Source organism: Anomaloglossus baeobatrachus, chromosome 4 (assembly GCF_048569485.1).
Source record: "Anomaloglossus baeobatrachus isolate aAnoBae1 chromosome 4, aAnoBae1.hap1, whole genome shotgun sequence".
In the NCBI taxonomy this organism is placed as follows: Eukaryota; Metazoa; Chordata; class Amphibia; order Anura; family Aromobatidae; genus Anomaloglossus; species Anomaloglossus baeobatrachus.
Genome location: NC_134356.1, coordinates 295,439,904 through 295,511,992, shown reverse-complemented (window position 1 = coordinate 295,511,992; position 72,089 = coordinate 295,439,904). Strand labels below are relative to the sequence as shown.

Here is a 72,089-nt window from a genome sequence, read left to right as displayed (position 1 = left end):
GGAACTGATGGAAAAAACTGATGCAACTGATCCGTTTTTTCGCCGGATCATGCCTGATGCCAAAAAACTGATGTGTGAAAGCAGCCTCAAGCTTGACAAAGAACGCAGGTAGCGTTCAAAATGCGTTGCCGCACATAAGCTCCCTATTTTGTCCTTGTAATGATAAGTACTTTTAACGTCCTTTAAAATAAAACTTGCACAAGATTTTATATTATTCCGGAAGCTGGATTATCTTTTTTCTTCTATTATATCCCTGCACTACCAGAGTGTTATCCCTGCATGCCGGACCTTGCCACAGCTGAGCTGGATCACCTTTTTCCCTATGTAGCTCATACATAATTTGGAGGTGTGCTTCAAGTCATTGTCCTGTTGTAGGATGAAATTGGCTCCAATCAAACACTGTCCACAGGGTATGGCATGGCATTGCAAAATGGAGTGATAGCCTTCCTTATTCAAAATCCCTTTTACCTTGTATAAATCTCCCACTTTACCAGCACCAAATCAACCCCAGACCATCACATTACCTCCACCATGCTTGACAGTTGGCGTGAGGCACTCTTCCAACATCTTTTTAGTTATTCTGCGTCTCACAAATGTTCTTGTTTGATCCAAACACCACAAACTTCAATTTATCTGTCCATAACACTTTTTTCCCAATCTTCCTTTGTCCAATGTGTTTGTTCTTTTGCCCATATTAATCTTTCTCTTTTATTAGCCAGTCTCAGATATGGCTTTTTCTTTGCCACTCCCGGAGTCGCCTCCTCACTGTAGACGTTGACACTGGCGTTTTGCGGGTACTATTTAATGAAGCTGTCAGTGAGGACCCGTGAGGAGTCAATTTCTCAAACGAGAGGCTCTAATGTACTTGTCTTGTTGCTCAGTTGTGCAGAGGGGCCTCCCTCTTTTCTTTCTACTCTGGTTAGAGCCTGTTTGTGCTCTGCTCTGAAGGGAGTACAAATAGTTTTAGGAAATCTTCAGTTTCTTGGCAAATTCTCGCATGGAATATCCCTAATTTCTAAGAACAAGAATAGATTATCGAGTTTCAGATGAAAGTTCTCTTTTTTTGGCCATTTTGAAAGTTTAATGGAACCAACAAATGTATGCTCCAGATTCTCAACAAGCTCAAAGGAAGGTCAGTTTTAGCTTCTCTAATCAACAAAACTGTTTTCAGCTGTGCCAACTTTTTTGCACAAGGGTTTTCAAGGGATTTGTAAACATCCATTAGCCTTCTAACACAGTTAGCAAACACAATATACCATTAGAACACTGGAGTGGTGGTTGTTGGAAATGGGCCTCTATACACCTATGTAGATATTGCATTAAAAAACAGACGTTTGCAGCTTGAATAGTCATTTACCACATTAACAATGTATAGAGTATATTTCTGTTTTATTTCATTTTAGCTTCATTGAAAAAAAATGTGCTTTTCTTTCAAAAATAAGGAAATATCTAAGTGACCCCAAACTTTTGAACAATAGTGTATATCAGTATGGGGCTATGATGGGAACATATATATCAGGAAGGGGCCATGATGGGAACATAAAGACCAGGATGAGGCCATGATGGGGAATATATACCAGGATGGGGCCAAGATAGGGACATATATACCAGGATGGGGCCATATATACCAGGATGGGGCCATGAAGGGGCCATATATAACAGGATGGGAATATGATGGGGTCATATATACCATGATGGGGCCATATATACCAGGATGGGTTATAATGGGGACATATATACCAGGATGGGGCCATATATTCCAGGATATAGGCATGATGGGGGTCATGCAATGGATGGGGCCATGATGGAGACATATACCATCAGGGGGTCATGATGGGGATATATATACCAGGATAGGGTCATGATGTGGACATATACCTGGATGGGGCCATGATGTGGACATATACCAGTATGGGGGACATATTTACCAGAAAGTGGCACAGGATGGGGGACATTAGTACAGGATGAGGAACATTAGTACACAATGAAGGGGAGGGGTGGCAACTTGTATGTCTTTTTAGGATAGAATGCTAAAAATGGACCATATATCTGACGAACATATGGGGGGCTCATCAGACTCTAGTTATTCCACTGTTTTTGTGAAGGAATCCGATAAGATACTTATTTAATCAGCATTAGAGATAAGAGGACCCAAGCTTTAAAGGTCGTTGTTCATACTGAACACAGACTTTACAAAAAATCAGTGTTCGAGTTTGGAGTTCAGGTGCTTCACGTATTCAAACCACTCGAGCGAGCATTGCTGTTCTCAGGTACTCTCGGAACTCAGCCCAGTGTGAGCAGCTTGTAGTGTTTGAATGGCTCACACTGGGGATAACAACTGCATTATCGAATTTAGTGTGTACAAAAAAAACAAACCCTCTCTCCCCCGGAAGTGGCTTCCAATGAGGTTTAAAGATTGTGTCAAGTTCGGGAACAGAGCTTTATCTAAAGTCCGCCCAGGAGAACCCAAAATTTCACAGGTCTGCTCATCTCTAATCAGCATCTGATGTTTTATTCTAAATAAATTTCTGTGCATCAGGATGGGACTGGGGGTAGGATCGTCTTTTGCTCCTCCACTTGCGTCCTGTGTTTCTCTGACAGGTCACTGATTATTCAGTGACCTGCCTCATTTTTGAAAATTTGTGACACTGCTGTCATTGGCATGTGTGGTACCTGCGCAATTTGATTCCACAACCGTTCTTTTGGTTTTCAATTAATGGCACCAATGACAGCAGTGTAAAATTTCAAAAAGAAGACACATCACTAAATAATCAGTGACCTGTCATAGAAACACAGGAGGCAAGCGGTGAGGTGGAAGAGCAGAAGACAACCCTATCCCCAGTCCTGTCCCGATGCACAGAAATATCATTAGAAGAAAACTTAAGATGCTGATTAAACAAGAACCACAGATTGGTTTCCTTCATCAAATATTAATTTAATCAGTACCAGAATGGCCATACTTTTCCTTTTTATTACAACTTTAGTTGATAGGTTCTCTTTAACCCGGAAGAAATAAAGTTTATTTTCTCTTTGTAGCCATGCTTTCAGTAATGCAAATTAATACGGGGGGCTGCAGATTAGTTTTTGGCTTTGTGATCTTTTTTTGCTTCTATGGTAATGGATGTTACATCACATGAAAGCCTTATGCGTTTAATATATGTTTTCAAAATTTTGTGTTTGTTGCTTTTGGCAACAGTGTTCTACTCACACGGGAAAACAAAATGGGTCTAATGTGATATTCACAGCAATTGAGAGCAGAAGAGTGATAAAATTCTTGTTTCTGCAAGGAAAGTCCGCAAAAGATATTCATGGTGCTATGTCACAGACATGAAGGGATGAATGTCCTTCATATTCCATAGGTAAGAACTGGGTTGCCAAATTTAAAACAGCACCAATGATGAGTAACATCTTGGACGACATAGAGTGTTTGTTTTTCCGGAGATCGTCGATGCTGTGCACAACCTCATACTGGAGAATCAACAAATTTTAGCTAAAGGAATAGCAGACATCATGGGGATTTCCCGTGAACGTGTTTGTGTCATTATCCATGAAAATTTGGACATGAGGAAGCTATCTGCAAAGTGGGTCCCCAAATGTTTGACAACAGATCAGAGAAGCAGCCCAGTGAAAACTTCCCAGTCCATTTGTCAGCGTTTCTGGACCCATAAGAACTTTGTGGATCTACTGGACCTGGATTTATTTGTATGACCCTGAAAATAAGGAGCAGTCAAAACAGTGGAGGCACAGGGGTTCTCCTTGTCCAAAGAAGTTCAGGGTGCAAAAATCAACCACTAAGGTAATGGCGTGTGTTCTGGGATAAGGAGGGCATGCTGCTAGTGGACAACCTTAAAAAGGGTTCCACCATCAATGCAAAGTATTACTTTGAACTTTTCGACCAATTGAAGGCAGCTCTGAAAGCCAGAAGGTGCAGCAAGCTGTCCAAAGGAATCTTGTTCCTGCAAGACAATGCCACCGCTCACATAAGACAAGCAAACACAGCAAAACTGGCAGAGCTGGGCTTCCAGCTGATTCACCACCCACCTTATTCACCAGATCTAGCTGCCTCTAACTATCATATGTTTCCAAAACTGAAGAAACACCTCAAGGGTACCAAATTTCACACCATTTCTGATGGCATGGCTGCTATGGAAGCCTGGTTTGAGAAACAAGCGAAATCCTTTTATTTGCTAGACTTACAGAACTTGGAATACTGGTGTAAGAAGTGTGTTGACATCAGTGAAGAGTATGTGGAATAAATGTAAAGTTGTATCATCCTATCTCATTTCCTTCTGGGTAAAGCCAAAGACTTATCAGCAGCCCCTTGTAGTATTTGGGCACATGACAGATTCCTTTAAGATCATTCATTTTAGTTAATCCTAAATATTTGAAAGTAAAACTACTTCTGCATTATTGTGTTAGCATTGTACATAGTGGTCTTTTACTAATACAGTGTACACTATGGAGTGCCATGCGCTTGTCTATTAGATTAATGTATTGTCAAAAGTATTGGATGCCTAAGGCCAGTTACCAGCCAAAGCTTTGGTAGTAAAAATATCATGCGTAACTTACACCTTTTTTGTTGTGTTTTTGATGAGTTTTTAGTGGGGTTTTTTTTCCATTTGATTGGGTCCAAAATACTGAAAGAAGTTAACATTCAGCAGCATGTGCAATGATTTTAAAATTGATTTTTTTGCAGTAGTAACGTGGAAAAGATTCAAGGTGTGAACAAGCCCTTACAAAGCCATTAATCAATCACAATTTCTCATACAAATGATTAATAACTAATCATAATGTACGAAAGTGTAGGGAAGCATTTATTCAAATAAAATATGTTTGTGTGTGTTTATTTCTTTTTACTTACTGGGTTAGTAATGGAGGTGTCTGACAGAAATCTTTCCATTACTAACCTCTGGGCTTGAATCCAGCTGACTGCACAGCTGACATTAACCCCATAAACCATTACCCCAATTGCTACAGCACAATGGCATAGGGAAGAGCAGAGGCAAAGCACCAGAATTGGTACATCTAATGTGATGCACCATTTCTGGGGCTGCTGTGAGCTGCAATAACCATGGCCCTTCCCAGCCTGATAATATCAGCCAGCAGCTATCTGCTTTACCTTGGTACAAAATAGAGGACACCTCACACCATTTTTTAAATTAACTATTAGGCTACCCTTTGATGTCACATGAAAGGCACTGAAGTGTGCAAGTGTATAATATGTAGTGGGATGGAAAATTAGGTATCTGTTTACACTTCAAGATATTCAGGCGTAGCACAGTGGCTCAAAGGTTAGCACTGCAGTCTTGCTGCGCTGTGGTCCTGGGTTAAAATCCCAACAAGGACAACATCTGCAAAGAGCTTGTATGTTCTCCCTGTGTTGCGTGGGTTTTCTCCGGTTTCCTCCCACACTTCAAAGACATACTGATAGGCAATTTAGATTGTGAGCCCCAATGGGGACAGTGTTGCTGATGTATGTAAAGTGCTGCAGATTATGTTGGAGCTACATACAAATAAAGAATATTATTATTCGTGCAATGAGCAGTTTTAAAAATGTAAACGCTTGTTCACAATTACCTTTCAACGTAAATGCAATTTATTCTACTACCTCTATTAGTGATCCAAGAACCAACTTATTAAGAAATTCAAGCTTAAAAGTCCATTATGGCTGACAGCTACTCACATGGACACCATCATAAACATTCTTATTTGGATAGACTGAGCATGTATGTTACTTGTACGAATGAGACAGGATATATGACTACTAAAGGCAAATGGCATAGTTAATTTCTTAAAAGATTGAGAATACTGACCCATTCATACTAGAGGGGATTCATGCAGGATTTTATGTGATTGCTGTGCTTATTTTGTCTAATAGGTTGAGTATTTTGCTATTTTTACAATTGTGTCTTTGATCTATTTAACATGTAGTCAAGAGGCTGCACAGTATGTATAAAGCTCTAAAGCATTTTTTTTCCAGCAGCAAAATCCATTCATAAACCACTACAAAAGAGACAACATATTGGCGCTTTAAATTTGAGTGAAGCCAAAAGCAGATTGCAAGGTGGTTTAGGATAATAGAGGGTTAGTGAACAGAACATAATGCCCAGAGGGTTTGCGTTTGAAATGTCCGTTAGTCAAACTGTTCACGGAAACCAACAGAGGAATAGATTTCAGACGTACCTGCAGCTCCATTCAGCTTACAATCTCACATCATGGCGCATATACTAGACTTACTTTTCAGTTTAACTAATGCATATACAGAGCTTCATGGAAGAATGTCTTTAAAGAGATATAAACTGTATTTAAGAATATTTATTATCAGCCATTGAAACAATAACAGAAATAAATATTTTTTTGGGGGGGCGGGAATGTGATTTGGTTTCCACTTGCCTTTCACAAAGAATTTAAGAACGGAGGTTGAGCGTGTGCACTGCTGCTCCATTCACTCTCTATGGGACTGAAGAAAGGCAAGCATTTTTATAACACTCGAATATCTCTACTTAGCCCCATAGCAAATGAATGGAGAGAAGTGTACATGCCCCACCACCGCCCAATTTAAAGGGGTTTTCACAAGAACAAAGTTAATTTTAAAATTAATTTTAATCAATAGATCGCAGAATAAGAATTAGTTTCACAATTGGATGTATTTAGAAAAAATAAAAAAAAAATATGCAGGCGCACATTTATAAGATTATGTAAAACATTTTCCTGACTGTTTTTTAAAAAATATTTTACATCAAAGAGAATTATTTGTGCTGTAAAGTCTTTATACTCTCTTACTTCCCACCCAGTCCAGGAGATGTGGTATGATCAGACCATGTCCCTGTACGGTCAGACACGGCCATTACACAGTACATAGCAGGGACATATATGTAACATTATCTCAGCAAAAAACTTTTTTTTTATTGCATCTAATTGTGGAACTTATTATTATGCCAAGATCTGTTAATTAAAATGAAATATTTGGTAAAATCCCTTCAATTAAGAAATAGAAGTCCATCATACTGGAATTCAATGGAAATTTGTGGCAAAATTTCTGCCGACCAAATCATTATCACCTGTCATTTGGTTATCTGATAACATCTTACCAGAATACCATGAATAGGTCATATTTTTTAAGAGCTTCCTGGTTGTCCCCAACTGCCGATATCAAGGAAACCGAGATCGGCATGTTTCTATTTAAAATCACTGATCATTTTATCTGCAAGGAGATCAGCCAATACTATTGGGGTCTAGCAGTGTCTCAATTTTGACAAAAAAAGCATAAAAAACTACATGAGGCTATGTGCGCACACTGCGGACTTACCACGGATTTTACCGCAGAGACTGTGTCTAACATTTCTGCAGTCATTTCTCAGCAAAACCTATGGGTATAAAAAAAATGCTGTGCACACTACGTTTTTTTATACCTGCGGATTTACATGTGGATTTTCCGCTGCGGAATTAATGTGCATGTCCCTTCTTTTCTGCAGGTACCTGCGGTTTTTGCCATAGATGATGGTAAAAATCCGCAGTGACCAACTTGCGTAAAAAACACGGCAAATCCGCGGCAAATCCGCACCAAAACGCGACAAAACTGCATGCGGATTTCGTTGTGGTTTTGGTGCGGTTTTTTACCGCAGGTGCGGGATTATTTCAGAGGGTCCATATTTTCCTTGAGAAAAAGTCACTTTCTAGTGTGCACATGGCCTTAAACTGACCTGTAGATAAATTCAGTCTTATACCAGTCTATTTAGGTACACAAATCTAACTATAGTGGGATTTCTATAGGAACTAAGGTGCCCAAGTGCAGTATTCCATGCAGAGTCTGCTGTGCTTGTCAAAAGCACCCATTAGCTTATGGCGTAACGGAAGTAACTGGGCCTCCAAATACCCGAAACACATAACAGTAAATGAAATACTTTAAAATTAGAGTCAATTCATGTTGCATTTGGAGCCACAGTTAAGATTCACTTACTAAGTATTGTATCTGGAGCAGTCCAGTCAAGTGCCACTCTTCTAGGAATAATGACATCTTGGAAAGTAGCCTCTTCATTTCATTAAATAGCCACTTAAGCAAAAAAGCATTTAACCCATATGGGGAACTGAAAAATGGGAGTGCAGGAAAAAATACAGGGCAACCTAATTTTGTATATATTATAACGATGGGTTTTCCTTTTCACATCTTAAATGTAAAAGGTTTTTTGTTTGTTTTTTTTAAATAAAGAAAAAAAAAATTGGGTAACACAAAAAATCAAAATTAAATAACTAAAGCATTACATTGATAAATGCTGTGAATAAGCTTGCATTCACATGTAGCAGCCATGCTTTGGCATTTAAATACAGCAGCCCTCTGAAGCTGCAATGTTTCAACCGTTTCCCTACACAATCACTTAACCCTTTCGTGACGGAGCCAATTTTGACATTAATGACAAGGACAAATACTAGAACTCTGACCAGTGTCCCTTCATATTATAACTTTGGAACACTTGAAATGCTTCCCAATGATTCTGAGACTGTTATTTCATGACATATTGTACTTTATGTTAGTGGTAAATTTAGGTCGATATATATTTTCACAAATCAACAAAACGGAATGTTGGCAAAAAATGTCAAAAATGTCACAATTTTAAATTTTTTATAGTTAGTAATGCTGTACAAAATAATTAATAAATAACATTTCCCACATGTCTACTTTACATCTGCATCATTTTTGAAACATCATTTTATTTTGTAAGGATGTTAGAAGGGTTAGAAGTTTAAGAGCAGTTTGTCATTTTTTCAACAAATTTACAAAACTTGTTTGTTTAGGGATCTATTTAGATCTAAGTGGACTCAGAGGGCCTATATAGTGAAAATTTCTCAAAAGTGATACCATTTTAAAAACTGCACCCCTCAAATACTTCAGTACTGCTGTCAGGAAATTTTTAAACCCTTTAAGTGTTAACACAGGAATTAATGCAAAATGGAATGAAGAAAAACAAAAGTTAATGTCTCCTCTAAAATGTTTCTTTAGCCCCAATGTTTTCACTTTTACAAGGGATAGAACTAAAAAATACCCCACAATTTGTTACCCAGTTTCTTCTAAGCTCTCTGATACCCCACATGTTTGGGCGCACAGCCAGGCTTGGAAGGGAAGGCGCGACATTTGGCTTATGGCGTGTAAAATTGTCTAATTGACCGCAATCGTTAGCATTAACAGTGGAAACCTTCTACAAGTGACCCCATTTTGGAAACTAGACCCATCAAGGAATTCATCCAGGAGTGTGTTGAGCATTTTCAACTTATTGGTGCTTCACAGAACGTTTTAAAATGTGAAAACGAAAATTACTGTATTTTTCGGACTATAAGACGCAAAATTTTGGGATAAAGTGGGGGGTGTGTCTTATAGTCCCATGGCTGCGGGGAAGGGGGGTGCGGTGGTGGTGGAGCAGGCCATCAGAGGCAGGAGCAGGCTGTAGCAGCGCCTACCGTGACCACGTGAAGCCGCTCATTAGCCTCATTTCATATGCACTGCATCCTGACACCCATCATCTCTCAGCCCTGAAGCTGGCGCTGAGAAGAGGGCGGGATGATGGGCGGAGGATACGCGCATACTAAACAGCCGGCCCACGTGATCATCCCTGGCAACTACAGCCTGGAGTGATCATGTGCGGCTATATTCACTGCCCCCCGCGTATCATCATCAGCGCGGGGAGCAGTGAATAAGTATACTCACTGGCCATCGATCCATGCAGCATTGCGATGACCTCCTGTCTGCCTGCCCGGTGATGTGTGTGGAGAGTGGTGCGCTCAGCGATGACATCATCGATGTGCGCACGGCTCCATATAGGTCAGCGGCGCTGCTGCTGGCACAGACAGGAAGACGAGTGATGATGAGTGGAGGGAGGAAAGGTGAGTATACAGCGGGAGTCCTGCACTTGTTACTGTATATCAGGCTGCAGTTGAAGTGAGCGTGAGATCAGCGGTGCCTTCACTCAGGTGATGTGCGGTGACAGCTGAAGTCATCGCTGATCCCATGTGGCTCACTTCACTTGCAGCCTGACCCTCACTTCAGCGGTCGTGCTCTATAGCAACTCTCTGTGATTATCAGATGTAGCAGAGCTGGATGCATCGTGGGACCTCGTGTGGATTACACGGACCTGGAGGGGTGTTTTAGGGGTTAATAAAGTGGTGAAAGAGAGGGCTTGTTTGTGTTTTATTTCAAATAAAGGATTTTTTGGGTGATTGTGTTCATTTACTTTCACTTACAGCTTAGTGATGAGGGGGTGTCTCATAGACGCCTGCCATCACTAAGCTAGGACATAGTGGCAGCAATGGGCTGCTGCCTTTAACTCCTTATTACCCCGATTGCCACCGCATCAGGGCAATTGGGATGAGCCGGGAAAATTCCCGGGAATGTCGTATCTAATGGATGCAGCAATTCTGGACGGCTGCTGGCTGATTTTTTTAGGCTTGTGGGTCTCCCCGGCATGAGAATACCAGCCCCCAGCTGTGAGACTTTATCTTGGCTGGTATCAAAATTGGGGGGGACCGCACATCGTTTTTCTTTATTTATTTATTTAATTTACTGTACGATATAGACCCGGCCATGGCTATTTGTAATTGGCTGTAGTCAGACAGCTATCCTTCAGCATGGGGGCGGGTCTGCCTGCAACAAATCACAGCCACTGGTGAGCAGGGAAGAAGTGAATATGTTATGAGCCTAATGAGCGTCTGGCTCCGGAAGATGAAAGAGCTGCCGCGGCAGCAGTGTGGCTCCCGACTGGTGATCGGTGAGTATGAAGCGCTTGCTCCTACCCCTTTGCGCCCGATTCTGGTCCCCATAGACTTTATAAGGGGAGCAGTATCTGGCCAAATACCAGCCCTCCAAAAACGCGGGGACAAAACGCAAAAAGAACTGACATGCTGCAGTGGTAACCACAAAAATGCAGCTAAAAAAACTGTACTGTGCGGACAGCAAAAATGAAATCTTATAGACTTTGCTGGTGAAGGAAATTCATGCAGTTTTGAGACCAAAACTGTACCCAAAAAAATGCGCAAAAACACGGCAAAAAATGCAGCGTGCGCACATAGCCTAAATGTTTATGTTTTTATGTGATGGGGGACGTATATACAAGGATGGGGATAATATACAAGGCAGGAGGATTATTACCAGGATGGGGTACCTTAGTAGAGAATTTGGGGACATTATCCCTATAACAGTGTTAGCAGCAAATCCTTGCCCCCAGTGTGTTGTTACATTTTTTGCTTAAAATTTTATTTCCCTATTTTCCTCCTCTAAAACCAGGGTGCGTCTTATGGTCCGGTGCGTCTTATAGTCCAAAAAATACGGTACATTTTTTTCCGCTAAAATGTTGGTTTAGACACAAATTTGTAAGTTTCCCAATAGATAATAGGACAAACGGACCTCATAATTTGTAAAGCAATTTCTCTTAAACGTGATGATATGTGGTCAAAAATTGCCATTGGGGTACATAGCAGGCACAGAAGGGAAGGAGTGTTAGTTGATTTTTGGAGCATAACTTTGTCTTGAATAGATTATGGACGCCATGTCACATTTGCAGAGCCCCTAACATGCCAGAACAGCAGAAACCCCCCAGAAGTGACCCCAATTTGGAAACTAGACCACTTAAGAAATTCATCTTGTGTTGTACTGAGCATTTTTAACCTACAGGTAATTCACAAAACTTTAATACATTTAGATGTGAAAGCAAACAATTATCGTATTTTTTCGGATTATAAGACGCACCTTTCCTCCCAAACGTTTAAGAGGAAAATAAGGGGTGAGTCTTATAATGCGACTGTAGCTTACCTGGAGGTGGAGAATGGGCGCTGTGCTGGCTGCGGTGGGAGCTCTGCTGGCTGCAGTGGGGGCTGTACTGGCTGTGGTGTGGGCTCTGCTAGCTGCGGTGGGAGCTCTGCTGGCTGTGGTGGGGGCTGTGCGGAGCAGGGCGGTGCAGCGGGTGAGATGCTCTGTTGGCGGTGCAGGCTTCAAATAATGGTGCCCAGAGTCGGCGTGTGCGCAGATGGAGCTCTCGGCTCAAGATCTCATCTGCGCACGCACAGCCTCCGGGCCTCTGATCTTCCAACAGCGGACTTAAAGGGAACCTGTCAGCAGAAATTTCCCCTAAAACCTAAAAGATTCCCCCTCTGCAGCTCCTGGGCTGCATTCTAGAAAGGTCCCTGTTATTATTGTGCCCCCTTTCTGACCAAAAAAAAAGAGTTTATAAAGTGGTACCTTTTTGGCTTTGGATTCTGTAAATGTGACACGGGGGCGGGCTGCCTGATGGCCGTTATTCTGCCCCCTGGTCCTGTATGCCGCCCCCATCGCTGATTTCCATACTTGTGGACGCCGCCCACTGCTCGAGTCATCCCCGCGCATGCCCAGTGCCCATCTCTCGTGGATGAGCACTGTGCCCAGTGTCACCGCTGGTGACGTGCGCGCAGGCTTTAGATTATGGGCGGTGCTGTGATGTTTATTACCAAGCAACCGCCCATAATCGCGGGACCGCGCATTCCCCCTCGGCCTGCTTCGTTCTGCGCAAGCGCGCTGCTGCTGAACTCACGTCACCTCCTTCCCATCTTGCCCTGAGGCAGGAAATAGATGGGATGAGCGCGGAAGCAGGAAGCACGAAGCAGGCCGAGGGGGAATGCGCGGTCCCGCGATTATGGGCGGTTGCTTGGTAATAAACATCACAGCACCGCCCATAATCTAAAGCCTGCGCGCACGTCACCAGCGGTGACACTGGGCACAGTGCTCATCCACGAGAGATGGGCACTGGGCATGCGCGGGGATGGCTGGAGCAGTGGGCGGCGTCCACAAGTATGGAAATCAGCGATGGGGGCGGCATACAGGACCAGGGGGCAGAATAACGGCCATCAGGCAGCCCGCCCCCGTGTCACATATACAGAATCCGAAGCCAAAAAGGTACCACTTTATAAACTCTTTTTTTTGGTCAGAAAGGGGGCACAATAATAACAGGGACCTTTCTAGAATGCAGCCCAGGAGCTGCAGAGGGGGAATCTTTTAGGTTTTAGGGGAAATTTCTGCTGACAGGTTCCCTTTAAGGAAAATAGCACCCGAAGGTGGCGCGTGCGCAGAGGAGATATCGGCTTGTCATTGAGCCGAGAGCTCAATCTGTGCACGTGCCAACTCTGGGCACCATTTCTTTGAAGCCCGCACCGCCGACAGAGCATGTGTGACACCTACCGCATTGCCCTGCTCCACACGGCCAGCATGGTGCCTGCAGCCAGCACAGCCCCCACCGCAGCCAGCACAGCCCCCACCACAGCGCCTGCAGCATAGCCCAACTCCAGCATCGCCCCTGTTTCCTGTGATCTCGCTCCACCACCGATGCCGCCCCCCTCCGATAAGACACCAATGGAGTATAAGACGGATTCCTTTTTTTTACCTTTTTTATCTCTAAATTTGGGGTGCCACTGAGGTAATAAAAAAGCAGAAAAACCCCAAATTATAAATATGCCAGTTTAGTGCCCACACATTGTAGCGCCCCTGTACAGTGTGCCCAGCTAGTTCTTCTGGAGACAAGTACACCATAAATTGTTAAGTTCATTCTCTCCCCACTACAATAATGTCACACACATAGTGGCTTATGGCAGTTTAGGAACAGGGGGGCTCAGAAGGAGGGTTTTTTTGGGAACGTAGACTTCAATGGATTTTATTTGGGGGGTGGGAGCATATCACTTTTCCAGAGTTTTTCTTCTTCTACCAGTAACATGGGAGGCCACCTATAATTTCAGAGACAGATGACGGACCTGTAGTAGGAGCTGGCTTTCTGCGGGATCAGTTAGATGTTTTATTGGCAACATTTTGGGGTACACAGCATTTTCTGATCGCAGTCAGTATAAAGCTGGGATCACTATCTTGTGTTCTGCACTGAGCACTTACATCGGTTTCCATGGAAATTCTCAAAAAATGTGATTCAGGTGAAAGCCTGGACAGAACCACTCACTCTGAATCACACGGAGACACTTTGGACTCCGTTTGGCATCTGCTTTGGTGGCATCTAATTTTTTTAGACATGCACAGAGCTGTGGTCAACTATAATTTTACACTAAAGAGATGCCTAAAATGATGGGACAGAGACCAGACTGAGTCCAAAGTGTCTGCATCTGCCTCATCAAATGCCAGCCGGGCCTTATTCCGATTTTTGGGAGGTAGAAGCAGTTACAAGAATAGTTTTTATCTTGATTTGTGTGCAGTTCACTGTACAGTATAATTAATAAGACGGTTTATTTTTCGGTTTGGTGAGATTACCGTGATATCAGATTTATATGTTTTTTTATGTTTTGCTTCTTATCACACAGTAAAAATGCTTTTTTTTTAATAATAATAAATTGTTTTTTTGCTGCCATGTTCTGAGAGCTGTAACTTTTATGGCATACACTGCTGTATGGGGGCTTATTTTTTCATTTGATGAGTTTGAAATTTCGGGGCCACCATTTTGAGATATACAACATTTTTTTGATTACTTTTTCTTCAGATTTTTCAGAAGCAGATTAAATAAAAAACAGGAATTCAGTTATTGTTTTTATTTTTCGCGCAGCTTACCGTGCGGTAAAAGTGATAAGACTGATTTATTCTTCGGGTCAGTACGGTTACAGGGATACCACATATATTGCTTTTTAGACTTTGCTACTTTTGCACATTAAAAACAGTATTTAAAAAAAATCTGACTTGTTTTTGTATTGCCATATTCTGAGAGCTTTTTTACTTTTTTGCCGAATGAGCCATATTAGGCTTGTTTTTTGAGACGTTTTGTCGTTTTCATTTAAGGCATTTTTTTTTACATATGGATTCTTTGATTGCTTTTTATTCACTTTTGTGTGTATCAGTATGATGAAAAAGTGTCATTTTTGCTGTTTTTTGTTATTGGCCATATATAACTCGACAATACCAATTGTGTACTTTTTTTGTTCATTTGTGTGTTAACCCAAATGCTGCATCTTTAGTGGCAAAACGGGTTTTTGTGACTTGTGTGTGCTTAATTTTTTTTCTATATATGTTATTTCATTTTTTTTACTTTTTCACTTACTTTCATTGTGGGATATGAATATTTTTCACTTTGAATGCTCAGTGGTTAGCACTGCAGTCTTGCAACGCTGGGATCCTGGGTTCAAATCCCACCAAGGACACCATCTGCAAGGAGTTTGTATATTCCCTCCGTGTTTCTGTAGGTTTCCTCCGGGTACTCCGGTTTTCTACCACACTACTGATAGGGACTTTAAATTGTGAGCCCCAATGGGGACAGTATTGCCAATGTATGTAAAGCGCTATGGAATTAATAGTGCTATATAAATTAATAATTATTATTAATTTCATGTATTGCAGTGCTATTGTACTCTTCTTACTCTGCTGGATGAAAATTGGTCAGATGTTTTATACACTCTTGTTATGCCGACCTAATGCAGAATTTGACGACAGGGGGGGGGGTATGTCACATAATGATAGGTACGCTTTTGGAGCATTATTTGTCCGCTATGTAACTTTGTAATTTAACGTGTAATTTAGGCACTATATGACAGCACTGAGGGACACCGCAGAGACAATGAGCCTCCAAGCACTTGGCTCTACAGTGCACAAAGCATCTGTAATATATGGCATCTGTTTTACAGGAGCAATTTAAAGCACCACTCAAGAGGTTTTTTTTCTTTCCCCACTGGAGTGGCGCTTTAATGTAAGCCCCCTGTCTTAGGCTGCTTTCACACATCCGGTTTTTGCTGTGCGGCACAATCCGGCTCTTTGCAGAAAAAATGCAACCGGTTTTTTTTGCCGCCGGTAGCGTTTTTTCCGCATAGACTTTAATTAGTGCCGGATTGTGCCGCATGGCCTTGCGTTCGGTCCGGTTTTTGCCGGATGCGGCATATTTAGACCATGCGGCAGCCGGATGGTACATTGCCTGGCACGTTTTTTTGTCCGGCAAAAAAAACGGCATTGCGCCGCATCCGCCCGATGCGGCGCTTTTTCCAATGCATGCTTATGGATGCCGGATGCGGCAAAAACCGCATCCGGCCGCCGCATGCGGTTTTTTTGCACTGCGCATTCTCAGTAGCGTGCCGCAACCGGCAAAAACCGGACGGGCCGCATGTAAAAACTTATGCAAAGGATGCGGTTTTTTCACCGCATCCGTTGCATAGGTTTTAGAGCCGGATTTAGCTGCACTGCAAAAAACGGATGTGTGAAAGCAGCCTTATACTAACCTTCTATTGCTGTTGCTCTGGTCAGTCTCCAGATTGTGACCTTCAGTGGTTCATGGAGGTCATAACTTGGGCATGATGAGGATGGGTCAGCAGACTGGGGGCACGTCTGCAGATGGGGGCCACACTCAGACATCGGAAGGGGACCAAATTGTGGTTTTCCCATTACTATGGAGGTATGATCACACACGGTTTCTTTTTTTTTGCAACGTTTTTGTCTGCATGATAAACAGTGTTGGCAAGAAAAAAAGTTGAGAACATTACATATGTATTATGCATTGAATTGAGGGGCAAAAGGCTTAAAGACTAGTGTTGAGCGAGCATGCTTGTCACTACTCGGTACTCGCACGAGTATCACTGTACTCGGGCTACTCGGCGGGGACCGAGTAATTTCGTGATACTCGTGCTGTACTCGTGGTCTTCATGTTGGCGCTCTTTTTAGAGCCAGCCCTTATGCAGGGATTGGCTGGCAGACCGCAATGCCACAGCCCTGTTGTGGAATTGCAGTGATTGGCCGGCCCTCACAGCATGACCGTGCCTTTAGCCCGACACTTCCCCGCTCGGCTACGGCCCCTCCCGCACTCCACTCCGCGTGTATATATATATATGCACGCTTACACACACACGCACGTTTTTTTTGTTTAATTTACAGTTTTATGGTTTCTACATGCTGCCGGGGTCATTTCAGAATAATACTCGGGTCTCCCATAGGATAACATTGGGCTCGGTGCTCGGGCCGAGTACACGAGTATTTTAATATGCTCGGCCCGAGCCTCGAGCTCACGAGCATTTTAGTACTCGCTCATCACTATTAAAGACCTGATATGCTATGTCTAAGGGGGGAAAGCTCATATTTTGCTGGCAAAAAAGCACATTGTGTGAACAGGCACTGATAGCAGGACAGGAGCCAGCCTTACTAGTGGCGCTTATCTCCTATTTTGGCAATGTCTCGCTTCCTTCATAGTAGCCCTGGAGGAATTCCCACCATAGTATAGCAGTTTCTGAGCCTCGCTCCTCATACACATGAAGCCCACAGCAGACACCAGCCATTACCTGGCCTGCAGGACTAGCCAGGCAGATAATTAGGTAGCCCACTTTGGCGGGGTCTCAGTAACATCCCCCTCCAGGAAGGAATCACAAAGCGCGTCCCGCCGTGCGCCCGGTGCAGGTGAAGGCGGGAGTGGGACAGCGCAGCGCACTAACTGTACCTTGCAGGGCGCCGGGGGAGGGGCTGTGGGCGGGGCCACAGCTGGGCGCTAGTGCGGCACACAGGACTAAGGGCGCCGCTGATTGGCTGCCTGGAGATGTCACGTCTCGGGGCGCCAGAATAGAAGTTGCAGCGGGATGTTGTAGAGAAGTGAGAACGTTCCATTACAGCCGGTCCGAGCAGTGCTGGTGCGGGCAGTGGCGGGTGATGTGCCGGTAGACGAGCCACACGGGGCTGGATTCTAGCAGATCGCTGACCCCAGCGCCTCCGTGCCTTATCCCGGGACAGTGCAGGAGGTAAGTCACCCATCAGCCATCCGTGTAACCATGCAGCGGTGTATGTGCCAAGTGGGCGCCCTTTTAGCCTCCACATAGGCGCCCGGGTCGGGATTACCCAGCACTTGTTGCTGTGTGCTGTTAACCGCTTACCTGCTGGTTTCGATTTTCCCTCCATTCGCTGGGCAGCAGGCGCCTCCCTGTGCGCGGCACGGAAGGGGTTAACTCTCCTTGCACGATGTGCGACTCCCCAGGGTTTCAAGTTACACTCACTTCACCAGTCTTCCCGGGATTTGGCCATTTCCTTTGCGCCAAAATAAGCAGCCCCAAAGTTCTGGAGATCAGGCGCCCAATCTGCCGCGGCCACAGCCCGGTCACATCTGGTGGCCCCTGTGCTCCATTCCTCCATGATCTGATGACAGGGCTCACTGTGCCACATCTGCTTCATTCCTAGACATGGAGGCAACAGGCTGCCTGTCACTGAAAGACCTGAGCACCAAGAAGGGCAAGAACGAGCAAGACAAGGATGCCAGGAGCGCCCAGAAGGTAAGGGCATGTGCCACCTACCACTCCGGGGAGGCCTCAGTGCCAAGCATGGGTGATAGAGTCCGGGGTGAAGGTAGCACTCATAGTGGGGGTGGGGCACACTCACCTTGTGTGGCTGTAGTGTCAATATTTACTATTAATGCTACATACATGACCGCACTAAGGCTGGGAACACTCACCATCTCCGGCAGAGTGTACACTCACCTTGTGTGGCTATATTGTCAATATTTACTATTAATGCTACATACATGACCGTACTAAGGCTGGGAACACTCACCATCTCCGGCAGAGTGTACACTCACCTTGTGTGGCTATATTGTCAATATTTACTATTAATGCTACATACATGACCGTACTAAGGCTGGGAACACTCACCATCTCCGGCAGAGTGTACACTCACCTTGTGTGGCTGTATTGTCATTATTTACTATTAATGCTACATACATGACCGTACTAAGGCTGGGAATACTCACCATCTCCGGCAGAGTCTCCACTCACCTTGTGTGGCTGTATTGTCATTATTTACTATTAATGCTACATACATTACCGCACTAACGCTGGGAACACTCACCATCTCCAGCAGAGTGTACACTCACCTTGTGTGGCTGTATTGTCATTATTTACTATTAATGCTACATACATGACCGCACTAAGGCTGGGAACACTCACCATCTCCGGCAGAGTCTACACTCACCTTGTGTGGCTATATTGTCAATATTTACTATTAATGCTACATACATGACCGCACTAACGCTGGGAACACTCACCATCTCCAGCAGAGTGTACACTCACCTTGTGTGGCTATATTGTCATTATTTACTATTAATGCTACATACATGACCGCACTAAGGCTGGGAACACTCACCATCTCCGGCAGAGTCTACACTCACCTTGTGTGGCTATATTGTCATTATTTACTATTAATGCTATATACATGACCGCACTAAGGCTGGGAACACTCACCATCTCCGGCAGAGTGTACACTCACCTTGTGTGGCTATATTGTCAATATTTACTATTAATGCTACATACATGACCGCACTAAGGCTGGGAACACTGACCATCTCTGGCAGAGTGTACACTCACCTTGTGTGGCTATATTGTCAATATTTACTATTAATGCTACGTACATGACCGCACTAACGCTGGGAACACTCACCATCTCCGGCAGAGTCTACACTCACTATGTGTGGCTATATTGTCAATATTTACTATTAATGCTACATACATGACCGCACTAAGGCTGGGAACACTCCCAAATCTCCGGCAGAGTGTACACTCACCTTGTGTGGCTGTATTGTCAATATTTACTATTAATGCTACATACATGACTGCACAAAGGCTAGGAACACTCCCAAATCTCCAGCAGAGTGTACACTCACCTTGTGTGGCTATATTGTCAATATTTACTATTAATGCTACATACATACATGACCGCACAAAGGCTAGGAACACTCACCATCTCTGGCAGAGTGTACACTCACCTTGTGTGGCTATATTGTCAATATTTACTATTAATGCTATATACATGACCGCACTAAGGCTGGGAACACTCACCATCTCCGGCAGAGTGTACACTCACCTTGTGTGGCTATATTGTCAATATTTACTATTAATGCTACATACATGACCGCACTAAGGCTGGGAACACTGACCATCTCTGGCAGAGTGTACACTCACCTTGTGTGGCTATATTGTCAATATTTACTATTAATGCTATATACATGACCGCACTAAGGCTGGGAACACTGACCATCTCCAGTAGAGTCTACACTGTCTTATCAAAAATATTTAGTAAACAACTATATATAATATAAGTTTAAGAGGAGAGAGATCATTAGTGATGAGCAAGCACTGCAGTACTCAGGACGAGCCGTTGGTGCTTAGATGGGCACGACTCATGTACAGAGTGTAATGGATGTCAATGGGGGCTCAACGTTTTTCTGGGAAATCTTCCAGAAAGATGTTCAGGTCCCCGTGGAGTTCCATTACACTCGGGTACTCGAGCATGGTAGTGCTCACTCATCACTAATTATGGATAACCTTTTGCTTTATAGCGCTGGGGTCCTAGGTTTAAATTCTACAAATGACGACAACATCTGCAAGAAGTTTGTATGTTCTCCCTGTGCTTGTGACGCTTTCCTCCAGGTTCTCTTGTGTCTTCCCACACTCTAAAAACTGATAGGGAATCTAGCTTATGAGCCCCAATGGGGACAGTGATGGTGTCTGTCTATTTATTTTACTCATTTATATAGCACTGTTAATTCTAGTGCTTTACAGATGCTATCATCACTGTTCCCATTGGGCTCACAATCTAAATTCCCTATCAGTATCTCTTTGGAGTGTGGGAGGAAACCGGAGTACCCGGAGGAAACCAACGCAAACACGGGGAGAACATACAAACTCCTTGCAGATGGTGTCCTTGGTGGGATTTGAACCCAGCCCTAGAAAGCCACAGTGCTAATCACTGAGCCACTGTGTTGCCTGTTTAATTACTGACACTATATAAATGAGTAATATAAATATATGGCTCTCACAAAGTGATAATGACATGCCCACCAGGGCCGTGGGACACTCGGGACTGGGCCGATCCTGTTTGGGAGGTCACGGCGGCAGGGCCTGACTCCGTGACCCTGGCGGGGCCATTTTAAATGGGGGGTAGGGGGAGATATTTACAGGGGCATGAGTCGTGACGCCACCTGTTCTATTCGGCAATGTATGGCTGATGCTGCTGGATGGGACTGCTGGGGCAGATGGTGATGCAGCAATGATCGTACAGCTCCCCACAGGTGGAGCAGGGCCCCAGAGCAGAATGCTTAGTCCTCAGCAGGTGAAGTGTTTGTGTGACGCCCTGGCAAAACCAGGTAGTCACAAAAGTGTCCATCCTCCTTGTCACCACCAAAAACCCACACCCAGGCACAACACACAGCCATTAAAGCCTAGCCATGCCCTCGTGATAATAAGGACACACCAGTGGGCGGGATCAGGCGGATGAGAACGCCCACCTAGGGGTCCTGAGCTGTCAGAGGTGAGAACACAACAGATCAAGTTCAGGTTTTGAAGTGTAGACAGTCAAGTGCGGACTGAGCAGTGTAGTCAGGGATAGGGGCTCTTGGACTACCCGGCTAGGTGGCAGACAGTGAACAGGGCCACAGGCGACGGAGATCCGGTCGCGGGAGACCTAAAATGGACCGGGCAGGGTTGTAGCCCGCCGGTGCCGACAGCGGGAATCCGGTCCGGAGGCCATGCACAGTCGGGGTACCTGGACCCTAGGGCGAGGAAGGTTGCAAGCCCCCTTGTCAATTGAGCAGCCGGGGACAAGGTTTCAGGCCTTGTTCTATAGAAGCCCAGAGAGTGAAACGGAAGCTCAATGCGGGGGATAGGGTGTCCGTCAGAACCCACAGAGATCCCAAGGGCAGTACACGGAGCAGAGCACCACAGCTTCGTACATTGTTTAATGGGAACTTGTCGGATAACTCAAGCTGCTCAAACAATGAGCACCTTGAATCAGAGCCTCACTCCAATATTGCAGATGTAAAGGTATCACTCTGGGAAAACCTACTTTAAAACAGCAGCCAGAGATAAGGTGACTAGGATGACTAGTCCAGGAGGCCAGTCCCTGGTTTCTTCTCCCTGCCCCTCCTGCAATGTGTATGTGAGGGTGGGCAGGAATTGGTGGAGACCTGTCTCTGTGACTAGTCATCCTTGGCTGGGGTTTCCATGTATGTCACAGCATTTCAGAGTAAATTATATTTGTCTGCAATAACTGAGCCAATCACTGATTTACGCTGCTCGTGATTCTGGCAGCAAGAATCAGCTGACAAGTTCACTTTACTGATCACTGATTTACTGATTCTAGTAATCACCGGCAGCCATAAATAGAGCTCAGCAAAGGGCTTCACAGACCGCTGATCCAGCAGCTATGTTTGTAGTCCATGGTCATCATAGCACGCCTACTACCTGCAGCATCCCTGGTACTTCTGATTAGTAGGCATTGCAATGACAAGCGGGACTAAAAGACGCACAAGGGATGCTGTGGGCATTGGAGGGTTCAGTGGCCACAGACTACCGACATAAATTTTGTAAATGTTTTTCCTCTGCTCTTATTTGTGGCCACTGCCGAGAACTGAAATACTACAGTGAGCTACCGATGTGGCTACTGAACCAGGCTCCTGTGAATCTCTTTGTTGACATCTAGCCACTAAATGTATAGAGCTGTGTTATATTGCTCGTACAATGCTTAGAGCCGGTTGCTGCCGCGGCAGACATTAACTGTTCAGTGGGGATACTGGGTATGGGACACAAACCAACCCCATATTGATGACCTAATCCGCGGAAAGGCCACCAGTATGGCATCAATGCCTTTCCAGTGACGTCTTTCATTGTCTCCTGGATATCTCTGACCTTTGTTAGCACAAGCTATATGTGAGTCATCATTGCTAAATACATGTCTCACATGTGATTCACCAAACTACTAAACAGGACTGATATTCATACGTAGTAAATCTTCAACAATTATTTTCTTTTTTTATTTTCTAAGGAGAATATGTGTGAACGATTCAGGATAAGCCCAAAGGTGCCGTTGAAATGGGAACCTATTGATTTATCAAAACACAAAGGCCTGACGCCTGAAAGAAATCCAATCACCCCGGTAAAAGTGGTTGGTAGGCCTCCTGCTGATCCATGGACCCCCACTGCCAATCTGAAGATGCTTAGTAGCGTTGCTAGCCCAGAAATCCGGGACAGAGAGAAGAAGAAAGAGCTATTCCGGCCTATTGAAAACAATGAGCAAGATGATCCCGGACTTGATGCTCAACAGGTATGATGGAGAAGTCGTCTGCATGATTTCTGGTCGACGATTACATTGAATCTACATGTGCATTTCCCAACGTTATACTCCTATCTATGTAGTTCTTCAAGTTCACATATAGTTTAGGAGCCAGGGAGAAAAGCTGAAATGTGTTCTTTTACCAGAGCGTGTCCCATACAGGAGGGAAGGCACATATGATATTTAAAGAGGTTGTTCACTACTTTACCATTATAGCCTTAGCCCCCTGATGAAGCCCCAGACATGGTGAAACATGTTGAGTAGGCTATTAGTTAGCTTTTATTAGGCAGGGTAGGGCAATATCACTCTGACAATTATTGTAGGACAGTTGTTCACTTACTCATAGTGTCCGGTCCGCGGCCGGATACATGTTTTAGTATATGTTTAATTGCTCTACCTGCTACTGATTTTAGATTGATCTGCGTTAATTTGTTAGGATTAAAAGTTAAGTTTCATTAATCTTTAGTTTAGGGTACCTCTAGTTGCCCTTTGGGCAAATTGTGTTTCCATACAGGAGGGAAGGCACATATGATATTTAAACAGGTTGTCCACTACTTTAACATCAAAGGCTTATCCTTGGAATAGGTCATCAATGTCTGATTGGTCAGGGCCCCTACCAATCAGATGTTTTCTATGTCGGTGGCAGGAAATGCTCAGTTCTGGAGCTGCTCCGTCAACGGATAGCAGCCGGGCACTGCACATCTGTATCCTATTGATTTGAAAGAGAGGCGGATGCTCAGTACCCCACTGTAGTCAAAATCAGAAGACTGGGCAGCTTCACACTGAGAAATGCCTGCTGGCACCGAGAACAGCTATTAGGTGGGGGGCCAGGTATAGGACCACGTCCGATCATGCATTGATGACCTATCCTAAGGATAAGCATATTAAAGTAGTGGCAAACTCTTTAACTATAGGTGCCAATACTAGTAGAGACAGTTGATCAATGACTGTTTCTCTTCTTGGTCACCACAGCACTGGGATGATGGCAGGTGGGTGTATCTGTTGTCTGTCTATAGCACTTGCTAACATAATGCACCTTTATGTTCAGATGCATGTGTCTATGGTAATACTCGCTTATATGCAAACTGACCTCTTGTCTGGCACCCTTGGTGACGGCAAAGTTTGCCTTGTCTTATTTACCATGGCCAGATCTGCCAACTTTAAACTTTTTACATTTGACTCTGATTATATAAGTCTGTCTTCACCACAATGCAATATAAGTGCTTGGTCACATTTCTAATACCGAAAATAAATGATATTATATTAATTATTTTCTTCTTACTTCCCAGTTTGAAAATGTTGATGATATGGATGACTTGGAAAAGAGACCAAGCAGAAAGCAAAAGAGTTTGGGTCTGCTATGTCAAAAGTTTTTAGCTCGATATCCTAGCTATCCTTTATCTGCTGAAAAAACAACCATTTCCTTGGATGAAGCTGCTTCAAGCCTTGGTAAGTTTAGAGCCCACCATATACATCGGCTTTCAGCTGATCAATGGTTCAACCAGTCATTTGGCTGGCAGCCATCTTTTCTGGCTTTCCCGTGGTTGAGCACCCCTGTGTCCTCTACGAGATCTGTCACCAAACATATCAGCTTACCTTTTGGAGAACAATGTGATCAAGGGTTAGAAATCGGACATGCCTCATTGACATCTCCCCCGACATTAGGGTGGTTGGCTTCCCCCGTGCACATTAGGCCATCGATATTGGCGTGTGCTGCCTACATAAGTACAGTGTCTATGAAGGGAATTACATATCGTAGATATTTAGATATCACCTTCTTGTTTGTATGTGTAATTTGGAATATTTTTTTATATTAAACTTGATGTTTCACCTTACAGGGGTTGAGCGTAGACGGATCTATGACATTGTGAATGTTCTGGAGTCACTACATTTAGTGAGTCGTGTGGCAAAGAATCAATACTGCTGGCATGGCCAGGACAACTTAAATGAAACTTTAAAAAATCTGCTGCGGGAAGGCGAGAGACAAAAATACAGTGCACAGATTGCCTACTTTCAACATAAAGACTTTGGTACGGAGCAGAGAAAAGATCATTCCATCATTAATCAACCTTCCCTATCAATAGAACAGGACTGCCCATCAGGTAAGGGATGAAGCGATACCGGTTCATAGAAAACATGTTGTTGGTTTTTTGTTTTTTTTTTTGTTTTGTTTTTTTTCAATCCTATAATTTTTTCTGGAAAAATCCGTATACGTTCAACTTCTTGCCTTCTTCTCCTAGCTTCAGCGAGCAGCCGCAAGGATAAATCGCTGAGGATCATGAGCCAGAAATTTGTCATGCTGTTCCTTGTGTCCACAACCAAAATCATCACTCTTGAGATCGCTGCCAAAATACTGATTGAAGAGAGCCAAGATCTTTCTGATCACAGCAAGTTTAAAAGTAAGCATTAGCAACATTCTTGTAAAGGCCGCTTTACACGCTGCGACGTCGCTAGCGATAGCACCCGCCCCCGTCGTTCGTGCGTCACAGGCAAATCGCTGCCCGTGGCGAACAATATCGCTGGTACGCGTCACACATACTTACCTGCCTAACGATTTCGCTGTTGGCGGCGAACGACTTTTTTTTTTTTTTTAAGGGGGGCGGTTCATGCGGCGTCACAGCGACGTGAGACAGCAGGCCACCAATAGAAGCGGAGGGGCAGAGAGCAGCCACATGAACTTCACTCCCACCTCGTTGCCGGAGGACGCAGGAAAGCTGTTCGTCGTTCCCGGGGTGTCACACGTAGCGATGTGTGCTGGTGCTGCCTCAGGAACGACGAGCAACCTGCGTCCCAAACAAGCAACGATATTTTGAAGATGAACGATGTGTCAACAATCAACGATTTGGTGAGTATTTGGGCTCGTTAGCGGTCGCTCGTAGGTATCACACGCAACAACGTCACTGACGAGGCCGGATGTGCGTCACGAATTCCGTGACCCCCAAAGATATCTCGTTAGCTATGTTGTTGCGTGTAACGGGGCCTTAAGACGTGACTCTATATGCTCCCAAAGTAGACACCAAGCCTCCCATGATTCTGATCTGAACTAAGATCACCATATGGTAATGATTAGTTTTTGTTCAGTAGAGAAGTGATAAGGGCTAGAATGAAGGCATATAATAGCCGTGTGAATTGGAAAAGGTGATATCTGTGGTAGAGATAATGGATTTAATGTGAACCTGCAATAGCCATTATAATTCAGAAACTAATATTACCTTGATATAAATCTGGTGGACAACTGGCCATAAACCTCTAATAGCCGTCAGCCAAAAACCCATTCAGCTGTCATTATTTCTCTCAACTCTGGCCTAAATACACATTCTCAGTTTCAGGAGAGGGGTAAGACTTTTCTCAGTGTGTTTTACCTTTTTGTGCAAGTATTCTTCAATGTTTTATGCTAAGTCACCAACAAAGCAACATCTCTTTCCCCATATAGCCAAGGTACGACGTCTGTATGACATTGCTAATGTTTTGACCAGTCTTGGCCTCATCAAAAAGGTCCACGTTACTGAAGAACGTGGCAGAAAACCTGCATTCAAGTGGATTGGACCTGTTGATTTCAAGAATGATAGTGGTGAGCTACTTTCCTTAAAATAGCCACTCTAGAAGTAGGTATTATGTATTAATAACTTTCATTTACTATTTAGAAGCATGCTTAATTTACAATTTATATTTTATTTCTTTATCGTTCCTTATGGGAGACCCAAACCATGGGTGTATAGCTACTGCCTCCGGAGGACACACAAAGTACTACACTCAAACGTGTAGCTCCTCCCTCCGGCTATATACACCCCCTGGATGACAATCTACCCAGTTCATTGCTTTGTGTTTCAGGAGGTCACACACACTTGCATTCTCTGATATTTTTCATTTTTATTTTTAAAGATTTGGAAGAAAAGCGGGTCCAGTCTGGACTCCCGGCATGTCCCTTCACGCCCCACTCTGCGGGGTGCTGTTAAGGTTGACTTTAAGGCTGGAGCCTTCACATGCCGAGCTCCTTCGCATCCTCTGTCGAGGCTCTGTTTGAAGTGGGAGCCATCACGGTCCTCTCTGCTTGCAGGAGGCCGGCTTCATCCGCAGCCCTGTCTGGTCCCTGCTGGAAGGAGCGTTTACCCCCCTCTCCAGGGACATGGCCCTGCGTCTCAAGAGCTAAGTATTGAGACGTTTTTCAGGGGTCCCGGGTACTTTTATTTGGGGGACAGTATGTGTTGTAACTTTACTGTAAATTTCGGCCGGTTCTGGGAGTTTCCTCTGAGAACCGCGCCGAAGGTGCCTGCTGCTCGGCCGCGTTTTGAAATCTAGGCCCCGGCTTCAGTTTGGGCCTAGTTTCGTTTTCGGCTCCCTGCATGTTTTGCATACGGCGCCGCCCACCGCCCGGCCAGCAGAGGGGAGGACTCTCCTCTCTGGAGAGATGTGCCCTCCCCTGTACCTCGTCCTGTATCTCTCTGCCCCCCGTTTTTCCCGCTCCTGGGCTTATACACGCCCCCCCTCCTCCTCCCAGCGCCATTTTCTCAGCGTTCTTACACTGGACGGCGCTGGGAGCTGCAGCTGTTGCTGTTTTGGGAAAGCTGTCGCTTCACTGGGACTTGGAGCTGTGGAATCCGGAGGGCACACAGAGAGTGGTGTGGTAAGCCACAACCTCTGGTTGTGGGCTTTTTATATACACTTTCAGGCATTCTACAGGAGTGTTTTATTGACATGTATGCTTTTTGCACTGCATGTAAGCGCATTCTGCCAGAGCCGAGCACATTCCCACATTGTGATGCCTGTGCTAATATGGTTGTGTCTCAGCCTAGAGCCTCCTCAGGGGTCCCCTCGGCTGCTCCGGCCCTGGTAGCTGAACCCCCGGCTTGGGTAGCATCTTTTTCACAAGCTATTTCCCAGTCTTTTGCCGACTCCATGGGGCAGCTGTCCCGGACACTGCTGTCTATGCATCAGCCCCCCCCTCAGAGTGTCTCTGCTGCTCAGAGCTCTGCGGAGCCCTCAGAGCATGTTCTAGGTCCCAGTCCCCCTAAACGGAGACGTAGGGACCCTTCTCCTCCCTCGTCCCACGGCTCTGATTCACGTGCCGACGTGCAGGGCGAGGGGGATTCGTTTACTGTGGGCTCAGACGCTACTTCTATGTACCCCATTGATTTGTCTGAGGGTGATGCGGATGTTAGTGACTTGATTGCGTCCATTAACTCCGTTCTGAACCTCAACCCACCAGAGTCAGAGGAACAAACCTCTCTGGTAGAGGTACACCAGTTTACCTCACCTAAGAAAGCTAAAAGTATGTTTTTTAACCACTCCAGCTTTCAGACCACTGTTAACAAGCCCAGGGCCTGTCCTGACAAACGCTTTCTGAAGCGTAGTTCAGATGACCGTTTTCCTTTTCCACCAGAGGTGGTTAAGGAATGGGCCCAGTCCCCAAAGGTAGACCCTCCGGTGTCCAGAATCTCAGCCCGCACAGTCGTAGCTGTGGCTGATGGCACTTCTCTTAAAAATCCCACTGACCGCCAGGTTGACCTTCTGGCCAAGTCTGTATATGAGGCGGCAGGAGCCTCGTTCTCCCCGTCTTTTGCGGCAGTATGGGCTTTTAAGGCAGTCTCTGCCTCTCTGGCGGAGATGCATTCACTCACCAGGGACTCTATTCCTGAGATGGATGCCTTAACTTCTCAAGCTTCGGCTTTTGCATCCTACGCCATGTCTCCCATCCTGGAGGCTTCTCACCGCACGGCGGTGGCCTCCGCTAACTCCCTCGCGATCCGCAGGATCTTGTGGCTTCGAGAGTGGAAAGCAGACGCTTCCTCTAAGAAGTACCTTGCGAGTCTCCCTTTTGCTGGGTCCCGGCTGTTTGGGGAACAGCTGGATGACATAATTAAGGAAGCTACTAGCGGAAAGAGTACTTCCTTGCCGCAAACTAAGGCCAGGAAACCGGTCCAGAGCAGGAACCAATCGAATTTTCGTTCCTTTCGTTCCTCTAACTGGTCAGCCTCTAAGCCCTCGACCTCGTCCACTACCGCAGCCAAGGATCGTAAACCCAACTGGCGCGCAAAGCCGCGTCCTCAAAAGGCCGGAGGAGCCGCTGCCACTAAGGCAGCCTCCTCTTGACTATCTGGCTACGCCAGCAACGTCCTTGGTCGGTGGCAGGCTCTCCCACTTTGGCGACGTGTGGTTTCAACACGTCTCCGATCAGTGGGTGCGGGATATCATCTCCCACGGCTACAGGATAGAATTTTCTTCCAGCCCGCCAAACAGATTTTTTCTGTCCACCCCCCCCCCCCTGCTCCAAAGCCGCCGCCTTCTCTCAGGCCGTGGCATCCCTGCAGGCCAACGGTGTAATTGTTCCGGTTCCCACCCGGGAACGGTTCAGCGGTTTCTACTCAAACCTCTTTCTAGTCCCCAAAAAGGACGGTTCCTTCCGGCCCATCCTGGATCTCAAGCTTCTCAACAAGCACGTTCAGGTGCGGCACTTTCGCATGGAATCTCTGAGATCGGTCATTGCCTCAATGACCCAAGGAGATTTTCTGGCATCCATCGACATCAGAGATGCCTATCTGCATGTTCCTATTGCGGTTTCGCACCAGCGTTGGCTACGCTTTGCAATCGGAGAGGAACATTTCCAATTCGTGGCTCTCCCCTTCGGCCTAGCCACGGCCCCTCGAGTATTCACCAAGGTCATGGCAGCAGTGGTTGCGGTCCTGCACCTCCAGGGGTTGGCAGTGATTCCTTACCTGGACGACCTTCTAGTCAAGGCCTCATCCAGTGCAGACTGCCAGCGGAGTGTCTCGCTCACTCTCGCCATTCTAGTCCAGTTCGGGTGGCTTGTCAATTTGCCCAAGTCCACTCTTCCAACCCAGAAACTCGAGTACCTAGGGATGCAATTCGAGACTCTGCCGGCACTTGTGAAGCTGCCCTTAGTCAAACAGCAGTCTCTTCGTCTGGCGGTACGCTCTCTGCTGAGGCACCGCCGTCATTCCATCAGACACCTCATGCGGGTGCTGGGTCAGATGGTGGCGTCAATGGAAGCGGTTCCCTTTGCTCAGTTCCATCTGCGTCCCCTGCAGCTGGACATCCTCCGCTGTTGGGACAAGCGGATCTCTTCCTTGCACAGGCTGGTGGCTGTGTCGCCACAAACCAGGAGCTCTCTTCAGTGGTGGCTTCGGCCCCTCTCTCTGTCACAGGGACGCTCCTTCCTGACTCCGTCCTGGGTAATCCTCACCACGGATGCCAGTCTCTCCGGTTGGGGAGCAGTATTTCTCCATCACCGAGCACAGGGCACTTGGACTTCGTCCGAATCAGCCCTCTCTATCAATGTGCTGGAGATCAGAGCTGTGTTTCTAGCTCTCCTAGCCTTCCACCACCTGTTGGTGGGCAAGCACATCCGAGTCCAGTCAGACAACGCGACAGCGGTTGCCTACATCAATCACCAGGGCGGGACTTACAGCCGTCTGGCGATGCTGGAGGTTCAACGAATCCTCCAGTGGACGGAGGACTCGAAGTCCACCATATCTGCAGTCCACATCCCAGGCGTAGAAAACTGGGAGGCCGATAATCTCAGCCGTCAAACCGTAGACGGCGGCGAGTGGGCCCTGCATCCGTCAGTGTTCAAATCACTCTGCCGCAAGTGGGGCACTCCAGAGGTAGATCTAATGGCATCCCGGCACAACAACAAGGTTCCGGTTTACGTGGCTCGCTCCCACGATCCTCAAGCCTTCGCAGCAGACGCACTGGTTCAAGATTGGTCTCAGTTCCGTCTGGCCTATGTGTTTCCCCCTCTAGCGCTCTTGCCCAGGGTTCTGCGCAAGATCAGAATGGAGGGCCGTCGAGTCATGCTCATTGCTCCGGACTGGCCCAGGCGAGCGTGGTACCCAGACCTGCTCCGTCTGTCCGTAGAGGTGCCGTGGCGTCTCCCGGACCGCCCAGACCTTCTCTCTCAAGGTCCGTTCTTCCGCCAGAATTCTGCGGCTCTCAGATTGACGGCGTGGCTCTTGAGTCCTGGATCCTAACGGCTTCAGGCATTCCCTCTGAGGTCATCTCCACCATGACTCAGGCTCGGAAGTCTTCCTCGGCCAAGATTTACCACAGGACTTGGAAAATTTTCCTGTCCTGGTGTCGTTCGTCCGGCCATGCCCCTTGGCCGTTCTCCTTGCCGACCATCCTGTCTTTTCTACAGTCCGGTCTACAGCTAGGACTGTCCCTCAATTCCCTTAAGGGACAGGTGTCGGCTCTGTCGGTATTGTTCCAGCGGCGTATCGCCCGACTGGCTCAGGTGCGCACCTTCATGCAGGGCGCATCTCACATCATTCCTCCTTACCGGCGGCCCTTGGATCCCTGGGACCTTAATCTGGTCCTCACGGCCTTACAGAAACCCCCCTTTGAGCCTCTCAGGGAAGTTCCCTTGTCTAGACTTTCACAGAAAGTTGTTTTTCTAGTAGCCATAACTTCTCTCAGGAGAGTTTCGGATTTGGCTGCGCTCTCTTCAGAATCCCCCTTTTTGGTGTTTCACCAAGACAAAGTGGTTCTTCGTCCGACTCCGGACTTTCTCCCTAAGGTGGTGTCTCCTTTCCACCTTAACCAGGACATTTCATTGCCTTCTCTTTGTCCGGCCCCGGTGCATCGCTTTGAGAAGGCGTTGCACTCCTTAGATTTGGTGCGGGCGCTCCGAATCTATGTGTCACGCACCGCTGTTTTTAGGCGGTGCACATCTCTTTTTGTGCTAACCACTGGTCAGCGCAAGGGTCTCGCTGCTTCTAAACCGACTCTAGCTCGTTGGATCCGGTCGGCTATCTCCGATGCCTACCAGTGTTCTCAGGTGCCTCCCCCGCCGGGGATTAAGGCGCACTCGACCAGAGCTGTCGGTGCCTCCTGGGCTTTCAGGCACCAGGCTACGGCTCAGCAGGTTTGTCAGGCTGCCACATGGTCCAGTCTGCACACTTTTTCGAAGCACTACCAGGTGCATGCTCATGCTTCGGCAGATGCGAGCTTGGGCAGATGCATTCTTCAGGCGGCTGTCGCCCATTTGTGAAGTTAGGTTTTGCCTACTTCTCAGTTGGTTTTTTTCCCGCCCATGGACTGCTTTGGAACGTCCCATGGTTTGGGTCTCCCATAAGGAACGATAAAGAAAAAGAGAATTTTGTTTACTTACCGTAAATTCTTTTTCTTGTAGTTCCGACATGGGAGACCCAGCACCCTCCCTGTTGCCTGTTGGCAGTTTTTTGTTCCGTGTGTTTCACCGGCTGTTGTTAGTAGACAGAGTTCTGGTCTTTCCGAGTTTTACTCTTTCTCTACTTATGGGTGGATGTCCTCCTTCAGCTTTTGCACTGAACTGGGTAGATTGTCATTCAGGGGGTGTATATAGCCGGAGGGAGGAGCTACACGTTTGAGTGTAGTACTTTGTGTGTCCTCCGGAGGCAGTAGCTATACACCCATGGTTTGGGTCTCCCATGTCGGAACTATAAGAAAAAGAATTCACGGTAAGTAAACAAAATTCTCTTTTTTTGGCAAATTGCACTGATATAAGCCCTTGATGTTTATAAGATAATTGTATTTTCCCTTCCAGACCAAAAGTTGGAAGTCGCAGCCATCTCTTTATCACCAGGTTTGAAGAGAGATGCTACAGCGGAGAACAGCAAGCAGCAGAGATTGCTCCGTCACTCATCATTTAATCATATTCAGTCCATTAATACTGTGAAGAGGAAGGTCTGTTCCGAGCCAAGTAGTCCACACAAAGCACGGGAAGGTAAAATGGGAACAAATATTTCTAATATATGTATTAATATTTTCCTTCTCAAATGAAGGTGGAAAAAGTAGTCTTACGTGAAATCTACTGATACATAAAGGAAAAAAATAATCTAAAAGGTCGTAACACTTCTCCACATAGGTATTACATAGGCTTGTCAACCATGTTCTGGTTAGATAAGGGTCATTTGAAAAGTAAATCTAACCACCTGCTTGTTTTTGTTTATCTTCTGTCTCCCCCTCTTCTTTGATTTGATTCCTCTTCTTCATAGAGCCAAAGAAGAGAGCAGATAGATGGAAAACAAGCAGGTGGGAAGGTGAATTTACATGTTTGGGCACATCATGATGCACCAAGCTCCTGTACTCAACCCGTCATTCTGTGCTGACAGTCCCTTTAAAGGGAGTATTTGATTGAATATAAAAAAAGGGGGAAAATAAAGTAAATGAGAGAGCTTTGGTGCACCCTTTAGGTGGCCCAAGGATTGGTGCACAATTCCCTGCCCCTTCCATTATGGTGATTGAGTGCATCCGCTTTGGAGCGCTGCCTTCTCTTACCCCAGCCCTGCACATACTGACTCTGCAGGGACCAAGAGCAGTTTCAATGTGTTCTCACCTCTCTCCTGTGTGTAGCAACCGCTCGCTGCACACAAACACAAAGCAGCAAGTGTGTGTGTGTGTGTGTGTGTGTGTGCCCATCCATCTCCTGTGTGTAGCAACCTTCCCCAATTTCCCCCCCCCCCCCCTTGCTGCTGTGTGATCCTGTTTGCAGCAAATGGCCGCTACAGACAGGAGAGAGAGAGATGAGGATGCACCTGTACACACTGACGCTGTATGTGATCTTGGACCCTGCAGCATCAGTGTGTGCAGAGCTGGGGATTTAAGGGTGCTTTACACGCTGCGATATTGATATCGATATCGCTAGCGAGCGTACCCGCCCCCGTCTGTTGTGCGTCACGGGTAAATTGCTGCCCTTGGTGCACAACATCGCTTAGACCCGTCACACGGACTTACCTTCCTTGCATCGTCGCTGTGGCCGGCGAACCGCCTTCTTTCTAAGGGGGCGGTTCGTGCAGTGACGTCACATGGCAGCCATCCAATAGAAGCGGAGGGGCGAAGATGAGCGGAACGAACATCCCGCCCACCTCCTTCTTTCCTCATTGCGGGCGGCCGCAGGTACGAGGTTGTTCCTCGTTCCTGCGGTGTCACACATAGCGATTTGTGCTGCCACAGGAACGACAAACAACCTCGCTGCTCGATTTTTGGTAAATGAACGACGTATCGCCGACCAACAATTTTTGCCTCTTTTGTGATCGTGTTTTAGGTCGCTCCAGCCTGTCGCACGCTGCGATGTCGCTAACGACGCCGGAAGTGCGTCACAAACACCGTGACTCCGACGATATATCGTTAGCGATGTCGCTGCATGTAAAGCACCCTTTAGACCAGGCAGCGCCCCCAAGGGAGCATTGTCAATCACTAAAAGGGGAAGGGCAGGGGATGGTAATTGACGGGTTACAATGTGCACAGAGTCTTTGGCTCACCAAGGGTGCACTGAAGCTATTTATAGTTCCATGTTGAAGGTGACAGGCTCCATTTAAATTAGTAGTGTACATTCTTGGGATTATTGGGTGTTCTGAAGGCCGATCACAAAATGATGGAATAATCTGACATTGCTTTAAGATGGGTAAAACCCTTTTTTAATAAGGGTTTTTGTTTTTTTGGGTTGTGTTTTTGTTTTTTTGTTTTTTTTTTTTTTTTTGCTAAGGAATAGTACTTAGAGAGTGTCTAGTTACGAAAATCCAAAGGTCATAAGTGGTTGGAAATAATTACTTGCCTACAATTATTATTTATATTATATATTATTATAGCGCCATCAATTCCATGGCGCTTTACAATTAGACCATAAATATAATAACATTAACAAATCCCTCCAATTAAAAATGTAGTATAGTTCTCTTGATTAACTATGTCACTTACGTCATATGCAGGGCATTGCACTTTAGGTATCCATGGTTACGACCACAGCAACTAACTAACCGTCATTATATGAGTGGATGTAACCATGGATACGTAAGCTGCAATGCCCTGCGCATTAGGTAAGAGGCATGGCTATATCACAAGAACTATAATAAATTTCTGAGTGGGGTTATTTACTAAAATTATTACACCTACTATATATTATTCTAAAGGCCCCATCACACACAGAGATAAACCTTTTGGCAGATCTGTGGTTGCAGTGAAATCATGGACATATTGTTCCATTTGTACACCGCCACAAACCTGGCCCTGATTGTCCACAATTTCACTTCTACCACAGATCTACCACAGATTTATCTCTGTGTGTGACAGGGCCTTTAGACTTGGAGATAGAAATAACTCTCTAACTTCAGTGTTTGGGAGTTTTGTTTCTTGGGTATAGTGTAGATTACTCTTGATATTTGTGTAAAAAAAAAAAACAACAAATATTTATGGGGTTTTTTTTTTGTTTTTTTTTTTCCTTCCCCCTCCTCAAAGCTCTGTTGGAACATGACGGTTACTCTTCCAAGATGGCACATTTAGCAGCTATTTGCAGGCAGAAGATTGAAGAAGATTCAAAGTGAGTTTAGATTAAATAAATGCATGTGAATTGTCTATGATGCCCATTTAGACATTGTGTGTATCTAAACAGGCTTTAGCTGTGTGTGCACAGAGCGTCTTTTCAGGAGGGAGTCAAATGAAAAATTGCCCCATAAAATTAACACAATCCCCATCAATTTTAAAATGACATTGCGTCTGGTCACCTCTCAACTGGTTAAGGGTTCGGAATCCCTGAAGATTTCTTCCTAGAGCAAAAGTCGCCAGCCAGAAAGACAGCAACGCCGCTTCAGGGACACAGCTGGCGTTTGCCTGGAAAATCTCGGCAAGTGTGCCTGTGACTAAAAGATGCTGTGTGCACATAACAGTGATGCACCTATATTAAGTCCGTTTTCTGACCCGGGGTTAACACCCACCTATATTGAGTCAGTTGAAATGTAAAGCTGGCAAAAGGGATCTGTTAACATGTTCTGTCATGTCTCCTAAGAGTGGGTGCCCACGATCTGTAGACACTGCGTCCTAAACACAGTGTCATCCCTCCTTCGCGCCGCATGTGTTTTCCGCATGAGAACGCAGCATCCTTTTCCATGATCAGGGTTGGGGTCACTGCAGGGTTTTTTTCTCTGTTCTCCCACTGAGAACACTCGCATCTACGCAAACAGAAATTGACATGTCGCAGCTCGGGAAGCATGCCAGCTTTGCTTCTTTTCTTTGCAGCATGAGTGGGCATGGGATTTCTATTAATCCCATCTACTGTACAACGCAGGGTTTTGGACACAACGAAAACATGGTGCTAATCCTGATCGTGTGCACTGACCCTAAGGAGAATCTGTCACCAGGTTTCGCCAGTTAATCTGAGAGTAGCATAATCTTGAGACAGATCTTGATTCCAGCTATGTGTCACTGGCTAGACTGCCCAGTTTAATTAAGATAATCTCCTGCCAATTAAATAGTGATTTTTATCATTAGAGGACTACTTGGCCTGCTGCCAGGTAGTCAAAAATATTGATGAGCTCTGTGTAACCCCGCCCCACCACTGATTGGCAGCTTCCTGCCCCTATACATAGTACATAGCTGCCAATCCATGCTGTAGGCAGGGTTAGAGCCCCACATTCAAATAACTGCTAGATCTTCCACAGAGAAAACTGATTTTTATCAAAATGACAATAAGCAGTCCAGTAAGTGGCACATTACTGGAATCAGGGTCTCTGTCTTTACATTAAGCTGCTCTCAGATGGAGGATTAAAAACCTGGTGACATCCCCTGTTTCTAATCTATCAGTGGAAAATAAGATATGTGCCCTGATTAATGGTTTAAAGTTACTGCTCACATGCTTGTGGGACATGTCTACATATTATTCTATGTTTGCTTTGGAAAAATTTAATAAAATAATCAGTTACAAAAAAAAACAAACCTGGTGACAGGACCTCAAGTTTGCAGTTAGGGAAACATGACTCTGTTTACTATTCTAATGATTAAAATAATTTCTAAAATCAGAATATCCATCCTGTTCCTTCCAAACCATATATAAGGGAGAAAAAAACATAATACCACATAGGAAAACTGGGGACAAAGGTACCATAGTGTGACAAATACACAAATTCTAAACTATGACAGTGAATAGTGCACTAACTGTAAATTTAGAGTATTCCTTTCATAGCTTTGTTGTTTTTCCATTTCAGGTATTCTGAATCTGCAACAAATCCAGTGCGTGGCAATGTAGGCCACCTACCCTTTTCTGTTGTTCCTTTCCCAATGGATCCAGAATATTGCACCCGAGATTCTGGCCACCAAAATCTATCTGTATCTCCAAATAAGCTGAACGTTATGGCTTCCTGTAATGTAGAATACAATAAACCTGGATTTTTGCCAAGTCAGCCTTACATGTATGTGCCATCAACGTCTATGTTATCCATCATGCTATGTGGAAACCCAGGCAAAGAAAATTCTGTGGATGTTCTACATGGAGCTGGCAGATCCTCACCGTCAGATCAAAAGACCATTCAAGATGATGATCGACTAGCTAAGCGTCAGAGGATTGACAGCACTGATGACGGTCCACTTCCTTTGGTTGTGCCAAAAGTAAGTTGGTGTTTGTGTTTTGTGTGGTGTGTTTTCCTTTCGTTCTAGTCCAGGAGTGGGCAATTTTTATTTTCCAGAGGGAGCACATGAGAGACTGTGACTGGTGTGGAGTATCAATTAATACTGAGCATAATTAAGTATGCTGATATCCCTCCTATATACAGTATGAGCACATACTCGGCACTGCCTAAATACAGTAAGAGTCCATAACCAGCCCCCCATATATACACTGAGTAATCCTAAAGCTCCCTATATACAATGAGCCTCCACACAGCCTCTCTATATACAGCATGAGCCCCCACATACCTACGTAAATACAGTATGAGCCACCACATACCCCTCTATATACAATGTGAGCTCCTATATAGCCCCTTTAAATTCACTGTGAGCCCCCATAAAAACACTTCTATACACAGGGTGAGCCCCCATTTAACCCCTCTGTATTTACTGTGAACCCCCATATAGCTGCTGTATATTCACTGGGGCCCTCACATAGCCCTTCTATATACAGTGTGAGCCCCCTATGTACAGTATGACACACTGATTGTTTGGGGGAAGACTGAGTCAGCGGTCCCTCATCTAACAATATTCACTGCTGTCTGCTTCCTGAGGATGACAACAGTTAGCAAGTGGCTAGGGAGAGGGCATGGTGTGGGCCACAGATTTTAGCCCTTCGGCTGTCTTAATCTTCGGGCTGGACTGGTCTAGACAATGACCCACTGAACAATGCTGAGAGATTTACACACTGACCAATCGGTAATCTATTTTTTTTTTTCTTCTCCACCTTAATCCTATACTCTAGGTCTGTTCAAATGAGAGAAATGCGTTATCTACAAGTGTACCACGAAACTCACCAGAGCCTTGTAAAGAAGATAGGCTGCAATTGGTGCCCTCTCCTGTCTGCCCAGAGGAAACCACAGAGCCGATGGTGGCTAAACATCAAGAATTACAAGAGCGAGTTGCATCAGCTACACTTCCCCAATATCTCTATGTTCCCTCTGCCACTGGTGAGTACAGATTCTGTAATGCATTAAGCCCTCATCTACTTTAAAGGGATTCTACATTAATAGAAAAAAAGATTAAATAACTCAAGGAGATATCATTTATAAACAAATTCCTCAGAACATTTAGTTAGCAAATTACTATCGTTTTATGTACACAGGTAATTGCTACAGAATTAAAATGGCCAACACCTTGTTACACTAATTGAAACCTGTTCTAAAATGTTAGGGCACAGGCCTGTGAGCATGTGCAGTAGGAAGCTCCTCTATGGTAACCTGGTGGTACTTCTATTATTCAGAAAGATCAGAAACCCAGAAGTTTGAGCGGCCTCCTCTTATCATAGTACCTCTGGTATCTCCAGTAGCATTGGTGGAGGACGGCAGGACTTCCCACTGCACTTTTTCCCAGGCACCAACCAGTCCTAACGTTCTAATGTATCGGCCTTTTTAATTCTATAGTGATTACCTCCCTTAAAAAGACATTGACTTACTAATTAAATGTATTTAGTTTATTTATACTCACATATTTACTTATTTCTTTAGTCTTTTATTTTTTTCTGTTTCTAGAGAACATCTTTTAAGAATTACATCCCCTTCTTCCTTCCATCACTCTTACTAATATCCCATTAAACCGGAAAGCTTTTAAGAATTGTCCACTTAGGTTGTTAAGTCTCCTCACTTCAGTGAATTTGATCACCTCCTTTTGTGCAGTATGCTTTGGTAGTTGTAATTTCTTCTGTGAGTATGTAGTAAACCTTTTTCTTGTAATGATGCATGTTTTATTTTCTTTCTTTTTCCCCTAGGATTAAATGGCTTCAATGTCTTTTTGCCTGCCAGTCAAGCTACTGGAGCCCTGAGTATTTCTCAAACTCCTTTACCACACCTTAATGTACCCTATGTGATGGTGCCATCTTCAGCCTTGGCTGCTTTTCCATTTATTTGCTCCCCTGCAGTTAGCAGCTCTGTTTCTGCTGCCCCCAGTGACCATGCCTTGGCTACTGGAAGCATGAATTATAGCTTGCCACCTGGCATGAACACACCACCACCTCATATCATGTTTGGAATGCCCTCAGTAGTATCTTCCTCAATACCAGCGTCCTCTCCAGACCTGCAGCCAAGTGCTACTCCAGCTAGTGCAAGCCCCCAGACTGCTACCCCTGCAACAGCCGATCCCTCCATCTGTGCCGTTCACACACTTCCTGCTAAAAGTCAAAAGGTAAATATATTGATAAATTGTGTGTGTGTGTGTGTGTGTGTGTGTGTTATACACAGGGGTGTACATAGAAATCCTGAGGCCCCATAGTAGATGATCTAGTTAGGCCCTCAAAAATCAAACATTAACCATAATAATTGTCTGGGTTACACAAGAACATATCTCACAACTTTACATTCCTTACAAAGTAATTTCCCTTCTATTGAAGCTCCTGGATCTACCTTCATTGCACCCATAAAGTATGATGCCAACAAAAGTGCCCCACCTACACTGTATACCACCACAGTGATTTCCTCCACAGTACCCTCCAATCGTGCAGTGTAATAAAAATACAGTGTAATGACCCTCATAAATTATCCATTAGATGCGGCAGTCCCGGAATTCTACCCAGCTCATCCCGAATTGCCCTGGTGCGGTGGCAATCTGGGTAATCATGGCAGACGTCTCCCCGAGATGCCTTCCATGATTAACCTGTAAGTGAATTATTATTAATCCCCAAACAACAATCCAGGTCCGAAGTAATCCACACGACGCTTTCAGCTCTGCTACTTGAAGATGACAGGGAGCGCCGTAGAACACGAGTGCTCTGTGTCCTCTCCACGCAGCACCTGAATTGAGCCACGCTGTCACCGGAGACTTCACTCTGCAATGCAGAGGTCAAGATAACCAAATCTTCCTATGCTTTTTCATTAGAGGTAGTGGCTCAATGGTTAGAGCTACTGCCTAAGGAGCATTGTTAGTTCACAAGTTCAAGTCCCGGCCTTCCCGGTAAAAAATTTAATTTATTTGTAATTTTAAATTATAATTATTATTATTTATTTATAATTTTAATATAATTTAACTATGCACTGAGGGGAGGAGCCGGACATCAGCTGTGAGCCACGGGACACACCTCTAAAATCGGAGCACTTCACGGAATGAGGCTGCATTGCTCTCTCTTTCTCTCTCTCTCTTTCTCTTTCTCTCTTTTTCTCTTTCTCTCTCTCTTTTTCTGTCTCTTTTTCTCTCTGTCTCTGTCTCTCTCTCTGTCTCTCTCTCTGTGTCTCTCTCTCTGTCTCTCTGTGTCTCTCTCTCTCTGTGTCTCTCTCTCTGTGTCTCTCTCTGTGTCTGTCTCTCTCTCTCTCTGTGTCTCTCTCTCTCTCTCTCTCTCTCTCTCTCTCTCTCTCTCTCTCTCTCTCTCTCTCTCTGTCTGTCTGTCTCTCTCTGTCTCTCTCTTTCTCTTTCTTTTTTTTTTTTCTCTCTTTTGTAGCTGAATAATCCACTTCTGGATTCTCAAGTGCAAAACAGATGTCAAGATTACCAAATCTTCCTATGGTTTTCATTAGAGGCAGTGGCTCAAAGGTTAGAGCTACTGCCTAAAGAGAATTAGTTCACGAGTTCGAGTCCCGGCCGTCCCGGTCAAGAATTTAATTTTTAATTTAAAATTACTATTTATTTATAATTTTAATTTAATTATGCACTGAGGGGAGGAGCCGGACATTCGGAGCAGTTCACGGAATGAGGCTGCATTGCTCTCTCTCCGCTCTCTTTTCTCTCTGACCTGGCGGTGATCGGCTGATGCGGTCACCTGACAGAATCAGCTGACCACTATAAGCCCAGCGGTGAGGCTGGCTTTTTACCGGCTAAACTATCAACTGCTGATGTCGGACAGGAGTCTGCACAGAAGTGTGTAGTTTGTTTTGTTTTTTTTTTTTCATTTTTGCACTGATGCATCAGCTGATTGTATAAACTGCTTTTATACAATTAGCTGCTGTGTCATGTGATTCAGGCCCTTGAACCTGACACATCATCTGATCGCTTTGCCTTCCAGCAAACCAATCAGATGATATTGGATCTGGATTGGACGGTGCGGAACCCTTGACCCAGGATTACTGCGGAGGGGGTTCTTTATTTCAATAAAGATAGAGTCACTAATTGTGTTTTATTTCTAATGAAAATATTTTTCTGTGTGTTGTGTTTTTTTTATCTGTACTAGAAATTCATGGTGGCCGTGTCTAATATTGGCGTGACACCATGAATTTCGGGCTTAGGGTCAGTTGATAATATACAGCTATCCCTAACCCCATTATTACCCAGCGAGCCACCCGTCGCCAGGGCAGCTGGAAGAGTTGAATACAGCGCCAGAAGATGGCGCTTCTATGAAAGCGCCAATTTCTGGGACGGTTGCGGACTGCAATTCGCAGCAGGGGTGCCCAGAAAGCTGGGCACCCTGCGCTGCGGATTCCAATCCCCAGCTGCCTAGTAGTACCTGGCTGGATACAAAAATTGGGTGAAGCGCACGTTTTTTTTGTTTTTTTTTTTTATAAATATTTCAAGAAATTCATGGGCTTCCCTATATTTTTGTTTCCCAGCTGGGTACAAATAGGCAGCTGGGGGTTGGGGAAGCCCGTAGCTGCCTGCTGTACCTGGCTAGCATACAAAAACATGGCGAAGACCATGTAATTTTTGGGGGGGGGGGGGGGGGGGGGGGGCAAAAAACTCCTGCATACAGTCCTGAATGGAGTATGCTGAGCCTTGTAGTTCTGCAGCTGCTGTCTGTATGGAGGAGAGCAGACAGCAGCTGCAGAACTACAAGGCTCAGCATACTCCATCGATGACTGTATGCAGGAGTTTTTTGCCCACCAAAAAAATGACGTGGGTTCCGCCATATATTTGTATGCTAGCCAGGTACAGCAGGCAGGTACGGCTGCCCCCAACCCCCAGCTGCCTATTTGTACCCGGCTGGGAACTAAAAATATAGGGAAGTCCTTTTTTTAATTATTTTATGAAATAATTAAAAAAAAAAAAAAATGACATGGGCTTCGCCCCATTTTTGTGTCCAGCCAGGTACAACTAAGCAGCTGGGGATTGGAATCCGCAGCACAGGTTGGCCCGAGGTTTCTGGGCCCCTCTGCTGCGAATTTCAGTCCGCAGCCGCCCCAGAAAATGGCGCTTTCATAGAAGCGCCATTATCTGGCGCTGTATCCAACTCTTCCAGCTGCCCTGAAGCCGGGTAGCTCGCTGGGTAATAATGGAATAATACTAGCTTTGTTTTACTAGCTAGTATTAAGCCAGAGATTCTTAATGTCAGGCAAGTTTGACCCAGCCATTAAGAATCTCCAATAAAGGGTTAAAAAAAAGATCACACAGAGAAAAAATACTTTAATAGAAATAAATACACAAACACACTTAGACTCCATGTTTATTACTCCCTCTCAACCCTCCACAATCCTGGTCTTCTGTCTTCTCTCTCTTTCAGCCCATGCAGCTCTGCTACATCAGACAGCACTGCATGGGAGGAAGACGCTGCTGCTCCCGTGCAGTCTAATCGCTTAGTGAGTGAGCAGAGGCTGCGGGCTGTAAGCGATGACGTCACCGCTGACAGGCGGGTTACTATAGACATGCATGGACGGGGAGTCGACCATGTGCCAGAGCATCTCTCCGGTACACTGAGATGTTCAAACGAGCACCACGTACCGGAGAGATGCACTGACAGGACCCAGCATGACGTCTAGCCATGTGACCAGTCTATTTAATCCACAACCACCTTAAATACTTCATGCCACTACTCGATATAAATTAGAACAACTTAGAAAACTAGTCCCCTCAGTCAGGAAACACACCAGTGGTTCATGTTAAAAAATTAAATTTTATTGCGTTAAAGTTAAAAAACATTAAAAAAACAGAGAGATCCTGCAAGGGACCGGTTATATACTCTGATAATACACTATCACTGTTACTTATTTAGCCAACATATTCAAAGAAATCACATGGAAAACTATATCTCACTGATGTTGTAGAAAATAGTTTGGATATGTGCTGCGGGTAAACACCTATACAGACACCTTATATACCACTACTGATTATACTGCGATTATATCATTACACTCCCAGTGACTAGATATTTAACATGTTATAAACTATCAGCAACCTATTAGGAATGAACATATTCAAAGAGATCACACAGAAAACTATGTCTTAAGGTGGTGTCACACACAGCGACGACGACAACGACGTCGCTGGTACGTCACCATTTTCTGTGACGTTGCAGCGACGTCGCTGTCGCTGTGTATGACATCCAGCAACGAGCTGGCCCCTGCTGTGAGGTCGTTGCTCGTTGCTGAATGTCCTGCTTCATTTTTTCGTCGTCGCTCTCCCGCTGTGAAGCACACATCGCTGTGTGTGACAGCGAGAGAGCGACGAAATGAAGCGAGCAGGGAGCAGGAGCTGGCGTCTGGCAGCTGCGGAAAGCTGTAACCACTGTAAACATCGGGTAACCAAGGGAAGACTTTTCCCTGGTTACCCGATATTTACCTTCGTTACCAGCCTCCGCCGCTCTTGCTGCTAGTGCCGGCTCCTGCTCTGTGCACATGTAGCTGCAGTACACATCGGGTTAATTAACCCGATGTGTACTGTAGCTAGGAGAGCAAGGAGCCAGCGCTAAGCAGTGTGCGCGGCTCCCAGCTCTCTGCACATGTAGCGACGTTATGATCGCTGCTGCGTCGCTGTGTTTGACAGCTAAGCAGCGATTATAACAGCGACTTACAAGGTCGCTGTTACGTCACAGAAAATGGTGCCGTAACAGCGATGTCGTTATGTGTGACACCAGCTTTACTGATGCTATAAAAAGCAGCTTGGATACATGCTGCAGGTAAACACCTATACAGACACCTTATATACCACTGCTGATTTTATACTACAATTATATCATTACACTCCCAGTGACTGGCTGTTTAACATGTTAATGCTATCAGCGACCTAATTGTTAACAGACAGTGAATACGTGATACGATTATATCATTATATCATTGTCCATCAATGATATAATTGTATCAGGTATTCACTGTCTGTTAACAATTAGGTCGCTGATAGCATTAACATGTTAAACAGCCAGTCACTGGGAGTGTAATGATATAATTGTAGTATAAAATCAGCAGTGGTATATAAGGTGTCTGTATAGGTGTTTACCTGCAGCACGTATCCAAGCTGCTTTTTATAGCATCAGTGAGACATAGTTTTCTGTGTGATCTCTTTGAATATGTTCATTCCTAATAGGTTGCTGATAGTTTAGAACAAGTTAAATATCTAGTCACTGGGAGTGTAATGATATAATCGCAGTATAATCAGTAGTGGTATATAAGGTGTCTGTATAGGTGTTTACCCGCAGCACATATCCAAACTATTTTCTACAACATCAGTGAGATATAGTTTTCCATGTGATTTCTTTGAATATGTTGGCTAAATAAGTAACAGTGTATTATCAGAGTATATAACCGGTCCCTTGCAGGATATCTCTGTTTTTTAATGTTTTTTAACTTTAATGCAATAAAATTTAATTTTTTAACATGAACCACTGGTGTGTTTCCTGACTGAGGGGACTAGTTTTCTAAGTTGTTCTAATGTGACCAGTCTGTAGCCAATGAGATAATAGACACGTGACTGGTCACATGATATTTTGACGTCACGGAAGGTCCTATCATCAGTGCTGGTTACCAAGAGGGTGCAGCGATGATCGGAAGGGAAAGCGGCGGGAGATAGAGTGCAGGACGCGTCACGGGGACCTGTAAGTGTAATGGCAATGTTTATTAACTGTATGTGTACATGTATAATGTGTTTTTTATGTGTTTGTGTTTGCCTGCCATTGTTTTCAATGGGGTTCAAAGGTGTTCGTCGAACATTCACCAAACTGAGCCGCCGTTCGGCGAACCGAACTCTTAACACTAGGGGGGTGGCTCAACACTAGTTATGACCCCACATGCCTTTATAGACCTGTGCAGTAGAATTGGATACATGCATGAAACCTGCCAATCATGCATGTGTATGGAGCCATAACATCACTGGCACTACTGATCTCCTCTGCAGAAGTGTGCGGCACCAGATAACCCTTTTAGGCATTTTGGAAAATGTACTTTTTAGTGTAATGACCTAAAAGTAAAATGTTTGGCTGTGTTACCGAGACACCTTTTCCTTAATGCTTGAGTGTGGGATTATATATGGAACGCTCACTGGATCTATCTTTATTTGGATCTATATTATCCTTTTTGTTAGAATTATTTCAGTCATCATAGACCTTCCAATAGTTGAACGTTTCCGTAGTAATGTAAAACTATATATTTGGTTTGATACAGCAAATCTTAAAATAGATGTATTATATTTTTTTTTTCTCTCCTTCTTTCCTAGTCTCCTACTCCATTAACACCAAAGAGCATTCGTCCAGTTCACAAAGACACATTCTTTAAGACACCCGGCAGTTTAACAGTTTCTCCAGCTCTCCGGAAAAATGAAAGATCTCGTGCTAGAAATTCTAGCACAGCACAGAGAAAACTGGACATCTGCAGTACCACTGATGACTGACTTTATCAATGACTTTGATATTGTAGGCATTTTTGTTTTTGCTACATTCCTTAGATCTAAGCAAACTAATAGGGTATATATGTCTTTTTCTTTTCTTGAAGGGGGTGGGAGGTCGGGGAGTCGTCTAAATCTACCTAAAATGTAGCTAGGCTATGCTGACTTTTTTCTCTACACTTTAATCCTATTGGCCTAGGATTTTTGATCAAATGTAACATACCATTTTGGTGGAATGAAATGTGAACAAATATGACCTAGCACTTAGACTTTTTCTTGTTCAGCTGTCATCCATACTGCTGCTTACTAATCTGAATGGGAGCCTATTCAAAAATCTGAAATCCCAAGACACTAAATGAATTCTGGTTTTAACCCGTCTCAAGTACTGTTCATGAGCACGCGATCTTGTACAACCTTGAATTACTACTTGAAAATAATTTTCATAAGAAGAATAGGAAAATCCTCAGTATCTGAAGGCAAAAGAATGTATTCTGCGTATGACCACACAACGTCACTGTGAATCCTGTTACCATCACCCCCATGGGTTGGGAACTGTATATAAAATGACTAGTTTTATATTATTACATGGAGGGTGTTTAGTGTTTTTGTTTTTTTTGTTTTTTTTTTATTTTATTTTAAGATTTTTACTTTGTAAAAGTAAGCTTACAATGTTGGTGGTAAATGCTCGTTGAATAGGTGGATGTTGCGAGATTAGCACATAGGTACCGAATAGCCTATGCTTTAACTATTTCTTACTGTTTTTATCCATTTGGACTGGAGCTATTTTGTCTTTATTGTCAGACGGAGCATATTGTGGGACCAGTAAAACTTGAGCAGGATAGTATGAACATAAGTTATATGTTTGTTAGGTGCTAACACTACAATGGTAGTTATTGTCATTACCAATTTATTATTGCCTTGAATAGAATGTCTAGGGATATACTCACTTTGAATGTTTTAATCTAAATTTTGGTTACCCTTTCTTTTGAAAGGAAACTCTTGACCCTTTGGCCTACGCTTAAGCTCGCTTATCATACCTTGGTTACAGTTTTATAATAGGTGTCTATGCTTGCGCGCTATTTTATAGCGATCACACCATTACAAGGTGATGCTTATTTGCACTGACTAAATTGCTGGGTGGTCACCATACCATATCCCTTCATATCTTTAGTGTTATCAGGACTGTCAATACTTGAATATTTTACCAAGTTTACATTAATCACATGGTGCTATTTCCAGTACTTTTCTTAGTTCTTGTTTATTCATATTCGGCGCTGCTTGGTGTGATACTTTTATTGCACTGCTAGTTTTATTGATACTCTGTCCAAGGTCGACTTCTTTTCTGCCCCCTTTAGCTATGTTCCTCATAGCTCTAAACTTGTGTACATTGTTTTTATGCATCACTTTTATTACATGTAATTATAAATGACCAATAAAATAATGGCTATAAAACGTGTCAGAGGTTTTACTATTGCATCCCAGTAAAAAGCAAATGGCCATGTCTGTACATTGTAGTTGTAAAAAAAATCCTGCATACTTCCTGAAAAGCTGGTCACTGTACAAAATTACAATATATAAAAGTCATATATTGGATGTTAATTTCCAATCGTGGATTAAAATACAAAGATAGAAATTGTTTGCATTTAACAGTTGTGTACACTGCTCTGGATATCGCCCTCTGAATATCTGTATGTCGGAGGCTTTTGCCTACCTGGTTGCTTGTGGGCATGTCCTGTAATTCTTTCATGACGATAATACATGGTCAATAGATACCTGCTACAATTTTCAAGGGCTTAAGGGTGCTTTACACACTGCAATATTGATAACGATATATCGTCGGGGGTCACATTGTTAGTGACGCACATCCGGCGCCGTTACCGACATCGCAGCGTGTTACACCAAGGAGCGGCGCTCAACGAGCATGAAAAATCTTTGCTCGTTGACACGTTGCTCCTTTTCATAATATTGTTGCTGCTGCAGGTACGATGTTGTTCGCCGTTCCTGCGGCAGCACACATCGCTATGTGTGACACGAATGACAGGAATGACGAACCTCTCCTTACCTGCGTCCACCGGCAATGAGGAAGGAAGGAGGTGGACGGCATGTTACGGCTGCTCATCTCCGCCTCTCCTCTGCTATTGGACGGCTGCCGTGTGACGTTGCTGTGACTCCGCACGAACCGCCCCCTTAGAAAGGAGGCAAATCGCCGGCCAGAGCGACGTCGCAGGGAAGGTAAGTCCGTGTGACGGGTATTAGCGATATTTTGTGCCACGGGCAGCGATTTGCCCATGTCGGACAACCGACGGGGGCGGGTATGCTCGCTAGCAATATCGGTACCGATATTGCAGCGTATAAAGTACCCTTTAGTGTGGGCTTCCAACGCCGGGGGGCAAGGTAAGTATATACAGTATATATTTTTATTTCTTTTTTTTTTTTTTTTTTTTTTCACCAATTAGCCCATGAACAGCTAGCGCTCCCAAAGATCCTTCCACCAGGACAGTATTAAAACGCTTATCCCCTCCCACCCCCCAAGCATAGGTATTGTCATATAAGTGATGAACTTTAAAATTTGATATTCTAATATTTTATTTTTTTGCCTTTTACTAAAATAAGTTTGATAGTCAGGGCTCATACAAGTGCTATTTATCGTGCATGACCCCGTGGTATTCTATGAAGTTGTGCACATGTCATAATTATATATTTATAATTCTATATTTTTTTATTTATTTCTCCCACGTATGAGAAAATCGGATCAAATTTCTGATGACTGTGATTTGCATAGTAGGATCGAAGATTTTTATTCACCCCCCCCCCTCCAAGAGAGTCGTAGGAACCTGCCCTTGAGTGTAGACAGTGCACATGTATAAAAGTAGTTCCTTTGTAATGCATAAAGACCGTTTTGACTACACTGTGTGTGCAGAATTATTAGGCAAATGAGTATTTTGATCACATGATAAATTTTATACATGTTGTCCTACTCCAAGCTGTATAGGCTTGAGAGCCAACTACCAATTAAATAAATTAGGTGATGTGGATTTCTGTAATGAGGAGGGATGTGGTGTAATAACATCAACACCCTATATAAGGTGTGCTTAATTATTAGCAACTTCCTTTCCTTTGGTAAAATGGGTCAGAAGAGAGATTTGACGAGCTCTGAAAAGTCCAAAATTGTGAGACGCCTTGCAGAGGGATGCAGCAGTCTTGAAATTGCCAAACTTTTCAAGCGTGATCACCAAACAATCAAGCGTTTCATGGCAAATAGCTAACAGGGTCGCAAGAAGCGTGTTGGGCAAAAAAAGGCGCAAAATAACTGCCCATGAATTGAGGAAAATCAAGTGTGAAGCTGCCAAGATGCCATTTGACACTAGTTTGACCATATTTCAGAGCTGCAACGTTACTGAAGTATCAAAAAAAATCACATGGTCTGCAATACTCAGGGACATGGCAAAGGTAAGGAAGGCTGAAAAACGACCACCTTTGAACAAGAAACATAAGATAAAACGTCAAGACTGGGCCAAGAAATATCTTAAGACTGATTTTTCAAAGGTTTTATGGACTAATGAAATGAGAGTGATTCTTGATGGGCCAGAGGCTTAATCAGTAAAGGGCAGAGAGCTCTACTCAGACACCAGCAAGGTGGAGGTGGGGTACTGGTATGGGCTGGTATCATCAAAGATGAACTTGTGGGACCTTTTCGGGTTGAGGATGGAGTGGAGCTCAACTCCCAGACCTACTGCCAGTTTCTGGAAGACAAGTCCTTCAAGCAGTGGTACAGGAAGAAGTTGGTATCGTTCAAGACAAACATGATTTTTATGCAGGACAATGCTCCATCACATGCATCCAACTACTCCACAGAGTGGCTGGCCAATAAAGGTCTAAAAGATGAAAAAATAATGACATGGCCCCCTTGTTCACCTGATCTGAATCCGATAGAGAACCTGTGGTACCTCATAAAATGTAAGATCTACAAGGAGGGAAAACCATACACCTCTCGGAACAGTGTCTGGGAGGCTGTGGTGGCTGCTGCACGTAATATTGATCGTAAACAGATCAAGCAACTGGCAGAATCTATGGATGGTAGGTTGTTGAAAGTCATCATAAAAAAGGTGGCTATATTGGTCACTAATATTTTTATTTTTTGGGGGGTTTTGTTTATGCATGTCAGAAATGTTTATTTCTAAATTTTGTGCAGTTATATTGGTTTACCTGGTAAAAATAAACAAGTGAGATGGGAATATATTTGGTTTTTATTAAGTTGCCTAATAATTCTGCACAGTAATAGTTACCTGCACAAACAAATATCCTCCTAAGATAGCCAAATCTAAAAATAAACACTCCAACTTCCAAAAATATTAAGCTTTGATATTGATGAGTCTTTTGGGTTGATTGAGAACATAGTTGTTGATCAAGAATAAAAAAAATCCTCTAAAATACAACTTGTCTAATAATTCTGCACACAGTGTAATGTGCTTCTGTCATCATCTGTTGCGGCACATACAAGTGAAGCAGCAGGTGATGACAAATTTATCCGGCTTGTTGAGCTCTGCAGAAGTAGCTTTGGCAGACAAATGGCCCCACAAGTGCACAATACTTTTTGACATGGTATCGCCTTCTCACTTTGCAGTAAGACAATGCATGTGTGACTGCTCTGTTCTCACCACACAGGAGTGGGGGCACCATGGCATTGTTTACCCCCCTCTCACAGTAAGCATGTCAGTGGTGTGATAGATGCAGCCAAGCAAGAGCAGACGTAACAGCCACAAATGGCTTTTCTCATTAAAATAATTAATATTTGTAATAATTGCTGCCTTCTTCTTATAAATATAGCTGGGGTTTTATCTACACTATCTGAAAGACACTTATTATTTCTCCTAATCAGAGCGATGCTGAAGCACCGCTCCAAACAGCAGAAGCGATCGGAGTGTGCAGTAATGACGTCCTCTAGGGGAACTAGTAAAATCAATAAAAAAAAAACTAAAGAAAAAAAAAATAAAAACCCTAAAAGTTCAAATTGCCTCCCTTTTGCCCCATTGAAAATAAACCAGTAATAAAAGAACATACAGTTAGGTCCAGAAATATTTGGACAGTGACACAAGTTTTGTTATTTTAGCCGTTTACAAAAACATGTTCAGAAATACAATTATATATATAATATGGGCTGAAAGTGCACACTCCCAGCTGCAATATGAGAGTTTTCACATCCAAATCGGAGAAAGGGTTTAGGAATCATAGCTCTGTAATGCATAGCCTCCTCTTTTTCAAGGGACCAAAAGTAATTGGACAAGGGACTCTAAGGGCTGCAATTAACTCTGAAGGCGTCTCCCTCGTTAACCTGTAATCAATGAAGTAGTTAAAAGGTCTGGGGTTGATTACAGGTGTGTGGTTTTGCATTTGGAAGCTGTTGCTGTGACCAGACAACATGCGGTCTAAGGAACTCTCAATTGAGGTGAAGCAGAACATCCTGAGGCTGAAAAAAAATAAAAAATCCATCAGAGAGATAGCAGACATGCTTGGAGTAGCAAAATCAACAGTCGGGTACATTCTGAGAAAAAAGGAATTGACTGGTGAGCTTGGGAACTCAAAAAGGCCTGGGCGTCCACGGATGACAACAGTGGTGGATGATCGCCGCATACTTTCTTTGGTGAAGAAGAACCCGTTCACAACATCAACTGAAGTCCAGAACACTCTCAGTGAAGTAGGTGTATCTGTCTCTAAGTCAACAGTAAAGAGAAGACTCCATGAAAGTAAATACAAAGGGTTCACATCTAGATGCAAACCATTCATCAATTCCAAAAATAGACAGGCCAGAGTTAAATTTGCTGAAAAACACCTCATGAAGCCAGCTCAGTTCTGGAAAAGTATTCTATGGACAGATGAGACAAAGATCAACCTGTACCAGAATGATGGGAAGAAAAAAGTTTGGCGAAGAAAGGGAACGGCACATGATCCAAGGCACACCACATCCTCTGTAAAACATGGTGGAGGCAACGTGATGGCATGGGCATGCATGGCTTTCAATGGCACTGGGTCACTTGTGTTTATTGATGACATAACAGCAGACAAGAGTAGCCGGATGAATTCTGAAGTGTACAGGGATATACTTTCAGCCCAGATTCAGCCAAATGCCGCAAAGTTGATCGGACGGCGCTTCATAGTACAGATGGATAATGACCCCAAGCATACAGCCAAAGCTACCCAGGAGTTCATGAGTGCAAAAAAGTGGAACATTCTGCAATGGCCAAGTCAATCACCAGATCTTAACCCAATTGAGCATGCATTTCACTTGCTCAAATCCAGACTTAAGACGGAAAGACCCACAAACAAGCAAGACCTGAAGGCTGCGGCTGTAAAGGCCTGGCAAAGCATTAAGAAGGAGGAAACCCAGCGTTTGGTAATGTCCATGGGTTCCAGACTTAAGGCAGTGATTGCCTCCAAAGGATTCGCAACAAAATATTGAAAATAAAAATATTTTGTTTGGGTTTGGTTTATTTGTCCAATTATTTTTGACCTCCTAAAATGTGGAGTGTTTGTAAAGAAATGTGTACAATTCCTACAATTTCTATCAGATATTTTTGTTCAAACCTTCAAATTAAACGTTACAATCTGCACTTGAATTCTGTTGTAGAGGTTTCATTTCAAATCCAATGTGGTGGCATGCAGAGCCCAACTCGCGAAAATTGTGTCACTGTCCAAATATTTCTGGACCTAACTGTACACATATTTGGTATCGCCGAGTTCAGAAAAGCCCGATCTATCAAAATACAAAATTGATTAATCTGGTCGTACACAGCATAGCAGATTTACTTTTTTTTTTGTCACCGCAACATTGTATTAAAATGCAATAACAGGCAATTTTTACTAGAAATGGTATAAATAAAAACTTCAGTTCAAGACACAAAAAAAATAAGTTGTCACTGAGTTCCAGATCCCGAAAAATTAGAATGTTACGGATCGCAGAAATATATATATATATATATATTTATATATGTGCGCGTGTGTCTGAATTCTTTTGCACCACTTAGATAAAAGTAAAACTATACACATTTGGTATCTACGAACGCGTACAGACCTGGGGTATCATATTGCCAGGTCAGTTTTACCATGTAGTGAACATGGTAAATAAATAAATAAAAAAGAAAAAAAAAATCATGCAATTGCAGTTTGTTTTTTTTTTGCAATTTCACCAAACTTGGAATTGTTTTCCAGTACAATGTGTGACAGAATGAATGGTGTCGTTCAAAAGTACAACTCGTCCTGCAGAATAAAAAACCTCATATGGCTATATTGACGGAAAAATAAAAGTTATGGCTCTTGGAAGTAGGGGAGGAAAAAGCAGAAAATCGGCCTCGGATTAAGGGGTTAAGTATCAACGTGTCTGATCTATCTAAAGCGGGCTTTACACGCTGCGATCTCGCTAGCGAGATTGCAAGCGATTGTACCCGCCCCCGTCGGTTGTGCGACACAGGCAAATCGCTGCCCGTCGCGCACAACCTCGCTTACCCCCGTCAGACGGACTTACCTGTCCGGCGACGTCACTCTGGCCGGCGAACCGCCTCCTTTTTAAGTGGGCGGTTCGTGCGGCGTCACAGCGACGTCACACGGCAGCCGTCCAATAGAAGCGGAGATGAGCGGGACATAAACATCCCGCCCACCTATTCCTTCCGCATTGCCGGTGGAAGCAGGTAAGGAGCTGTTCCTCGCTCCTATGGTGTCACACATAGTGATGTGTGCTGCCGCAGGAACGAGGAACAACATCGCTAATTAGAGGTAAACAATTTTTTGTTTTAGGACGACCTCTCCGCGGCAAACAATTTTTGCCGCTTTTGCGATCGTTTTAGGTCGCACATAACTGTTACACGCTACGATATTGTTAATGACGCCGGATGTGCGTCACAAACAACGTGACCCCGACAATAATTCATTAACGATATCGTAGCGTGTAAAGCCCGCTTAAGTGTAAAATTAACCTTATTTGTTAGGGCACATGAGCACGTTGCGTAATTACATGCATTTACGCTGCGTATTGCACTGCAGCGTAAATGCATGCGTCCTGCATCCCCTGCGGTCAAATCGCTGCAGAAATTTCAGCATTTATGTGCGAACACAGCCTAAAGCCTGATTTACACGTTTCGATTTCTCGTGCGATCGCATTTGCGATCGCACCCGCCCCATCGTTTGAGTGCCCGTGTCGCACAAAGTCATATACCCCCGTCACACATACTTACCTTCCAAACGACCTCGCTGTGGGCAGCGAACATCCTCTTCCTGAAGGGGGAAAGACATTCGGCGTCACAGCGACGTCACACAGCAGCCGGCCAATAGTAGCAGAAGGGCGGAGATGAGCGGGACGTAAACATACCACCCACCTCCTTCCTTCCGCATTGCCGGTGGGACACAGGTAATCTGCAGTTCAGTATTCCCGGGGTGTCACACGGAGCGATGTGTGCTGCCCCGGGAATGATGAACAACCAGCGCGCAGAAGGACGTGCGATTTTTAGTAAATGAGCGACGTGTCAACGAGCAACGATAAGGTGAGTATCTTTGTTCGTTAACAGACGCTCGAAGCTGTCACACGCTACAATATGTCAAATGGCGCCTGATGTGCGTCACTTACAACGTGACCCCGACGGCATATCGTTTGATGTATCGTAGCGTGTAACGTGCCCTTAAGGAGGAAAAAAAATGGAAATGCCAGGTTTTTGGTTGCTCCAACTGCACACACAAAAAATGTAGTAAGAAGTTATGAAAGCGCTGTATCTAGCTCAAAATAGTATCAATAAAAACATCAGATCACCAAGCAAAAAATAAGCTCTCACACAGCTCAATCGAAAGAAAAAAAATGGTTTTGAAAAATGGTTACTGAGGCAAAAAATTGTGGCATTGGGAGGGGGCAAAATTTTTTACTTCAATTACAAATTCTTCAAAATTCTAACCAGTGGTAAAATGCACATTTCTGGGTAGGAGCTTGCCTCTAAGGGTATGTGCGCACGTTGCTTTTTACCTGCTTTTTACCTGCTTTTTTGCTGCTTTTTCTTCTGCGCTGTTTAATGCCAAAATGGATGTGTTCTTCTATTCAAGCAAAGTCTATGGGAATTTGGGTTTCTTGTTCACACTATGTTGTTCAAAATGCTGCCTTTTTGTGGCAGAACTTTGGTCAAAAACTCAGCTTTTCAAAGAAGCAACATGTCAATTGTTTTTGCCATTTGGGTTTTGCACTGCAAAGCTGAGTTTTTGACCAAAGTTCTGCCACAAAAAGGCAGCATTTTGAACAACATAGTGTGAACAAGAAACCCAAATTCCCATAGACTTTGCTTGAATAGAAGAACACATCCATTTTGGCATTAAACAGCGCAGAAGAAAAAGCAGCAAAAAAGCAGGTAAAAAGCAGGTAAAAAGCAACGTGCGCACATACCCTTAGAAGATGAGCCAAAGGCAACGTGAACACGTTGAGTATTTGGGGAGGGTTTTTTTTACCTCAGTAGTTGTAAGGCCACATGCACATGTGTATTTAGTGAGTTTTTTTACCTCAGTATTTGTAATGCCACGTGCACACCCTGAGTATTTGCTGAGTTTTTTTACCTCAGTATTTGTAAGACCATGTGCACATGTTGAGTATTTGGTGAGTTTTTTACCTCAGTATTTGTAGAAAAAAACAGGAGTGGAACAATCAAAGGAAACGTAAAATAGAAACATGGGCACCATTTCTGCAATTTTTTTGGGGGGGAGGGGATTTACCCACTCCTAGTTTCAATTTACAAATCCTGAGGTAAAAGGCTACTGACAATACCAGATAATACAAACTAATAGTGTCTCAGTAGTAAGATAGAGAATATAATGATGTGTACAGACGGAGTTGTATCATAAACCCAGCTATAGGAGGAATCATGCTATAATGAGCAGCCAGTCAGAATTGTGGATCATGCACACTGCTGTAAAAATGATCCTGCAGAGGCAGAGAGTCAGATCCAAAAAAAAAAAAAAAAGTGCAAAGACTGGGATTCACTCAGGGTAAAAAGAGGTCAGAGTGACATAGTTACCAACCAGGCCTGGTATGGTCAAAAAAGCTGCAGGCTGGAGTAGAGGAGTATATGGAGCAGGATGAGGCCATGGAGAAAAGCCTCTTGTCTCTATCTTACTACTGAGACACTATTAGTTTGTATTATCTGGTATTGTCAGTCTGAATTTTTTTGCATGCTTCTGGTCACTCTGGCACTGTGCCTACTGTTTATCATTTTGGTTTTTGGGGTTTAACTATTATTTGCCATATAATCATAGCCACTCTTAATGTACATTGATATTGAACCAAACTATGTTTGTAGTACTAATGAAGAACCTTGATTCTATATGAGTGGATATCTACTCTTTGCAGTGTTTGCAATGTTTTGTAATTCTGTCCTCTATCCCCATTGGTAACTCAATCTGCTCAGTGTCCCTCAGGCCTAAAACACACTTCCGCAAAAAAAACATCCGTGTGACACGGTCCGTTTTTCGGGTCCGTGTTCCGTTTTTTTGGGGCGTTTCTCCGGTACGTATGGCATCCGTGTGATGGCGTATGCGAGCCGTGTGTACGTGTAAAATGTCCGTGTTTGTGTGTAAAATGCACGTGTATGTGTACGTGGAATGTCCGTGTGGAATGTCTGTTTGTGTGTTGCACAATGTCGTTGATACATGTCGGCTGACAGCAGACAGAGTTGCACGATGAGAATGAACTCGGGTGAACTTCACCCGACTTCATTGTCATGCCGCGGCTCTGTCTGTGTGCCGCGTACTGATTAGCGGTCACTCGTGAAGGATTCACCAGTGACCGCTAATCCCCCGAGTGACTGAAGTGAGCAGCCCTCTCTCATACTTACCGCTCCCCGATCACCAGCGCGACGAGGAACAACTGTGCAGAGAATATGCGGCAACAATTACTTTGAATATGCCGGCCGCTCATTAATCAATCTCGTATTCCCTGCTTTCCCCACCCACAGACGCCTGTGATTGGTTGCAGTCAGACACGCCCCCCACGCTGAGTGACAGCTGTCTCACTGCACCCAATCACAGCAGCCGGTGGGAGTGTCTATACTGTGCAGTGAAATAAATAATTAAACAAAAACGGCGTGCGGTCCCCCCCAATTTTCCCTTCATTAGCTGCGTGGAGGTGACAGGAGCGGCTGTGTATTCTGCAGCTCCGGTCACCTCCATGCAGCAGAGCTGGAGGGCGACGCTGGACCATCCTGGAGTACGCCGGACATGGAGGGCTTTTTCTGGCTTATTAAATTAGTGAACCAGGGTATATGTTTGTGTTTTTTATTTCTAGTAAAGGATTTTTTCGGGTGTGTGTATTTATTTACTGTCACTTACAGATTAATCATGGAAGGTATCTCAGGGAGACGCATGACATGATTAATCTAGGATTTACTGGCAGTTATGGGCTGCCAATAACTCCTTATTACCCCGATTTGCCAACGCACCAGGGCAAATCGGGAAGAGCCGGGTACAGTCCCAGAACTATCGCATCTATTGTATGCGGCAATTCTGGGCGGCTGCTGACTGATATTGTTAGGCTGGGGGGCTCCCCATAACGTGGAGCTCCCCATCCTGAAAATACCAGCCTTCAGCCGTATGGCTTTATCTGGCTGGTTTGAAAATTGGGGGGGACCGCACGCCGTTATTTTAATTATTTAATTATTTATTTCACTGCACAGTATAGACACACCCACCGGCTGCTGTGATTGGGTGCAGTGAGACAGCTGTCACTCAGCGTGGGGGGCATGTCTGACTGCAACCAATCACAGGCGTCTGTGGGTGGGGAAAGCAGGGAATACGAGATTGATTAATGAGCAGCCGGCATATTCAAAGTAATTGTTGCCGCGTATTCTCTGCACAGCTGTTCCTCGCCGTGCTGGTGATCGGGGAGCGGTATGAGCCGGGGCAGAGAAAAACCGAGCGCCAATGTAAGTATGACTGAGAACAGCAGAAAAAAAGGTAAGTATACTGAATTTAATTTAAAAAAAAAAGATCGCTAGTGTAAAAACGAACACGCACGAAACGTGCTGAACACGGAGATACTCCGTGTGCGGTCCGTGCAGGCACGGACCCATAGACTTTAGCGGGTCCGTGCCTGCGTGCTGCCGGCCAAAAACGGACATGTCGTCCGGGTAGAAAAGCGCACACACGTACTTATCACACAGACACATGTTCCGTGTGATTTTACGTGTGTGTGCCATCTACCATTGATTAACATGGGTCTCCGTGTGTACGTGTCTCCGGTACGTGCAAATACGTACCGCACACGTACAAATTAAACGGATGTGTGTTGCGGGTCTCACACATTTGTGCCTACAACTACTGCATGCTGCCTGTATACTTTGTTAACCAATTTGAGGAGTACTAATATATTTCTGTGATATTGCTTGAATTTTTAAGATATTTATTTCTGATAGTGGTACCAATTGGTATATGATCCTGGAGCCATATGATGAGATTTTGAGGCCTTGTTTGTCATTTTCTGTCCTTTTAATGGTTTTTAATTGTGTGTTTTTTCACTTTTTGACCCAATAAAGATATTTAACATATAACAGAATTTATTATATTATTTCTTGATGTGCGCCCAACTTATGTGTGCCCTCTTTCTCCATTGTACACATTCTGTTTTTCACACATAGGGCAGCACTCTCTTGTTTACTCTAGGCTGTGCATCCCTCTTCTTTATTAAAGGGACATATCATTCCATTATTTTGATGACCTAAACGCATGCGTTTATGTAGTCCAAAACGCATGTTTTCTGCAGGTAAAAAGCATGGAAAACGCTGGAATTTTGATGTTGCATGCTTTTTGCAACTTCTCATTGACTTCAATGTTAGCAAAACGCAGCGCAAATGGCAAAAACAATTGACATGCTGCTTCTTTGAACGCAGAGTTTTTGCTCAAAATTATGCAAATTAAACGCTGCGTTTTGAACTGCAAAGTGCGCACAAGAAATCCCCATTTTCCATAGACCTTGCTGGAAAATCAAAACACATGCCTTTTGGCATGAAAACGCTGCAGTTCAAAACGCTGCGGAAAAGCAGCTGAAACGCAGGTGAAAACGCAAAGTGCGGACACAGCCTAAGAGGGAAACCACCTCTCCTGCCGCTACATCCTATATTACCGTATTTTTCGGACTATAAGACGCACCTGACCATAAGACGCACCCTGGTTTTAGAGGAGGAAAATAGGAAAATAAAATTTTAACCAAAAAATATGGTCATGACACACTGTTATGGGGCGAGGATCTGCTGCTGACACTGTTATGGGGTAATGTCCCCAAATTCTCTACTAAGGTACCCCATTCTGGTAAGGATCCTCCTGCCTTGAATATGATCCTGCTCATATACCCCCATCCTGCTCATAATATACCCCCCATCCATCCTGCTCATAATATACCCCCCATCCATCCTGCTCATATTATACCCCCCCATACATCCTGCTCATAATATACCCCCCATCCATCCTGCTCATGATATACCCCCATCCATCCTGCTCATGATATACCCCCATCCATCCTGCTCATGATATAACCCCATCCATCCTGCTCATGATATACCCCCATCCATCCTGCTCATGCTATACCCCCATCCATCCTGCTCATGATATGCCCCCATCCATCCTGCTCATGATATACCCCCATCCATCCTGCTCATGATATGCCCCCATCCATCCTGCTCATGATATACCCCCATCCATCCTGCTCATGTTATACCCCCATCCATCCTGCTCATGTTATACCCCCATCCATCCTGCTCATGATATGCCCCCATCCATCCTGCTCATGATATGCACCCATCCATCCTGCTCATGATATACCCCCATCCATCCTGCTCATGAAATGCCCCCATCCATCCTGCTCATGATATACCCCCATCCATCCTGCTCATGTTATACCCCCATCCATCCTGCTCATGTTATACCCCCATCCATCCTGCTCATGATATGCCCCCATCCATCCTGCTCATGATATGCCCTCATCCATCCTGCTCATGAAATGCCCCCATCCATCCTGCTCATGAAATGCCCCCATCCATCCTGCTCATGTTATACCCCCATCCATCCTGCTCATGTTATACCCCCATCCATCCTGCTCATGATATGCCCCCATCCATCCTGCTCATGATATGCCCCCATCCATCCTGCTCATGATATGCCCCCATCCATCCTGCTCATGAAATGCCCCCATCCATCCTGCTCATGATATGCCCCCATCCATCCTGCTCATGATATGCCCCCATCCATCCTGCTCATGATATGCCCCCATCCATCCTGCTCATGATATGCCCCCATCCATCCTGCTCATGATATGCCCCCATCCATCCTGCTCATGATATGCCCCCATCCATCCTGCTCATGTTATTCCCCCATCCATCCTGCTCATGTTATTCCCCCATCCATCCTGCTCATGTTATTCCCCCATCCATCCTGCTCATGTTATTCCCCCATCCATCCTGCCCATGTTATACCCCCATCCTGGTATATGGCCTGTGGCACAGAAAAAAAAAATAAACGTTTATACTCACCTTTCCTCACTCCCTGAAGCACCGATCTCTGTCTCAGCTGCAGCGCTGCTGTGTGGAGCCGTCACCGCGTGTGGAGCCGTCACCGTCTGCAGCATCGCGAATCGATGTCTTCCTGTCTGTGCCGGTCAGCTGAGCTGGTGGACACTAGCGTCGCGCACAGCGATGACGTCATCGCTGTGCGCGCCGCTAGTGACCAGATCAGCTGACCGACACAGACAGGAAGACATCGCGCGATGCTGCAGGGGGAAGGCTCCACACGCGGTGACGGGTGAGTGTACTGATTCACTGCTCCCCGCGCTGATAATGATGCACGGGGGGCAGTGAATACGGCCGCACATGATCACTCCAGGCTGTAGTTGCCAGGGGTGATAACGGCCGGCTGTTAATTATGCGCGCACCCCCCCGCCCATCACCCCGCCCACCTGTCAGCGCCGTGTTCGCTGAGAGATGATGGGCGGGAGGATGGGCGTGCATATGTAATGAGCGGGCCCACGTGGTCACGGCAGGCGCTGCTGCAGCCTGCTCGTGCCCCCGATGACCCGCTCCACCGCAGCACCCACATTCCCGGCCGCAGCCCTATAGTCAGACCATAAGACGCACCCCCCACTTTCTCCCAACATTTGGGGGGAAAAAAGTGCGTCTATGGTCCGAAAAATACGGTAGGTCTCAAAACTACAGTGAAACCTTTAACCCAAATTATTCAGGGAAAGTGTACAAATACAATACAAAACCATTAATTAATCCTTTCCCCCTTGGCCATTTTCATTTTTGCACTTTCGTTTTATCCTCCTTTTTCCAAGAGCCTTAACTTTTTTGCTTTTCTGTAAATATAAACATGAGGATTTGATTTTTGTGGGACGAGTTGTACTTTTGAATGACACCATTCATTCTGCCACATAGTGTACTGGAAAACACTGAAAATCAAAATGCGGTGAAATTGAAAAAATAAAGTTCATTTCTGCAATGCTTTTTCATTTACCATGTTCACTATATGGTAAAACTGACCTGGCAATATGATTGACCGGGGGCAAGATGAGTTTGTAGATACGAAACATATACCGTATATATGTATATATGACTCGCCCCAGAGCTATGGGGTACTCGGTCCCGGGCGGTATACTGCTGGGATATGACACTGGGTGGCGTCACGCTCCCCGGGTCCCGACGTCGTTCCTCACTCACCGCTCCGGTCCCCGGATCTCCTGCCTCAAGTCACACGTCCTCCTCGGCACCGCTCCCTGCTCTGGCCTCCGGCACCCGGGCGTCTCACATGCGCATTAGGGCGCGCGCGCGGTCACTGACCTCCTCTTAAAGGCCCAGCACTCCCTAAACAGGATATTGCATCAGTCAGGGTCAGGTATATTAGGAGCTTCCTGCCTGGAGGGCGTCGCCTGTTCTACGAGTTCTATAGCTAGGAGTCCAGGCCACACTTGCTGTGTCTTGCATTAACACCGTGTCTTCCACAGAACCACTTCTACCAAGTTAACCTGGTCCTGTCCACAACCTGTCCGAGAGCTCCTGCGGGGACTGTCCTGCCAAGCTATCCTGGCCTGGGCCACAGCCTGTCCGAGTGGTCCTACGGGGACTATCAGCTGAGACGCCACCATCGTCTTCAGTCTGAACCTGCCTCCTACCCTCGGCTTCACCCGGTGACCTTTGCCTCCTCTACCGGTTGGGCTCTGTTCACGTCTGACGTCTCTACCTGCCATCAGTAACCGGGCACCGTCATCACACCTGGCACCAGGAACTCTTTGTCCCCACGGACTTCCTCATTCCAGCTTCTGGAAAGGACTCTGACCTTATCCCGCTTAGTGCTCCGGCAACCGTGCACCTAGGCCCTCTGGTGGGGTGACCGGACAGTCCCTGTATAGGGGTTAGCTCTGTGTTGCCTCACTGGGGGAGTCCGGTGCACGGCCCAGAGGATCCACCACCCGTGCATTACAGGTGGCTGTTGCCCGCTTCCGTGGCCCTGGGGGTTGCTTTAAAAGGGGTTATTTAAAAGGGAAATATAATAAAAGTTTGTCGTGATGCTACTTGCGGGTTGCGGCTAAGTAAATGGAGCCGCTGCTGCACAGTTTCTCACTGCTGGGGCTGGTGTTAGTAGCAGCCTGGATGTTGGGCCCTCCATAAGTAGGGCCAGGCCCCAGGGGATAGATGATGTTGTTGGGCGTGGAAAGAAGGTAGGCTACACAAGGGATTGCAGTGTAACTGGTTTCTTTACTCACAGCGATGTTATGGCTGGCAACCTGAAGAAGGCTGTTCCTGACCACTGGTTCCCTTAGTCCCAGTGTCGGTGTGGTGACCTGGTGACTTCTTTCCCCTGCACCTGTCTCTGGTTGTCTCTGGTTGGTGGGTCCCCGTGCCTTGAAGCATCTGGGTGTCCCCTCCTGGTAGTCTCTCAGTCTAAGTTCGTATGACAGGTAGCTTAAACCCTGTGGGGTCAGTTCCTTTGGTCCTGCTCCCCGGTTCTCCCGTTGCTACTGTGTCCCGAACTATATGGTCGGTGAGGTCCTGGATGGTCCCCTCACTTTGCAGATATTATCAGGTGTGCCTGGAGCGTTTGCCTGACCTAGGGCTCTGTATCCCGTTGGTCCTATGGTTCCGAAGTACTCTACCGGCAACCACACACCTGGGCCTTCAGGTCACCGTTACAGTCTCCTGTCTTTCTCAATTCCATTTACTAACTTGTCTGACGCCTCCCCTCTGGTTGTCGCCTAGTGGACTGGATCGTTTCCACCCCTAGGTGGCCATCCATTGGGTCTAACCCAAGCCTGTCACCAGTCTTTGGGAATGTGAAAAACAGGGATTAAAATGAATGTTTTGCTGTTACCGGCACTGGTCTTCTGGGTACCTGGTGGTAATGCAGTTCCCTGTAGCTCCTGATGGCTTCAGTGGCGCTACAGATACTCAAGTATAAGCCGAGTTTTTCAGCCTATTTTTTATGCTGAAAACGCCCCCCTCAGCTTATACACGAGTGAGGTAAAAAAAAAAAAAGCACCACAAAATTCTCACCTGTCCTTCATTTCTGTACTGACCCTAACAAGCTTCTTCCTGAACGGAGGCTCACAGACCCCACGGAGGTCGATGCACGAGGCTGTCGCATCATATCAGGAAGGAGCCCATACATTCTAGCATCTACCAAGCCGTCTGCCGTCATCGCTTTACTGCAGTTGACTGCTTTGCCACCACAAAGCAGTCAACTGCAGCAAAGCGACGACGTCAGACGCCAGCGACGGCTCCATGCACCCGCAGCGATCACGGAGGGGTCTGTGTGGCAGCGGTCAGCAAGAACAGGTAAAGTCGGAGTCTCGCATCACATCACACGCTACGGCCTGACACTCTCCAGACATAAGCATCTCAGCTGCATAGAAATACATGCAGCCAACCCACGCCTCTCAGGAGAGTGTGCGCCGTGTTGGGTGATATGAGAGCCACCCGCAAATGTGACTCCGGTCTAAGAGGAAGCGCAGGAATGGAGAATAGAGATGAGCGAACCGGTCGCGGTTCGGCTCGAGGTCGGTTCGCCGAACGGGGGTCCCGTTCGAGTTCGGTTCGTCGAACGTTCGACGAACCAAACTCGAACCAATAGGCTATAATGGGAGGCAATCACAAACACATAAAAATGCATGATAAATGTACACAAACAGTTAATAAACATTGCCATAACACTTACCGGTCCCCGCGATCCCTCCTGCACTCTGTCTCCTGCCGCTATTCCATCCGATGATCACTGAATCCTCCCGGTGACCGGCACTGCCAGCAGAGAAGCAGGACCTATCGTGACGTCAAAATAGCCATGTGACCAGTCACGTGGCTATTATCTCATTGGCTACAGACTGGTCACATGACTATGACACGTCATGTAGGACCTGCGAGTGCATCTCTCCGGTACATGGTGCACATTTGTGTATCGCCGTGTACCGGCGATATGCTCTAGCACACGGTCGACTCCCCGTTCCGTTAGGGACCGGCTGACACAGCCGGTCATTAACGGAGATCACCGTTGCCATAGCAACGCAGTTAGCGGTGACGGCACCGCTAACCGCGGCTCCGGGAGCACCGTTGCTATGGTAACGCGTCTGTCAGCGTTACCGCTGTTACCGCTAGCAGCACTGATCACTAACGGAGTGAAGGCTGCACGCTGCTTCCCGATTGTAGTGAGGATTGTAGTGAGGATGAGGTGCCCTAGCCCATGATGGGCTGGTGCACCTCATCCTCACTACAATCGTCACTACTACTACACTAGTGAGGATTGTAGTGAGGATGAGATGCCCCAGCCCATGATGGGCTGGTGCACCTCATCCTCACTACAATCATCACTACTACTACACTAGTGAGGATTGTAGTGAGGATGAGGTGCCCCAGCCCATCAAGTAATGGGCTGGGGCACCTCATCCTCACTACAATCCTCACTACAATCCTGAAGTGCAGTTTCTTCAAATTCATTTAAAGGCACTTTAACGCTGAAATTGCTGCTTATAATTTAAGCCTCTATTAAAAACCTCTTATCAGCGCTGGTTTATTGGGGATTTATTGGGCTGACAGGGGGTAATAAAGATGGAGTCTCTAATGTGTCTGTGTATTTATTTCTATTAAAGTATTTTTTCTCTGTGTGGTGTCTTTTTTTTAACCCTTTATTGGAGATTCTTAATGGCCGGGTCAAACGTGCCTGACATTAAGAATCTCTGGCTTAATACTGGCTAGCAAAACAAAGCCAGTATTAACTCATGATTACCCAACAAGCCACCCGGCTCCAGGGCTGTTGGAAGAGTTGGATACAGCGCCAGATGATGGCGCTTCTATGAAAGCGCCATTTTCTGGGATGGCTGCGGACTGCAATTCGCAGCAGAGGCGCCCAGAAACCTCGGGCTAACCTGTGCTGCGGATTCCAATCCCCAGCTGCCTAGTTGTACCCGGCTGGACACAAAAATGGAGCGAAGCTTACGTTGTTTTTTTTTTTATTATTTCATGAAATAAGTGAAATAATTAAAAAAAACGGGCTTCCCTATATTTTTGGTTCCCAGCCGGGTACAAATAGGCAACTGGGGGTTGGAGGCAGCCCGTGGCTGCCTGCTGTACCTGGCTAAGATACAAAAATATGGCGCAGCCCACGTTTTTTTTTTGGTGGGCAAAAAACTTCTGCATACAGTCCTGGATGGAGTATGCTGAGCCTTGTAGTTCTGCAGCTGCTGTCTGCTCTTCTCCATACAGACAGACAGCAGCTGCAGAACTACAAGGCTCAGCATACTCCATCCAGGACTGTATGCAGAAGTTTTTTGCCCCCTGAAAAGATTATGTGGGCTTCGCCATATTTTTGTATGCTAGCCGGGTACAGCAGGCAGGTACGGCTGCCCCCAACCCCCAGTTGCCTATTTGTACCCGGCTGGGAACCAAAAATAAAGGGAAGCCCTTTTTTTATTATTTCATGAATTTCATGAAATAATTAGAAAACAAATGACGTAGGCTTCGCCCCATTTTTGTGTCCAGCCAGGTACAACTAGGCAGCTGGGGATTGGAATCCGCAGCACAGGTTGGCCTGAGCTTTCTGGGCCCCACTGCTGAGAATTGCAGTCTGCAGCTGCTTCAGAAAATGGCATTTTCATAGAAGCGCCATCATCTGGCGCTGTATCCAACTCTTCCAGCACCTGCCTGCTATACCTGGCTAGCATACAAAAATATGGCGAAGCTCACGTCCTTTTTTTGTAGTTTTTTGGCAAAAAAAAATAAAAAATGCTTCCTTGGATTTTCCATTGCCAGTGAAGGTAACACCAAGCAGTGGGGGTTAGCAGCCAGTAGCTGCTTGGATTACCCTTAGCTAGCAATACAAAAAATGCAGCGGGAGCCCATATATATTTTTTTTAATTATTTATTTAAATAACTAAAAATAAAATGGGCTTCCCTGTATTTTGATTGCTGGACATCACAGTGCTGTAAAAATAAATCTTTAAAAAAATGACGTAGCGCTCCGCAGTATTTTTGATTCTCAGCGCAGATAAAGCAGACAGCTATGGGTTGCCACCCCCATCTGCCTGCTGTTATCTTGGTTGGCAATCAAAATACAGGGAAGCCCATTAATTTTTTCTATTTAAAAAATAGTTAAAAAAAAATGACGTTGGGTCCCCCCATTTTTGATAGCCAGCTAGGGTAAAGCAGACGGCTGTAGCCTGAAAACCCCAGCTGGCAGCTTTACCGTGGTTGGGGATCCAATGTGGAGGTCCCCTCAGGCTCTTTTTTATAATTATTTTATAAATATTAATAATTACACAATAAAAGTAGGGTCCCCCCCAAATTGGATCACCAGCCAAGGTAAAGCGGACAGCTGTGGTCTGGTATTCTCAGGGTGGGAAGGTCCATAGTTATTGGGCCTTCACAGCCAAAAATAGCAGGCCGCAGGCACCCCAGACGTGGCGCATCCACTAGATGCGCCAATCCTGGCGCTTCACCCCAGCTCATCCCGTGCCCTGGTACAGTGGCAAACGGGGTAATAAATCGGGTTGATACTAGCTGTAAAGTCACCTGAGATCAAGCCCAGCAGTTTGTGATGTCATGGCGTCTATTAGATACCCAACATCATAAACTGTCAGTACTAACAAAAAAAAATAATCGACAAAAGAAATTTATTTGAAAAAACAGTCCCCAAAACATTTCCTCTTTCACCAATTTATTGTAAGAAAAAAAATAAAGGGGTCCCACGACGACTCTGGACCGTCTAGAATATGGGGGGGAGACACTCAGGGAACGTATCCCCCATTTTCTAGGAGTGCGGACCCTTCATGTGAGGAGTCTGGGTGCAATGAATCTGCACTCACTCTTCTCGGGTCCACAGCAGCAGAGTCCATGTCGTAATGGTTGCTACCAAAGCTGCAATGCCCTGCTCATGAGGTAAGGGCATGCCTAATCAGGAGAACTACTGTAGAGGAAGCTCTGCTCACTGGTATATAGGTGCTCAGAGGTAATAATAGATAAAATTAGTGAGTAACCTCGGCACTCTAAATCTCCCAGACTAAGTCAGTAAGTCACAACGGATAGTAATGCAAAATCACTCTTTATTGGTCCGTATTAAGAAAAAAAAATTTTCAAAATTTTTTTCATAAGCATATATGTTTTTGTCCAAAACAAGTTACAAATGACGTTTCGGCCTGAGCCTTCGTCAGATTGGACTTATCTGCATGTAATCATGAAAAATGACAATAATCAGTATCACATAAGAGTGAGAGAACAATAACATAAACTCGAACAATGTAGAGGTACAATTGGGATGCAGCAAAAAAATTGCAACACAGCAAGAAATGAAACACATGATACAAATGTCATAATACAGTACAAGGACAATATAGTAATGACAAATATGGGGTCAGAGTAGGCTTAGACAGCTCTGGTATGAAAGAGATGTCAATCATAAAGTAACATGTGCAGTAGGTGTAGAGCTACACTATGCATGGCAGAGCTAATGGGTAGACCGACCATAGAAAAAGAATGGAGAAAAAGTGGAGAAAAAGTGGATTAAAAATGTAGAAAAAGTGGAGAAAAAGTGGAGAAAAAGTGGAGAAAAAGTGGAGAAGTGGAGAAGAAGTAGAGAAGTGGAGAAGAAGTGGAGAAGAAGTGGAGAAGAAGTGGAGAAAAAGTGGAGAAAAAAGTGGAGAAAAAGTGGAGAAAAATAGTGGAGAAAAAGTGGAGAAAAAGTGGAGAAAAAGTGGAGAAAAAATGGAGAAAAAAATGTAGAAAAAGTGGAGAAAAAATGGAGGAAAAAATGTAGAAAAAGTTGAGAAAAAGTGGAGAAAAAGTGGAGAAGAAGTGGAGAAAAAGTGGAGAAAAAGTAGAGAAAAAGTGGAGAAAAAGTGGAGAAAAAATGTAGAAAAAGTGGAGAAAAAATGGAGAAAAAAAAGGAGAAAAAGTGGAGAAAAAGTGGAGAAAAATGGATAAAAAGTGGAGAAAAAGTGGAGAAAAAATGGAGAAAAAGTGGATAAAAAGTGGATAAAAAGTGGAGAAAAAACGGAGAAAAAACGGAGAAAAAGTGGAGAAAAAATGTAGAAAAAGTGGAGAAAAAGTGGAGAAAAAGTGGAGAAAAAATGGAGAAAAAAATGGAGAAAAAGTGGAGAAAAAGTGGAGAAAAAATGTAGAAAAAGTGGAGAAAAAATGTAGAAAAAGTGGAGAAAAAGTGGAGAAAAAATGTAGAAAAAGTGGAGAAAAAGTGGAGAAAAAGTGGAGAAAAAGTGGAGAAAAAATGGAGAAAAAAATGTAGAAAAAGTGGAGAAAAAGTGGAGAAAAAGTGGAGAAAAAATGGATAAAAAGTGGATAAAAAGTGGATAAAAAGTGGAGAAAAAACTGAGAAAAAACGGAGAAAAAGTGGAGAAAAAATGTAGAAAAAGTGGAGAAAAAGTGGAGAAAAAGTGGAGAAAAAATGGAGAAAAAAATGGAGAAAAAGTGGAGAAAAAGTGGAGAAAAAATGTAGAAAAAGTGGAGAAAAAATGTAGAAAAAGTGGAGAAAAAATGTAGAAAAAGTGGAGAAAAAGTGGAGAAAAAGTGGAGAAAAAATGGAAAAAAAAATGTAGAAAAAGTGGAGAAAAAGTGGAGAAAAAATGGAGAAAAAAATGGAGAAAAAATGGAGAAAAAGTGGATAAAAAGTGGAGAAAAAACGGAGAAAAAGTGGAGAAAAAATGTAGAAAAAGTGGAGAAAAAGTGGAGAAAAAGTGGAGAAAAAATGGAGAAAAAGTGGAGAAAAAATGTAGAAAAAGTGGAGAAAAAGTGGAGAAAAAGTGGAGAAAAATGGAGAAAAAAATGGAGAAAAAGTGGAGAAAAAGTGGAGAAAAATGGATAAAAAGTGGAGAAAAAGTGGAGAAAAAGTGGAGAAAAAATGGATAAAAAGTGGATAAAAAGTGGATAAAAAGTGGAGAAAAAGTGGAGAAAAAATGGAGAAAAAACGGAGAAAAAGTGGAGAAAAAATGTAGAAAAAGTGGAGAAAAAGTGGATAAAAAGTGTAGAAAAAATGGAGAAAAAGTGGAGAAAAAGTGGAGAAAAAATGTAGAAAAAGTGGAGAAAAAGTGGAGAAAAAATGGAGAAAAAATGTATAAAAAGTGGAGAAAAAGTGGAGAAAAAGTAGAGAAAAAGTGGAGAAAAAATGTAGAAAAAGTGGAGAAAAAGTGGAGAAAAAGTGGAGAAAAAGTGGAGAAAAAAATGGAGAAAAAAATGTAGAAAAAGTGGAGAAAAAGTGGAGAAAAAATGGAGAAAAAGTGGAGAAAAAGTGGAGAAAAAGTGGAGAAAAAGTGGAGAAAAAGTGGAGAAAAAATGTAGAAAAAGTGGAGAAAAAGTGGAGAAAAAATGTAGAAAAAGTGGAGAAAAAGTGGAGAAAAAATGTATAAAAAGTGGAGAAAAAGTGGAGAAAAAATGTAGAAAAAGTGGAGAAAAAGTGGAGAAAAATGGAGAAAAAAATGGAGAAAAAGTGGAGAAAAAGTGGAGAAAAATGGATAAAAAGTGGAGAAAAAGTGGAGAAAAAATGGATAAAAAGTGGAGAAAAAGTGGATAAAAAGTGGAGAAAAAATGGAGAAAAAACGGAGAAAAAGTGGAGAAAAAATGTAGAAAAAGTGGAGAAAAAGTAGAGAAAAAGTGGAGAAAAAATGGAGAAAAAAATGTAAAAAAAAGTGGAGAAAAAGTGGAGAAAAAATGTAGAAAAAGTGGAGAAAAAGTGGATAAACAGTGGAGAAAAATGGAGAAAAAGTGGAGAAAAAGTGGAGAAAAAATGTAGAAAAAGTGGAGAAAAAATGTAGAAAAAGTGGAGAAAAAGTGGAGAAAAAATGTATAAAAAGTGGAGAAAAAGTGGAGAAAAAGTGGAGAAAAAATGTAGAAAAAGTGGAGAAAAAATGGAGAAAAAAATGTAGAAAAAGTGGAGAAAAAGTGGAGAAAAAATGGAGAAAAAAATGGAGAAAAAGTGGAGAAAAAGTGGAGAAAAAATGTAGAAAAAGTGGAGAAAAAGTGGAGAAAAAATGTAGAAAAAGTGGAGAAAAAGTGGAGAAAAAGTGGAGAAAAAATGTATAAAAAGTGGAGAAAAAGTGGAGAAAAAGTGGAGAAAAAATGTAGAAAAAGTGGAGAAAAAGTGGAGAAAAAGTGGAGAAAAATGGAGAAAAAAATGGAGAAAAAGTGGAGAAAAAGTGGAGAAAAATGGATAAAAAGTGGAGAAAAAGTGGAGAAAAAATGGATAAAAAGTGGATAAAAAGTGGATAAAAAGTGGAGAAAAAATGTATAAAAAGTGGAGAAAAAGTGGAGAAAAAGTGGAGAAAAAGTGGAGAAAAAATGGAGAAAAAAATGTAGAAAAAGTGGAGAAAAAGTGGAGAAAAAATGGAGAAAAAAATGTAGAAAAAGTGGAGAAAAAGTGGAGAAAAAATGTAGAAAAAGTGGAGAAAAAGTGGAGAAAAAATGTAGAAAAAGTGGAGAAAAAGTGGATAAAAAGTGGAGAAAAATGGAGAAAAAGTGGATAAAAAGTGGAGAAAAAATGTAGAAAAAGTGGAGAAAAAGTGGAGAAAAAATGTAGAAAAAGTGGAGAAAAAGTGGAGAAAAAGTGGAGAAAAAGTGGAGAAAAAATGTATAAAAAGTGGAGAAAAAGTAGAGAAAAAGTGGAGAAAAAGTGGAGAAAAAATGGAGAAAAAAATGTAGAAAAAGTGGAGAAAAAGTGGAGAAAAAATGGAGAAAAAAATGGAGAAAAAGTGGAGAAAAAGTGGAGAAAAAATGTAGAAAAAGTGGAGAAAAAGTGGAGAAAAAATGGAGAAAAAAATGTAGAAAAAGTGGAGAAAAAGTGGAGAAAAAATGGAGAAAAAAATGGAGAAAAAGTGGAGAAAAAGTGGAGAAAAAATGTAGAAAAAGTGGAGAAAATGTGGAGAAAAAATGTAGAAAAAGTGGAGAAAAAGTGGAGAAAAAGTGGAGAAAAAATGTATAAAAAGTGGAGAAAAAGTGGAGAAAAAATGTAGAAAAAGTGGAGAAAAAGTGGAGAAAAAGTGGAGAAAAATGGAGAAAAAAATGGAGAAAAAGTGGAGAAAAAGTGGAGAAAAATGGATAAAAAGCGGAGAAAAAGTGGAGAAAAAATGGATAAAAAGTGGATTAAAAGTGGATAAAAAGTGGAGAAAAAACGGAGAAAAAACGGAGAAAAAGTGGAGAAAAAATGTAGAAAAAGTGGAGAAAAAGTGAAGAAAAAGTGGAGAAAAAAATGGAGAAAAAGTGGAGAAAAAGTGGAGAAAAAATGTAGAAAAAGTGGAGAAAAAATGTAGAAAAAGTGGAGAAAAAGTGGAGAAAAAGTGGAGAAAAAATGTATAAAAAGTGGAGAAAAAGTGGAGAAAAAGTGGAGAAAAAGTGGAGAAAAAGTGGAGAAAATATGGAGAAAAAAATGTAGAAAAAGTGGAGAAAAAGTGGAGAAAAAATGGAGAAAAAAATGTAGAAAAAGTGGAGAAAAAGTGGAGAAAAAATGGAGAAAAAAATGGAGAAAAAGTGGAGAAAAAGTGGAGAAAAAATGTAGAAAAAGTGGAGAAAATGTGGAGAAAAAATGTAGAAAAAGTGGAGAAAAAGTGGAGAAAAAGTGGAGAAAAAATGTATAA

The 72,089-nt window shown here is 44.2% G+C and overlaps 1 protein-coding gene across 1 annotated transcript; it reads left to right on the top strand.

Annotated features, from left to right (window-relative positions):
• Positions 1–17,530: 17,530 nt before the first annotated feature.
• E2F7 (E2F transcription factor 7) lies at positions 17,531–47,409 on the top strand. The gene is made up of 13 exons (XM_075342481.1): positions 17,531–17,706; positions 18,140–18,231; positions 22,772–23,050; positions 24,349–24,508; positions 24,898–25,161; positions 25,300–25,458; positions 26,493–26,630; positions 32,601–32,780; positions 35,291–35,372; positions 37,033–37,432; positions 38,235–38,439; positions 39,237–39,649; positions 45,806–47,409. The coding sequence occupies exons 2-13, from the start codon at positions 18,142–18,144 to the stop codon at positions 45,977–45,979; spliced, it is 2,544 nt and encodes an 847-aa protein (XP_075198596.1). The 5' UTR covers positions 17,531–17,706; positions 18,140–18,141; the 3' UTR covers positions 45,980–47,409.
• Positions 47,410–72,089: the final 24,680 nt, after the last annotated feature.

Coding starts and splice junctions, on each gene's coding strand:
- E2F7 (XM_075342481.1), top strand. CDS start 18,142: ATGGAGGCAACAGGCTGCCTGTCACTGAAAGACCTGAGCACCAAGAAG. Junction 25,459..26,492: donor TGATCACAGCAAGTTTAAAA/GTAAGCATTAGC, acceptor TTCCCCATATAG/CCAAGGTACGACGTCTGTAT. Junction 37,433..38,234: donor TTCCTTTGGTTGTGCCAAAA/GTAAGTTGGTGT, acceptor CCTATACTCTAG/GTCTGTTCAAATGAGAGAAA.